The following is a 72,089-nucleotide window of genomic DNA, read 5'->3' on the forward strand; positions in this document are numbered from 1 at the left end:
GCAGTAGGCAAGAGGTGGCAGCGGCATGGCCGGGACAGTAGCAATGGCAGTGATGGGAAGCGGTCTGCTTCTGGGTATGTACTTGAAGGCAGAGCTGAGTGAATGGTCTCATATTAATGGCCTACATTTATAACTCTAAGGTGGCAAATAAGCAAATTAGGAAGTTCAATGGAATTGATTCTAAATAAACTTTGTAAATTATACTTATTGTTTAATCATCTTTAACACCAAAACATCTTATTAAGAGATAGGAACCCTTTTTTTCCACCTGAGTGGCAAAATGAGGTAGTCAGTAGTATGAGTCTGTTGCTGATAGAAGGAAGTTGGGTAGACCTGGGCTTGCTTGCCTCATGTGCTTTCCTTTATGAGCTGTGCAACTCGGGCGAGCAACTCAAAGGCTCCTTGTTCTCTTGTGTAAGGTCATGATGGTGATTAAACGAAATGATGTGTATAAAGTGTCCAGCATAGTGCCTGGCACACAGTAAATACACACTCAGATTAGTACCTTCTTCTTGTTCCCTTTCCAATATACCGTCAGTCCTCACTTAGCGTTGTTGCTAGGTCCTGTGACTTTAAGTGAAATGACATATAACAAAACCGGCTTTACCATAGGATAATTGATATTACAAGTTAAGTTCCTGTGGGTCTCATCAACATTCTAATGAAATGACTTTGAACGAAACAACATTCATCAAGGACCTGCTCTAGCTCTCCAACTCTGTCCAGGCATATTTCCCATAAATACGTTAGAAATTCCAAATCTTAAACGTGCCTTATGTCCCTTTTATAATTAGAGAAAATGAATTTCAAAAACAGGAGAATAGAAAATAAGTATTTTCATGATGTACTCTTCTAGGAAAAATGTTTGAATCTGATAAGAACTATCCAGTTTATTATCAAAACTAATCATTTTATTAGGATTGTAAATTGAAATTGACTTGCTGTTTTCTAATGGCTCAGAAGTAGAGCTGTCTCCAAAAATGTCATAGCTTTATTAATTTTATTCCTCTTGAATAAATATCCTTTTCCTTAGTACCAAGATTTCAGAAAAGTAAAACAAAGTTTAAGGGACTCGTTTACATTTGAGAAGTTAAACTAGGTGATTTTTACATTCTGGGAACAAATTAAGAAAATAAACCAGCCATCACTTAAAAAAAGCCAACCACCTAACACGCAGACCTCAGCCATTTCCTCTTACATGCATGCGCACACCACACTCAGATGTCTGTCTCCCCGTCCCCTCACACACGCGCACATTCATAAACATGCTCTGAGGAAATGGAACTCTTATGTCCCAAAACATTTCATTGGGCTCAGATGGTTTTTAGAATGTCATTCCAGAACAGCTTATTCCATGCTTCTCCTTTTCAGAAGCTCCAGATAGCTGTGTTCCCGTTATGTCCGGAGAACAAACTAATGGATGAAGAATTAATTTATTTAGTATTTTTTGTCTGTACAAAATCAATAACTTGCTGGATAGAGACTTTGCCCCAATTACTAATTTTTGGATCTCCATGCCTTGCTTTCAAGATCGTCTACTACCTGGACCCCTTTCTGACTGACTGTGCCGTTTCCTGCTGCGAAGGTGCTTCCCACTGCAGCTGGGATCTGCTGGTTGCCCTGTGCGCATGACTCACCCACGGCTTCCTTTTAGTCATTTTCCTGACCATATCCTAGGCTGCATTTTTTGTTATGTCTCTACTTTATGCCACTTCCTTTCTTATTTCAAAACACTTCTCAAAACTCCTTGTGACCTTCCAAGATTAATGTGTTCCTGGTAGTTCCAATAACCTCTTAGAATATGTGGATCTATATTAAAAAGTGATGCTATTAAACCTCTTACATCATCAAGAAATAGATGATGTTTCTAGTGCAGAATTCTGAGGCTGAAAGACATCTTAGAAGTTATCTAGTGTAACTCCTTCACTTACCAGATAAGGAACAATGAGGAACAATGAGATCAGAGAGAACTTACCTTGCTTAGGACCAGATCTGCATCTCCAGGTCTTCTGAGTCCCAGCCCGGTGTCCTTTCTACTACCTCATATTCTATTTTATAGTTAGTTCCCTCCATCGGTACAATTATTTTAATCTGGTTTCTAACACAACTCGACCGGTCATGTGATAGTAGTACCAGAGGTTCTATCTTTCATCTCTTAGTAGCTGGTAATACTTGGAAGTTACTGAAGCTGTTTGTCTCATTTCTTCATCTGTGAAATGAGAATAATGGTAGTGCCTGCCTTTTGGGGTCATTGTGAGGTTTTAACGAGATGACCCGTGTACCTGGCATATGGTAATGCTCAGTAAGTGTTAGTGGTGGCAGTAATGATAACGAATAGAGTGAATATAAAATATTTGTACCGGGTTGATTTTGTTTGTTCTTTGGGGTTGTGTCCTGGTTTCTCTTTCACCTTTCTTAAACTTACTCTCTTCCTATGGGTGCTGTCACAAAAGGCAGTTTACATCCTTACTTTTAGTTAAAATTGCACAAAGGTCCAGAACAGAGGAAGTCATCAATACTAGACCACAGAAGCTGTGAGTAGGTATGGACCATCTGGCAGGGGTAATGATGGAACCATAAGTGAGACTTGGTTCTTATCTCCAAATAACAAGAATTTTAGTTGGCAAGTCAGATCTAAACCCCAGGAATAAAGTATAATTGAAGTATAACCCAGTCCATAAGTGACTTAAGGTACAGCAGCTAACTAACTGAAGAATAAATTGCTAAACCTAGACTGAGTGGTCAGGGAAGACTTCTGACGACAAGGGACGTGTGCCAAGGCCCGGGGTCTCGGTGAGTGTAGAGAACAGCACACCCTTGAGAGAGCAGGCACAGAGTGGAGCGCTCTGCAAACACAGAGGGGGTGGAATGGCTGAAACATAGCATCGCCATTCATTTTCCGCTTACTGAAATGCAAAGCCTTCACTCCATCTCAGACTCTCTCTTCTCTCAGTTATGCTTATCAATCAGCTACTAAGTCCCGCCCTTCAAAGTTTAATTTTTTCATTTCATTTGCACCACTATTTCCTCCATTCAGACCCTCAATCCCCTCTCTCTTGAAGAATTGCTCAATATTCTCTTGTCAGTTTACCTCTGGTTTGTCCTGGCTTCTGTCCACTCCTAGAGCCACTCCTAGACACATCTTCCAAAAACACAGGACTAACGAAAATAACCACAGCTGCAGTGCACTGAGCACTTAGTTAATCTCTTCAGTAATCCAGAAGCAGTGTCCCTTATCCCCTTTATAATAAAGGAAAAGGCTCAGGCTTCTCTAAGTTAAATGACTGGCCCAAGGCTGCACAACTAATGAAAGTTAAATGGAGAATTGAAACCCACCACATTCCAGCTCTAATGTCTGTGTGTTACCCCAAACCTTATGGCCTGCATTACTTCAAGTAAACCAGACACTGACAATAGTGACAGATTATTGGCTCACGGGCCCCAATGTCTATAATCTCGCAACCTCGCCAGCAGTCTCTCTTCAGCCCCTCATCACTACACATAAACCCACGCCCCTCCCAGATCACACCCACCTGTATGTGCAAGCATACACTTGCACGTGTACACATTCTGTGCACCAAACCTTTTATGACTTAGTAAAATTTGAATAATTGCTAGAAGTTTCACAGTGACCACACACAGCCTTATACCAACTCCGGGCTTCCCTTTTCTCTGCTTTCTGTTTGAATGTTAAGTGCTGACCTACTCCAATCTTCACTCCGGAATTAACGTGAAATTCTCTCCTTGTCCTGCACAGATCAGTGCTGCCCACACCCAGGCCACAAACTGATCTCTGCTTTGACCCCAGGGGAAATGTCAGTGAACAGCATTTTCTCCCTCTTCCTACGTGGGGAAGAACAAACCACACTGCAGACCTGAGGTTAATTTTTGTAGATGGAGTTCCAAGTAGAGAGAAGCATCAAAGTTCAGTCAAAAATATAATCACTTCCTACATTCTGAAAGCCTTATCTTTAAATTTGTTTATTTGAGAAGTTCAAGAGAAAATATGATAGGAGACATAAAGATGAATCAGTTCCAGTTCTTTCCTAGAACGGCGTGGTCTTGTGGGATAGACCCATCCACAGAGAATGACATTACAGTGCCATATGTTCTACGTGAAGAGTAAGCACAAAGAGGAGATTCACTCAAAGAAACCTGAAAGAAGTGATATTCAAGTTGAGCTTGAAAGATATCTAGAGTTAGTGAGACATAGAGGGATGGAAAGCACATTCAAGGAAGAGGGAATGGCGCAAGCAAAGACGAGGAGTAGCATGCTTTGTGTTGGAAGAAACCAATGAGTTGTTTAGAAGACATGGTTGTAGAATTTGGAAAGGGTCAGGTCTTGGAGGAACTTGTCTGCCATGCTAAAGGGTTGGGCAATGAGTTAGAAGAAATGGAGAGACCGGGAAGCATTCTAAGCAAGACAATGGCCTGGACAGATTTGAGAGGCAAGACTGGGATGGGGGAGGCCTGGAGGCTAATGCGACTGGGTGGATTGAGATAGACTTTGCACAAAAATACAAAGCAGAAAATTGTTCAGGAGTTAAAATTGACAGCCCTTGGTAATAGACCGAATGTAGGGGCTAATGGAAGGGACAAGGTCAGAATGGTTTAGGGGTCCTCTGTATGCTAGTGCCATTCACTAACCCACGGAACACAGATTGACCAACCCTAATTCTTCCATTGGAAAAGAAGAGAAGCCTAGTTTCGAGTACGCTGTGACATAAGTGCCCTTGGATGCTATAATGAAGAAGCATCAATTGTCCACTCTCTCACCTCCTTCAGGTCTTTATACAGATGTCAGCTTCTCACTGAAGATTTCTCTACACACCACTAACCCCAGCAGTGACAGTCCCTTCCACCATCTCCTGCTGTTTTTTCCATAACAAGTAAAACCATCTAACATATTTATTATTTTCCAGTTATATATATTTTAGTAAGCTCACTGAGGATGAATTTTTGTTCTGTTATACTTACTACTGTATTCCCAGTAACTAGGAGAATGCCTGACCCACTGTAGTAATTCTATACATATTTGAAAAATGAAGGATTATCAATGTTGATTTGACGAGCAGTTGATTTCATGAGCTGTTTAGGGGTAGCTGAATAGCTACCTAGAGATAGTAACTTCTTATGAGCATTCCTGCACATCACCTCTAATCCACTCTATTTGCCTCTTCCTTTCTTCCTGATCCTCCCAAAAACAGCTTCCCATCTAACTGTCCTGAATATTTAGTTTCATAATTTTACAATGACTGTGGTTCTGATTCCTGGCAAAATAAAAACCTCTGGGAATCTATCCTATAGTTTTCTAAGTGTACAAACAGACATCTGGGCCAACTCTTGGTTATTTTTCCACAGCAGGAACATACTGGAGTTAAATAAACAAAAAAGTATGCTGTTTGGTATCTGGGTAATTGGTCTGATGCTTTCCATTGCAACCAGTGGAAAAGAAGAGCCTGTTGAATCATAGTGTGAAAATGATTTTTAAAAAAATCCTCACTTAAAAAAAATCCTCACTTAGGGGTGTTTTTATTAATTTGAGTGAGTGAGAGAGAGAGAGAAACATCGACATGAGAGAAACATTGATCGGTTGCCTCCCATATGCGCCCAGACTGGAGATGGAACCTGCAACCCAGGTGTGCACCCCGGACTGGAGATGGAACCTGCAGCCCAGGTGTGCACCCTGGACTGGAGATGGAACCTGCAGCCCAGGTGTGCACCCCGGACTGGAGATGGAACCTGCAGCCCAGGTGTGCACCCCGGACTGGAGATGGAACCTGCAGCCCAGGTGTGCACCCCGGACTGGAGATGGAACTGCAACCCAGGTGTGCACCCCGGACTGGAGATGGGACCTGCAACCTTTCCGTGTACAGGATGACACTCAAAGCACCTGAGCCACCCAGCCAGGGAGAAAATGGTTTTAAATCATGGAAACCTAAAGGGCAATATGATTTGTGTGTCTTTACTTGTGCTTGTTTCTTTCACCTGTTTCAGGAAAAGTGAAATCACTTTTTCCAAAATGAATGCTTCTGCCTGAGCACTTTACTTCACTTCCTCCTGACCACGCGGTGATCCTCTTGATCCCTCACCTGGACTGTTGGAGTTGCTTTCTAACTGGGGTCATCACCTCCCGTCCCTGTCCTCCCCACAACTAGGACTCACACTCTTTCCACAGGGATATTCTGGCCATGACTGATTATGTCACCATTTGCCTTCGTTTATTCTATGGAAATTATCTGTATACTCATTGGTCGTAAATAGAATATGAACTCTTAGAAGCCTTGTATTACCTTATACCAGTGAATAGTATGGCACCTGTTGGGATTAATTCCTTTATCTTTTGTGTCTCCAAAGCATATTGGTTTTTGTGTCTCCAAAGGGTATTATTACTTATCTATTTTTATTGCCTTTCTTGCATTTGAAAAATTAAAAAATTTTTCTTTTATTGTATTTTTTATTACCATTTATCCCCTTTACACTGTCTTTCACCTCCACCCACTCCCATCCCCCCATAATCCCCACACTGTTGCACATGTCCACAAGTCCTTTTTCTTTTTTACTCAATCCCTCCACCACTTAACCCACCCCCCAGACTGTCTGCCTGTTCTCTGTCTATGAGTCTGTCTCTATTTTGCATGTTTGTTCAGTTTGTTCATTAGATTCCACATATGAGTGAAATAATTTGGTATTTTTCTTTCTCTGACTGTCTTATTTCACTTAGTATAATGTTCTCCAGGTCCATCCATGCTGTTGCAAAGGGTAAAATCTTTTTTTTTATGGCCAAGTAGTATTCCACAGTGTAAATGTAACATTTTTGTTTTATCCATTTCATCTATTGATGGACATTTGGGCTGCTTCCAAATCTTGGCAATTGTAAATAAAACTGCAATGAACATAGGGGTGCTTATATTCTTTCAAATTAGTGTTTCAGTTTCTTCAAATAAATTCCCAGAAGTGGAATTGCTGGGTCATAAAGCAGCTCCACTTTTAATTTTTTGAGATTATCTCCATACTGCTTTCCACAGTGGCTACACTGCTCTGCATCCCCACCAACAGTGCAAGAGGGTTCCGCTTTCTCCACATCCTCGCCAGCACTTGTTTATTGATTTATTGATGATGGCCATTCTAACTGGTGTGAGGTGATATCTCATTATGGTTTTAATTTGCATTTTTCTAATGATTAGTGATGTTGAACATTTTTTCCTATGTCTATTGGCCATCTGTATGTCCTTGAAGAAGTGTCTATTCAAGTCTATTGCCCATTTTTTAAGTTGGGTTGTTTGTTTTATTGGCATTGAGTTTTATCAGTTCTTTATAAATTTTGGATATTAACCCCTTATCAGATGTATTGTCTAATATGTTCTCCCATTTTGTGGGTTGTCTTTTTATTTTGTTGATGGTTTCTTTTGCTCTGCAAAAACTTTTTAGTTTGTACTGGCATAAAGACAGACACATAGCATAGATCAATGGGACAGGATAGAGAGCCCACAAGTAAACCCACGACTTTATGGTCAATCAGTATTTGACAGAGGAAGCGAGCACATGCAGTGGGCATGCAAGTTGACAACTACTCCGTGGAGTTCTTAGGTCCGGAGAACTATGGATCTGACACAGCCCTGAAGGCCCCGGGCTTTACCAACTTGTGAGAACATAAGAGACCACATTAACTTTAATACAGGGGTGGCCAAAAGTAGGTTTACAGTTGTAATACAAATAAATAATACAATAATTAATAAATAATAATACAAAAATAAACTGTGCTTTGTATACTCACAACTGTAACCCTACTTTTGCCCATCCCTGTATTTGATTTTCACCAGCATCTGGTCCTCACCTGTCACTAGAGATCTAGCCTCCTCATGTTACTTTGTATATTCTCCAAATAGATGTCACATGTGCTCAGGGATAAGTCCACTTTGCATTCTTTTTATAGCCATCTTAAAGGCACCTTAACCACTTTTTCTGTTTCCACTGCCTTGATTTGGAGGATGCTAACACCCAGTGCTCTCAGTCACAAATCCTCGAGTTGTCAGAGCAGTGCTGGGTCTTGTACTGCCTCCTGTTGCCAGGGCAACCATAGAGGGAGAAGAGCTGGGGCTACAAGACTGTCTGCACTTTGGAGAATGGTTATACCTAGTGAGGGGGAGGTGGAAGGAGGAGGAAGATGACCAGTGATATAGACCCAATTAATGAAGGTTTCCAGAACTGATTCAGCAGAAAATCTCAAACATGTTGAAAACTATTTCTTTCTTTAGCAATTGGTTTTTAAGTATATCATCAGAGGTCCCATATTTATTGATTTTATGGGTATTTATCCCAACATTGTTTATGTGAGTCACTTCCAGAGAGCAATTTTGATCTAGTGGTCAAACTGTGGTCAGATTGCATTGATGAGTGAATCAGGAGGAAATAGAGACCTGGAAGTCATGGGGGGAAACACGAAACAACCTTGAGGAGAATAGCAGAAGTCCCGTCAGACAGAGGGAATCCAATGTGACTCAGGGGAGTGGAAGAGAGGGTGAGTAGAGATAAGGATGCACAGAAATACTCAGGGCTTCAGAAGCCAGACACTGGGGGCTGGGCTTTATCTTGGAGACATAGAAAATGGAAGAGTTTAACTATGGAGTGAGATGATCTACTTTTCTACTGGAAAGCATTTACATAGGCTATTATTTAAAGAATATACTTTAAAAGAAAAAAGTGGAGTCAATGGGGACCAGTTAGCAGATTATAACAAAAGATTGAACAGCCATATTTTTCCTAGTTAGACTCATAACCCTTGCAATAAACAAAGATGTAGATTTCCCCATGTTTTAGGTTATTCCCTTTGGAGAAAATTCCGTGGTTATAATGACTGAATAAAAGATATTTTTTTAACCCTCACTTGAGGACATGTTTCCATTGATTTTAGAAAGAAAGGAAGGGAGGGAGGAAGAGAGAGAAGGAAGAGAGAGAGACGGAGAGAGAGACAGAGAGAGAAACATTGATGTGAGAGAGAAACGTTGATCAGCTGCCTCCCATACTCGCCTCAGCCAGGGACTGAACCTGCAACCTAGGCATGTGCCCTGATTAGGAATCGAACTGGCAACCCTTCAGTGCACTGAATGGCACTGAAACCAACATTTTAACCAAATGAGCCATGTGGCCAGAGCAAGATGTGACTTTTTTTTCTTAAAGGTGGTTTGTAGCTGCAATATTCACACTAGAGAAAAATGGATGCAAACCAAATGTCCATCAATAGACAAATGGTTAACAAATTAAGGAACATGCATATATACAATGGAATATTACTCAACCATAAAAAGGAATGAAGTGGTGATAGATGCTACAAGGTAATGAACCTCCAAAATGTTTTGCCAAAAGAAAGAAGCCAGACAGGAAAGATGAGATATTGTATGATGCCGTTTATATGAAATCCCTAGAATAGGTAAATCCGTAGGAACAGAAAGCAAGATTAGTCATTGCCAAGGGGCGGGAGGGGGAAGGGGTAACTGTTGGTGGTTTCAGGGTTTTCTTTTGGGAAGATGGAAATGTTTTGGACTCAGTATAAATGGCAGTTGCACAACACTGTGAATGCACTAAGTGTCATGAGTCATATACTTGAAATGGTTAATTTTATTTTATGTGAATTTTACCTCAGTACATGTTTTTATAAAGTCATCTATACATTTCTTAACTTTGAGGAAACTTTGTAGTGTTTTCAATAGTGCTTTATAAAAGGGTGGTAACCATTCACCCTAGTGCCAGCAAGGGACAAGAGTTCCAGCTTCATCATTTATACCTGCCTGTATGTTTGCAAATAAAATTTCAGTTACGAATTTCCATTTCATTTTCATACCACCAAGCCTATTTATCTTTTTCCATTGTGACTTCTTATTTTACCTCCAGGCTGAGAGCTATTCATTTTTGTCAAGTGGTCTGACTAAATAAGCAATTTGTTTTATTTCCAATCTTTTCTATAATTTGATCCATCTAGAATTTATTTTTAATAAAGATTTTATAAGACTCTTTGGGCAAATGAGTTCTAGTTTTTTGTTCTTACCAGAATTATGTAATTTTGAGCATGGTTTCTCAACATTGAGCAAAATGCAGACATATTGATGACAAATTATTTTTATTATGTTGTTTCCTGTTATGAATCAAGTTGTGTCCCTCAAATTCATATATTGAAGTCCTAACCCCTCGTACTTCCCTATGTGACCTTATTTGGATACGGGATTGTTAAAGATGCAATTAGTTAAGAAGAAGTCATACTGGGGTAGGGTGGGTCCCCAATCCAACATGAATGATGTCCCTATAGAAAGGGGAACTTCGGACACAGTCATTCATGCAAAGAGAAGACCATGTGAAGCCTGGAGTGATACTGTCACCAGCCAAGCAGCTACCAGGAGCTGGGAGAAAGGCCTTCAGGGTAAACATGCCCTGCTGACACGGTGATTTTGGACTTGTAACCTACAGACTGTGAGATATTAAGTTGCTGGTGTTTACGGCATCCAATTTGTATTACTGCGTCATGGCTGCTTGAGCAAAATAATACATTTACATATATACGAACTAATGCTAGTTATACACTCCATAAACCTACAAATCTTTTACAACTATCAAGGCAAACCAAAGTTATGCAATGCTTATGTTTAAAATTATGAAATCAACAAGTTTAAATGAGCCACATTAAGTTAGTGAGACGACTGGTCTAATTTTGCTGCAACTCCATCATGGCTCCCAATAGGAATGTGTTCCTGACTGCCCTCACTAATGTATAGGTGTAATCCACTTCCCCTTTCCCTACTCCAGAATGGATGTTCCTGCACACAATGCTTATGACATCACTACTCAGTTCTCGCCCATTCTTTTTTCAGTAATTCCCAATCATTTATAAACACAGCTGCAAACATGGGCCTGGAAATCATGCCATAGTACTTGGTCACAGGGTGCTCATCCAAATGATGCAAGTTATGCTCATGCTTAACTTTTAGATGACCAAGGAAATGAAAACACAAACTGAAACCTGCTCATGGGAACCTTGCAGACTCCCAAGAACACCTGCACGAATTGCCAATATGTGTGAGGTCTCACACAGAGACCTCAGTCTGAGAAAAGTGTAATTCTGAAGGGCCCTCTGTTCTGGTGATACTTGCACTGGGAACAGCTCTTCCCACCCATTCTGTTTTAGTTAATGAACTAGATGATTGGAACAAAGACATTTTCCTGGTGACCTCCCTCTTGTTTGCTTGTCTGTGTTATGTAGACTTCTTCAGAGAACCCTGCAGATGACTGCTCTCTCAAAGCCAGCTTCCTTCCTGCTACTGGTTACTAAAATTGTGAACTCTGAATGTTCTCATGACCTAATGCAAAGGTTTTTGTTTTTCTTTAATAACTTTAGTTCAGCCAAGAATGTGAGTTAAAAACGAATCAGTGAAGACCAACAGGAAAGGATGGATTTGCATAAGCATTTACTGAAAGAAAGTAATCCCAACAATGTAAATCTAGACTGCTGTGGTCTTGCTTCCCAAAATGCCCACAGTAAGGAACCGGAAAGCCAGCAAACCACTTCTCACGCTCTATAATTTGGAAGAGAGGAGAACTCGATTTCACAGTGTTTGGACACCTTTGCACAACTATATTAATAGCACATTTTTTTCCTTCAGGTTTCTGGGAAAACTAGCATTCCTCTAAAGTAATTGCAAGATTTTGCTCAAACCTGGACAAGAAAAAAAAAAAGGCTGGAAGATTTATTGAAGGTTTCTTATAGAAATAAGTATCACAACCATTAAAACATTCTAATTAATTTTTCCAAGGTTCGCTAATGGATAAGCAGACATGGAACGTGCTGACTTACTGACTTACTCCTTCCTGCTCCGCCGCATCTTGGGATGGGATGAGAGAAGAGGTGTCTGCAAGCTTGGGAGCACTCAGCTGGGACACTTCCCAAGACAGCTTTGAAGTTCACATGATTCAGCCAGTTCAGTAGTTTTGATAATGAGGAGCCTGAAAAGAGTATGTGGTACAGGGGAAAAATCAGATTTGAATCCTGAAAGCTCTTAGACAACTTACTACATTTTCTTAGCTCTTGTTTTTACATGTGTACCTTGAAGACATGGACCTACCTTATAGGATATCGTAAAAATTAGTTGAAGTAAAATATTTTAAGTGCTTCTCCCTGAGACACACACAGATATGCACACAACACAAACACACACACAGCACACACAGAGGAACACATCCATTATATAATAGCTGTATATTTCCACAAATATTAAATCAAACCATATGAAATTGCTAATATTGACTATTATTTACCTACAAAAATGGCAATTTTGCATGCTTTGACCTAGTATATACATTAAGAATTATGGGCAGTGACAAAAAGGTAAGAATCCCTACTTCTTCGGGATAAAGAAAGCACACACCTATATTTAAAGACAATGGAAGACAGCTGGCCCAATCTGGTGTACAGACCGTAGAGTGGGAGAAGCCACGATGGAAGGCAGAGCAATATGTAGGTATCCATCCTTAGTGCGTGTTTAAGAAAGAGCCCAGCAAGAGAACTGAGCTAAGCACTAGGACCATGACGGCAGATCGATGCTTTGTTAACGTCAACTCTGCAAAAAAGTAATTTCTGAGCTAAAAACAGAATATGCCCAACTTTCCAAGGCAAATTAAAAATACACTTTGACATTGCTTTCATATTTATTTTTTTATTTCCTCAGTTAACCCTGAGGTAGTGTCTAATGTTGATTCCAGGATGTGAGTCAGAATATTTTGCTCATTAGCCTTTATTTGCTGCCACAATGGAATGGGCCAGCCCTGAGACATGCATGATCACAGTTGTTTTTCAGCTTTTCAGACTTGTAATGAGCAATGTTCTATCAATCTGCCACCCCCACATTCTCTTGGAAATAATTTGCCACCCCTAGGTTTTGTCTCCTGATAAATAGTTCAGATATTGCCTTTTGAACTAGGGGACTTTCTTACCCAGTGGCTGAACAGGTTCTGGTGGTTTTGTCCAGTGAGGAGACAGGATGACCATTAATAGGAACTGGGTGAAAATGATGAAGATTCAGGTCAGAAGTGCTTTATGTATCACAGCCAGCAGGACTAGTACGAGGTCAGGATCAGTTCAGTGTCTGTATTGAACTATTACCCTTTGGGCTTAAAAGAAAAAATGGTTCAAGAAATGGAGCTCCACAGGGTATGGGATGGGGTGGTAAACTGTCAGTGAGGAGAACTCCAGGGTGGTTTACCCTCCAATTTCCATGAATTTCATGGGTTCTCAGGAGTTAAGACTTCAGGGAAACCCCCCCACTGCCCCCCCTCCGATAGCTTAGCAAACACTGAAACTTCATCAGGTTTCTTCCCAAACACAGACCCAACGCATTGCTCAATGTCTGTATGGTAAAAATGACAGGCTGGGGTGGATGTGGAAGAGGAAAAGCCATGAGAGGAGGGCATTCGGCCCACAGCAGCGCAGTGCCAACTGTAGCTGGGAGCACCACCGTGGCTTCCAGTAACCTAAAGAAAAATGTTGTGTTAAACTGTGTCCCTCATAGGACACTTTCTTCAAAACAGGAACAGTAACTCATTGGACTCAATGACAATACTTTAGATCTTATGATGGGATCTTGATGAACCTTTATTTTCACTGGTTTTTAAACTCTTGTTTTCCTTCTGGTTGGTTTACTGTTGTTGCTTTTATAGAGAATGCACCTGGGTAACAAGCCCTCTTTATTTTGATTTGGATTTTTTTTTTCTGCCCAAAGTTTGAACTCTGCCCCAGTAATTATTTGGAACGGGTTTACCCAAAGCCTGGTTAGGAGTGTGGTGTGCAAATAACACATGCCAAAAATAAGTCAATAGCCATGTTGGGATGTTATTCTTGATCTGAATCAATATGGCTTTATGTAAGACAAAATCTGTGTTAGTAAATACACGGTCAAGTTTAGAATATGCAGTACAATGAAGTATACGCTTTGTTTTCAGAATGCTTACTCGGTGATTCTTGTGAGGTGTCGGTGTCTATCCGCAGGTGAAGAGCACTGGAGTAACACCTCAGGACAGCAGGAATCTGGGACAACTGTCGTTTTCGCCCAGCTTGTCCTTGGGGCCAGTTGTTTTTTGCTGGGGTGGGACTCTGAAAGCAAACGAGTTATTGAGTCACCAGTATATATGGTTAACAACAAGCAGAAAGTGACTTGGCTAGCTTTCGTCCCCTCCTGGATTGATGGCACTGACCTAGAGATCTTTTGACCTTTTCAGTCCTGAGTGTTTTCCTCTTGACCTCCTGTCTGAGGTTTCTTCTGTGAAATACGCTTCTGTTTTATCTTCCAAAATTCTTTTGCTTTTAGTTGAGAAACACTATAGGATAGTGGTTAAGCCCATGGGCCTTGTTGCCAGAAAGAGCTAGTTTTAAATCTCGCACCTTCCATTTATTAGCATTAAGAACTGTGACTTCTCTGAATTTTAGTTTTCTTATCTGTAAGGAGGAAATGATAATAATGAAACGTAGTTACATATTATTATATAAATAACATGAGATTATTTACCCTAGTTACTAAATAAATATTAGCTGTTCTTATCATCATTCTTCTCATTTAGTTTCTATATCAGGTAATGTAGCACTCTTGTATAGGAACAAATTAGCCAGCAGGAAAATTCCTTTGTAAGTGATTGATTTAAGGGGACTTCCTGGGGAATTTTTAACTTTAATTACTGCCTCTCCCTCTTTGTCCACTCTGCTCTGTCTTTTATATTATAACAGGATTAGCCAACCCTAGTGACAATTGTGAAGCAGCTACAGAATTTGGGGGGAGTTAATGATTTGCTCAGTGTATAGCATGCCCACAGCCCCTGTCCAGGGGTGACTCCTTGCTCATTCGTTGCCATGCTTGTATTGACCGCCATAACTTCATCCTGGCCACCTAATTGAACCAGGACACTTGAACCAAAGGTAGCTATTTATAGGCTTGCCAGAAAACTTTATGCAGCAGGAGCAATTCTCTATTGAGAGTATCTAGATGAATCAATCAGTCAGAGTCTCTCTCTTAGACTACAGCAAGTCTTCGAATAACGCGGTTTTCTGGTTTCCTCAATGTCATTTTATGATAATGCTGATGAGATGCCAGAGGAACGTAACTCTTGCTGGTGTCAATTAGCCTATGGTAAAATTGGTTTTGTTATATGTCATTTTGCTTAGTCTTAGAACCTATCAACGATGTTAAATGAAGACTTAACTGTGTGTCATAAAGCGAAGAGAGAGAGAGACTGGAGAACTTACAACTAAGTAGACACTTTGAAACAATAAATAAACAGAGACCATGAAAGAAGGCAAACTGGGAGAGTCAGGAGTTAGTACAGGCAGTAGAGAGTTAAGCAGGAGCAAAAGAACGTAGGAGAAGAAGAGTCCCGCAGGGCCTCCTGGTTAGAGATTGGCTTTGGTGGGGCTCTCACCACCAAAGAGCGGCTGCTAGATGACTGGAACTGCCACGGGACTGGGAAAGCCTAGAGGGCTGCCTGGATGATCGCAAATGCTTTAAAGGTAATGGGGCCTCCATGAATCCCTTCAAGTATTCCCAGATGGTGACCACGTGGTCAATCTGCTGGTAATGCTGGCCCTTACAGGTGACCAAGGTCTGACTTCCTTTCTCTTTAGCTAGCAGATAACCTGTTTTCACTTGTAGGCCTGTGCATCCAAGCATCTCGGCAGCACATGGAGCTAACCACACATATGTCACTCCTTCAGCCACCTTCCAGGTTGGCCTTGATTGTCAAACCTCAGTGCACCGTATACTCAACGATAAGACTGGTGAGGGGAAAGGTCACAAAGAAGACTGCTGTGAATGCATTAAAACAAAAAAGAACATGATTTATCAACCAGAAAACAGCTTGTTTATCTCTGTACATCTGCCACATATGCCCATTTCCTCTACCAAAAATGTCCTTTGCCTTTTTTCTACCAGTCCAAGCCCATTTACCATGTCCCTGCAGAACCTAATGAAAGTTCACAACCTCCTACAGGTGCTTTTCAGTTAACAGACTTCCGTCTGATCGGCCCTAGCGCTGCATCGTTTCTGCTGTGCTGTTAGGGAGTGCATGAGGAATACTGCTTTGTAAAAAGGATGCTGTCAACTTGTTCTTTCCCTTGTTTTGTGTTTAAAACATTACATCTTCTATTTCTTGCTTGTCTGCTAAAACGTTTAATGCTATGCTTCATGCATAATTTCTGCTCAACAAACATTGACCAATATTCAGTAATAGCTGGTATTAGTAGTAAGTGTGGGGGACCTGCTGTGTGTCAGATAAGGAGCTGCTTTACTTTCATTATCTCTGTTCCTCATACTGATATGAAGGGAGGATATTTTTCATTCCTAGTTTACAGGTAAGGATAACGAAATTCAGAAAGGTTAAATAATTTTGCCACAGTCACACAGCTTTTAAATCACACCACCAGGATTGAACTCAGTGCCCGTTTCCGTTGTACACCTAGGATGAACGTTTTCAGGCATCACACTGAGGGGGTTCCTGTCTCAAGTACTGCTGCTGCTTGTAGCCTGAAAGGTTTTTACAATTGTTCACTTTATTTTGAAAATATTTTGCATTTCGGAACTGAGATTATTCTTCCTTAAATGGCCTCTAGGGAAATGAAAAGTCATTTATTAGTTATCTATAATTCTTTCTCTCTCTCTCCTGTGGTTGTGGAAAATCCAAAGGTGATTCATACATACAAAATCAATTTCAAAGTGTTTACCAAAGGTATGCAGCACCCTCCTTCCCGTCCCAAGGGCATGGTTCACAAACTCCTCCTAGGATTTATATTTTCATTCAGTGTAAGCCATAAATATCGTCTAGAATCGAAGCCAGACAACATGACTCACATTATTTAGTGACAATTTGTGCCTTAAAATCTTATCAACTTGCCCTGACTGGTGTAGTTCAGTGGGTTGAGATTCATCCTGCAAACCGAGAGCTCACCGGTTTGACTCCCAGTCAGGGCACATGCCCAGGTCGCATGCCAGACGCAGCTGATGAATGTTTCTCTCCCACATCGATGTTGGTTTCCCTCTCTCTCCCCCTCCATTTCCCTCTCTCTAAAATAAATAAATAAATAAATAAAATCTTATCAACTTACAAGATACTGTAAACAGCTTCTTTAAAACTCATGTGGTAATGTCAATGGTATAATAATATTCTTTAGGTTGCTAACATTCTAATTGAATATGGCTACTTACAACTTAAACTGAATTTGGGTCTAGGTGATATTCCTGTTTAATCTAGCCATCAACTAAGTAATTTTTGAGCTCTCACTTCATAAATTGAAGGATTACAAAATAATAATAAATAGTATACAGCCCACAGAAAAACAATTATGAATTATAAGGTGGTTAGGTTTACAGAGAACTCTCTTCAGGCAACTAAAAAGAAATATCTAAATCTCCTCTTGATTAATTACATTCTGATTAGGGAGTTGCTTGTCTCATTTTTTTTTTCGTATTTGTTTTCCTGAAACTCAAACATGTGCACTAAAAAGGCAATTGCATTTCTATTGCATAGCAAAGAGCAGATACACACTGTGCATTAATTTTAATATTCTTATCTTAATATCCTACATTTTGGGGAAATCCTCCACTTTGCTCTCATAAATTTGGAGACAAATTCAATAACTTCTCCCAATTTATTGTGTGAAGTCCATTATGAGGAATTATAATAAAATACTGGATTTTTGAAATGATTTACATTTTTTAATTTGTTATATCATTTCCTGGGTTTTTTATTATGATAATCTGACTCTTACTGTTTTCTAGTACTTATTTTTGAATTGGAAAGAAAGAGGCAGAATTACAGGTGCTTCTCTGTGCAGTGCAGGGAAGTATTCACCGTATATAAACATCAACCATCACTTGGGACAACAGAAAATAGGTTGAGAACATATGAGTTTACCTAGATCTCATCGGCTAGTCATCTCTGGCCACCACTGTTCCTGACTTAATGCCTAAGTTTAGGGGTGAGTCATCTTGACTTTGGGGACTGCCCTGCCTCCATCCCCCTCAACTGACTAGACTCTACAGTAGGTTAATGAGTAGCGGCACAGCAAACTGGCTCCAAATCATTTATTTAATCTGAATATGACAAAATACCCTGGGGACAAATGAAACATAAGGGCGAATGTCTCCTTTTCTACTAGTTGTGAAATGTACTTGCCTCTTCCGGCTGGAAGCACTTTGAAGTCAGCCAGAAACCAGCAGGTGTAGGACTACAAAATATGTAAAGCACTCACCACTGGAGGAAAAATAGATAAATTCTATATTTAACCTTTTGCTGGATCAGTTTCATCAGCTCCCATGTTGTACGGAAAGGGGTAAGGTCTGCTTAATCACTTGTGTTTGTTCATGTTTCGGAAAATTTGGAAAGAAATTTGGTTTTTAGAAAAAATTGACACATATCCTCAGCCATGCTTTACCAGGCAAATGGCTCATTTCCTACATCTGGATTATATTATCTCATTTAGGGCTAGACTCATGGTTAAAACAGTCCTGGCAGCAAGGTGATTAGATTGGTTCCCCAACTGAAATAAACTAGTAGTTCTTGGGGTGATTTGTTGGGAAAATTCTTCCCAGCCTGCAGCCCTGTCTAGTGCTGTTCATACCTTCACCTAGATGTCTGGGACAGACTCACTGAGATTCTCGGCCACTCTCTAGTATAAAGACTGAATGCAAAAGGACAGTGCTTGGTCCTTCGTTACTTCAGAAAAGTGCCGTTTCCTTTCTAACCTACCTCCCTTCCTCCTTACCTTTTCTCCTGCCTTCCTTTTCTATTTGCTTGCCCATTTCTTTCCTTCTTTTTTTCCCCTTCCTTCTTCCCTCCAACCTCCTTCCCTCCCTCCTCTCATCTGATGTCTCTTTCTTCTTTCCTGTGTCAGAGGGTAAATTACAAGTTCCCTGTTGCTTAGCCTATTTTAGAGAAAAAGTCCTCAAAAAAGGAGTGAAACCTTTGTTTTTATCCATAAACTTTTACTTTGGACAAAAGAATGCGCTGTCCTTGAACAAAAGGAGTGTAAACAAAATAGAGAGAATCATATGCCAACATTTGACTCCATAAAACCAGCTCCATGATGTTCAGATTATCTCCCTCCAAACCCCCACCCCCAAGTGAAGGTCTCTGCAGACTCCTGAGCAGCAGAGGAACCGTGTTTGTGCAGCTCACTTTCCTGTTCTGGACTTCTCTTGTCCGCAGGCCCTACCAGTCCCGTATCTACTGATAGGGAACGAGGTTGCCTCGCCAGAGCAGCACTGCTTCCCTCAGAGGCACTGGTCCTCTCCTCTTACTGTGCTTCTAATTTAGTGGATAGTTTCTCCATTTAATGGGCATGGTCCTGTGCTTTCCTTCTAGTGCTATTTGAAAGCCTTTTATCACCTTTCCTTGAGATCAACACATGGGCAGAAGAGAAATCTGAGCTACTGCAGAACAGACTCTAGCATTGGCTAGCCTTCTTTGGCACACAAGCAAACAGCCAGCTGGGTTCGGAAACTTTAAATGTTATGGAGCCGCTAAGGCACCGAGTCCCTGATACAGTGCGATAGTGGCATATATAATATTTCCCTAAGAAAATGAGGTGGCTAACTGATAATGACCTGCAGGTAAAAAGGCGGCTCAGAATTTTTCCTGTGTACATGTGTAGCGTTCCTTTAGCTGGCAGGTACAGCTTTGGCAGATCATACACTTTTGTGTTAAGAAATACTTTATGCAACACATGGTATCCTGGACTGTCCTGTTCACAGGGCTGAGATTCTAATCCTAGCATCAATGTTATCTTCTTGTGTGATTTTGACCCCTGCGTAGGACTGGTGTCCTCCTGTGCTATTTGTACAAATAGACCTGAAGCAAGTCAGAAGAGAAAGAAAGAAAAAAGACAATATTTTCATCATTACTTACCTCAGCTTCCAAGGAAGACCACGACATCAGCAGTGTCCCAGACAACTCCAGTGAAGTAAACTGAGCTGGGTGTCGTTGAATGCTGCTCGGACAGCGTTGAATGCTACTCGGACAGCACGGTCCACGGTTTCAGGGCAAAGATCTGGAAGTGTAATTTCCTAGTCTGACTAACACCCATATTCACAGAGGCATTTTAGTGAGCCCCCAAATGTAGAATTTTAGAGATTATTGTACTTTTAAAATCTATCGTTTTGATGACTCATTTTATTTCCTTATAGAATCAGAAATCTAAGGTATGCCATGGTATATTAAATTTTATTTAGAGGCAGCCTTAATTTTTATGTGTTTACAAGTATTATTGGTTTAAAAAACTGAACTACACTATAATAGTTAAGATTTAAAAACTGCTCAGGCCTCTACTCTGGAGCTTCCGTGGGGGCCTGGGCACCCGAAGTGGAGCCCAAACAGGAGCTGCAGCCTCAGCCACAGCTGGGGCCTGATTTGAGCCTTGTCCAGAGCCCGGGGCCCTTGGCAATGCCTGTGTGAGCACTTTTCCAAGTTGGGGTGAGTGATGCAGGCAAGTCGATTAAACTTTTGGCTGCTGACTTTTGGGATCTTGGCTTGACCTTCTTGGGCTTTACGAGGGCCTTGACAGCCTCGGCACGTGCGCTTGTGGCCTTGGCGTTGCTGGCCTGCATCTTCTTCAGACCCTTCTTGTTGTGCTTCTCAGCAAAGTGCATGTTCCTCGGGAAGTTGGGGTCTACCTCCTTAAGAGGTTCATATCTTTGTGATCAGGGTTTCTTGATGCTCTTTCTGTGCCATTTTCGGGACCGGTTGTGTGTGGTGTGGTTCTTGGACTTGGCCATATCTACACTGAAGCCCACGGCTCCTGAAGTGCCTGAAACCTTAAGAGAAAAAAGCAAAAACATTGTCTTTATCAAAGACTTCCCATTTTTCAATACACTCTACCCAAAGTGGTAGGTTTGTTCTTGTCTTCACAGTTTTCCTAGTTATTATCTGAGGTTTTTCCCTTTGAGAACATGAAGATTCTTCCCCATCTGATGGGTCCTTTGGACAGCTGGCTCAATGCCTTTCCTCCTAGTGAGGGTCAGGGCAGCCATGTTTACTCCAATGATGATGAATTCTGGACAAATAATTTCAAAGGGAAAGGTGAATATTCTTCAGTTAGGACTGGTGTATTCCTAATTCCTGAATTGGTGTAATCACTGACCTTGAAGAGTAGTCAAAATTCCAGAAATCCCCCATTTGGGAGACAATTGTTTTGTCCATTACATATATATATATATATATAGATATGGACAAAACATTGAGTTTTCCATCTCACATCCGGAAATGGTAATTATGGTGATAAAACAATCAATCCAAATGCTTTCTGAGGTCCTGGGAGGTTAAGCGGACACCACAGAGATTGTGAGGTAACACTGTGAAGTTTGACTTGGCCCGGTTTTTTGCCTCTGTGGTTGAAGAAAGTATAACAAAGTTTACCAATTGTTGACCATTTAAACTGCAGGGGGGTGGAGTAATTTACAATGATTCACGGAACATCATCATATATTAAGACATAAAACAATGTTCTTTATGTTTTGCTGCTTTATATTGTATTCCTACTCTTTACTAAGATGTCAACTAAATACTGTATTAAAAGGTAGTCAACACAGGCATTAAACATCTACCTACATTCTCTCTAGAAGGACATTTCACCCTGCCCCCAAGCTGGCACAGCAAATGCAGCTCCCAGGAGCTTAATGAGCATTAGGAAAGCCTGCTGTGAAAACTGCCCCAACTTGGACAAATGTGGAATTAACAGGGGGCGTGTGTTTATGCCGACTACGCAATAATACTTCTGTTTGCCTCGTTTTTTCTGCCAGAGACTTTTGCCTGAATCAGTAAGAATTATTGTTATTGACATGTTTATTGGTTTTATGCAAATGTTGCTAAATACTTTAACATAATCTAAAGCCTCAGGCTTGAATTTCCCTCCTATGTCCATAATTGCTTGCAACTCAGAAGTTGTTTTTATAGTGCCCAAATAAACTTTGGTTAAACTCCATTACCATTCATTCGGATTTTAATCTTTTGTGGCTACTATATATTAAACATTAACTACTCGCCAGGTGTTTTGGTTATTGTGAATATAAACAACAACAAAAGCTAATCTCAGTTACAGTTATTGAACTCTTACAATATGCTAAGTGCTTTACAATTAAATTCTCTCACAAATCCTATGACTGGTTTTTAAAATTTAAAAAAAAATTTTTTCTCATTACCACTCAGTCCCCTTATACACCCCCTGACCCGCCAATCACCACACTGTCATCCATGAGTCCTTTTTCCTTTTGCTCAATCCCTCCACCCCCTAACCAACCCCCTCCCACCCCCACTCAGCTGTCACCCTGCTGCCTTTGAGTCTCTCTATTTTGCTTGTTAGTTTAGTTTGTTCATTATTCCCACTTCACAGGCTTTGGTCTGTCTGGCTTCAGGGCCCATATCCACTGTCGGTACAGTATCCACTACTTCTTTTACATATTCCAAATTAACTAGGTTTTTGGTAAAACTGTACAGTTGGTGGTGGCCATATATTCTACCTTTTTACTAAAAGTAAAGTGACCATAATTTTTCTCTTATTCATTACTGTCTTACAACTGAGGGTCAAAGGGCACACAAAATCAGTGATGTAGTCTCAATGGCTCCCACCTGAACCCCTTGGGCACTGTGCTGTATCAGGGTCCTCTCGCCCCAGACCACTGAGGAAGGCATCCTTACAGGTTTGGGCTTTGGTCTTTCTTCCCTAAATATAAAACTGGGGAGGGATATAATTAAGAAGTCTTGAAGAATCCATCTAAAAAATCTTTAAAAGGACTAATTTTGGGTGGCATTCACCTAGATCATCAACACTGTGTTTCTTTGCAGACTCCGACCTGTTCGCTGCTGCCGCCCACGAGTTTGGCTCTCACTCCGGCGCCCCTGGGGCTCCGGTGTTTGCCCCCTGATCCTGTGTGTCTGCCCAAGCAAGGGCGAGGTCTCCGAGACTGATCCAGGCATCTAGGCTTCCTGTGGTTTGCTGAAGTTTGGGTTTCTGCTCATCATAGAGCTGTTGATTGCCTTACTGAATCCCCTAAAACAGCTTTCCTAAATCTGTGTGCCATGGGGCTCCGGTGCCGCGAGGAGCAACCCAAAAAGAATATTCCAGGCTCAAATAACTGAGGGAACCACTCCAAGTTCTAACCCTCTCTTAGATTTTCATAATGTCATAAAGCTTCGAGAAGTGCTCCAGGAAAGAAACTGGTTTACAGTTGTTTACCCCAAAATTTCCCAAACTTACTCAACCATAGAAATCTCCCTTCTCTCCCTCCCTCACGCCTTCCTCCCTTCCTTTCTGCTATTAAATCTAGTGGAACATCTCTGACATCTACGGAGTAGGGTTTCACAGCACTCCCTTTGGGAAATGCAGTCCTAAGACACGTAATAATGAGGAGAGATTTTCCCCACAAGTTTGTGCAAGTCCCGGATCTGAGGAAATCAGGGTTATCAGGTTGGCCTCCATTTACTTTTCATCCAAACTTTTAACCTTACCTCAGGGGGAATGTTTTACAATAATGAAATTATCTACCTACCTCTAGTTTAAGATTCTCCAAATCTTTTTCCCATCTCAGAAGAAAGGGTTATCATTGTGTGTTGAACTTTAGTAAGTACATGGATGACGCAGAGTACAGATTGCCATTTCATAAAATTTATCCTATTAAAATTCATATAATTTATGTTAAATTCATTGCAAATTTTGTGTGAGAAAAAAATTCTATTAATACTGGGAGGTTTATTAATGGAAATGTATAATCTAATTAATGCATAACAATATAATCTAATTAATGAAGAACATAGCATCAATTTATATATAATATATACACAAAGATGCACATTAAATTATATAAAAAGATACAGTGAATCAGTGCTGATTGGGACTGGAAAGTGTATTTCTCTTTTCCCATTTTAATCCTCCTATTGTCAACTGCATCAGTCAGGATACAATCAGGAACCAGACACCACTTAGATGTTACACAGAGGGTTAAGTCCCACAGGTGATGGAAGAGCTAAGAAGATAAACAGAAAAGAGTGAAATGACCCAGAAATTAGCAACACAAAAAGCCTCCACCAGCCCCTGGGGCTAGAAGTCACAGGGAAGTGTGACCTGACCAACTAGAACCTGAATGGTGTGGGGAAGGGGTGGGGGGCCTAGAACTCCTGAGAAGGCTGCCCAGGGGAAGCTGAACTGGGGACAGCCACACCTCCCAGGGAAGAGAGAGGGGAGGACGGGAAAATCCTGGCTCTTCTCTGCTCTCCGGTGCCTCCCGTTGGCTGAACATACCAGCTAGTCAGAGGTCCCAGGAAAAGGGATTAGCGGCAGAAGGGCTGGAGATGGGAAATTAAGGACATCAACTGCACCTTACAGTGAACCAGTAACCCCCCAAACACAGGGAGATACAGGTCATTATTAGAGAGTAAGAATTAGGAATAAGCCATGATACATGATCTGAAGTCTTTCCTACCACATTTTAATCTGGACGTCAAACTAGAAGGCTAATGGTTATTTTGTTTTTGACAAGAATTCAGAGACAATTTGAGGCAAATCAAGGAATCATGTTGGGTCATTATTTTCTTACTTTCAGATCCACAAAAGAGATCATTTAATGGCCAACCTGCAGAGAAATGTAATTAAGACTTCGCACTTTGATGTCATTATGCAGTTACAAGGAGGAAAAATTATTTTTCGTTAAGGACATGTAAGTCAAATTTTGTGCCTAATATCTACTTGGGAGGTACACAGTGGAATAGCCTGGAAAACAAACCCCAGGCTGACATTTTGCAAATTTCCCGGCTCAGCCTTCCCACCATCCTCCTTCTTCACTGTGTCCAGCACATGTTTCTTTCTGTCCCCTGAGCAGAAGCTCATTTCCACCCTAGTGCCTTTGTGCTTCCCGTTTCTTTCCCCGAGACTAATACTCTGCTCCCGGTGGCTGAGCCTCTCTCGTCATTCTGGTCTCAGTTTGAAAGGTATCTCCTTAGAGGGGTCTTCCTTGACATTCAACGAAATGTCCTCCCAGTCTTGCCTCCAATAATTCTATAGCATCACTTAATTTTATGTTCTTAATAACATACATAACAATCCATAATTACCTTTCTTCAGGGTCTACTCTCTCCTTCTTCTAATATGTAAGAGTCCTTGTCAATATTGTTCATGCAATATTTCCAGCGCGTGATAGTTTTGCTAGGTGCTATTTTAGGTTAGTTATTTTGAGTTAATGGAAAACATCAGATGTTTACTAGGTGCAAATGCTCTTCAATCATTATGTCCTATAAGTGGAACCTAATTAACAAAACAAACAAGCAAGCAAAATATAACCAGAGACGTTGAAACTAAGAACAAACTGACAGTAACCAGAGGGGAGGTGGAGGGGATAGTGGGGGGGGGGAAAGGGGGAAGGGTTTTCAGGAACAACTATAAAGGACACATGGACGAAACCAAAGGGGGTAGGATCAAGTGTGGGAAGTGGGGAGGGGTTGGGTGGGGGGAGTGGTGGGGGGAAAATGGAGACCACTGTACTTGAACAGCAATAAATTTTTTTTAAATAATAAATTTTTTTAAAAGTTAAAAAATCATTGTGATTTAATTCTCATATAATCTATATGACTGCTAGTGTGATGACCCCATTTGTCTAGTTAAGATGAGGAGCTTTTCTTCTCATTCTGCTCCAGCACCACTGGCCTCCTTGCCGCTTCCCTCATATACCAGACTCATTCTTACCTCAGGACCTTGGCACTTGCTGTTGTCTCTGCGGAGAATTTCTTCCCCCAGAGAACTCCACAGCTCATGCCTTCTCCTCCCTCAGGTCTTTACTCAAACATCACTTTCTCAGTGAGCCCTCCTCTGCCTCTGTGTATAAACTATAAAACTCTTCCTTGAGCCCTCACTCCCTACCCCTCTTTCCTGCTCTATTTTTCTCCTTATAATTATCTTTCTATTTCTACAAGAGTGTTAGCTTCACGAGGACCAGGATTTTGATGTGTGTTCACTGCTGTATCCGTGAGATTAAACAGGTTGCTCTACGACAGGGAGCTAACACATGGCAGAGTTGGGATTTCAGCTGGTGAAACTGATTCCGAAGCCTGCACTCTCAATCTCTGCGTGGCTCTCATAGACTTAGTTAAAGGCTGGATCACTGGAGAGGTAAAGCACCGATCACCCATCTTATAATCCATAGCTTAAAATGATTTATTTGCATTTTAGATGTCAGCTGATCACACAACTAATTCTCTCACTTAGACATGTTTCAATTGCTTGGTGATAACTTTCCTGTCTGGAATAAGGCCTTTCTTTGACTCACTATTGTTAACAGAAAAAAAAAAAAAAAGTATTTGAGGCCCTCCTGCAACGCTGGAAGGATGGCCCCAGGAAGTCCGTGGGCTTGGATTCCCAGGAGATACCGGAGGGCTCAGTGCTGCTGTCCGTGATCCCGACGCAGAGATGACCCCCTTTCTTACCATGGACAAGTCCCGGAAGTATGCAATCGTCCGAGCAGCCAAATCGAGGTTGAAATCTTTGTTGTCAGTTCATGGGTGCAATGAAGCCCTTTCTACAATTTTCTGAAATTAACTAACTAGAGCACATAGAAAAATGTAAAATATTAACCTCTTTAATGCATTGCATTATTAAAATGTATTTTCTGCAACTTTGAGTTTATTCTCAATTTCATGATAAATTCAATGAAGAAAGGCAAACTGTGGAAGATGGTTACCCCACATTCATTCAATATGGCTTTCCTGGAACTGGAAATAAAGTAGATGCAACGTAACAACACGGCAAGATTTTCTGTTCTCGAAAGTGCTGTTTCTAAAAACCTTGATGATTGACTACCATCTAAATAAGTCAACTTTAAGGATATATATGAGAGAGTTACCTAAAAAATCTTAGGGTATCACAGTAATTTTTTTCTTCTAGGTTTTCCCCCATTTTCCAGGCATTAATAAGGTTGTCACTTGTTTTGAATATTACTTTTTTAAATCAGAAAATTGATTTAATAATATGTAACAACTACTTTAGCGAATTAAGGTAGCAAGGTGAGGCTAGGCCATTTTAAAAATAGACTTTTCCTTCATTGTTTAAATATTAGAGATCTTTAAATATAACGACATTGCTTGTTGTTAAAACCATGAAGGCCCTGTTTTACTTGTTTGTTTATATCCAGATGTTTCCTTTTTCAAGGACGTTTGGGCAGTGATGGGCTGCAGCATGTGTTCTCTTCCGGGTTGTTTTCTCTTACAGTATCTGGTTAAATCTGGCAGAAGAGGACATTCAGTACCCACTCTTTTTTTTTTTTTTTTACCACTGCTGGGATTATACCCTAAGAACCGTGAAGCACCAATTCAAAAGAACCTATGCACCCCAATGTTCACAGCAGCACAATTTACAGTAACCACTCTTTTTAACAAAGCACAATAAAAATTAAAATTCATTAGGAAGTGAGCCCAGGAAATTAAGTCTTGACTTTCAGAAGTCATACATCAGTAAGAACTAAATGGAATTTCCTTTTTTTTCCCTTGCAGAGTCTTTTTTTTTTAATCAACCCAGTATGAATACAGCATCCCTAAGGAGTATGCAACTCAGATGTTAAAAGTAAATGACCTCCTAAATTGCTGACCTTCTGCTTTGCAGCTGCAGCACCGAAAACGAGACCCTTTGCACTTGGCACTGACCTGGGGATTATGCCGGGGATTATGCTGTGATTGGCTGCGCGTAAAGAGTGGGGCACTCTTACACGTACTGTGGGGTGTAAATGTTGTCAATGAAAAAAGTGTTCTATGGAAAGTAACCACACAAGGTGATCTGACTCCTACCTGGGCAGGTCATGGTGGGTAGTCATGCCCCAGGCATGTCACTTCTTTTTTTTTTTTTAATTAATTAATTTATTTTTATTCAGTTAAAATTGTCTGCATTTTCTCCCCTTCCCTCCACCCCACCCCAGCCAGTCCCACCTCCCTCCCCCACCTCTACCCTCCCCCTTGATTTTGTCCTTGTGTCCTTTATAGTAGTTCCTATTGACCCCTCTCCCCACTATCCCCTCCCCACTCCCCTGTGGACATAATCAACACTTCTTTAGTAAAAGTGTTATCTTCGACTCAAGCAAGCCCTGTCCACGGTTTCTGTGCACCTAGGTTAACATATTTTGAAATGCCCGCTTTCAGACCCCTCCTTCTGAAGCCTGACCGTCCTCAAGAGAGCAAATAATCTTAACTGTCCTGTCATCTGATCCCCGCCTTCCTTTCTCCCACCTTCATGCAATCTTTCTTCCTTTCCCTCCTTAATCTCAGAGGTATGGAATAAACTGCAAACTGTCATTTTCTGCAGCATTTTAGACCTTGCTCCCCAGCACACGTTGTCAGTTTTCACTCAAACTCTTAGAAAAATTCTCTACAGGTTTGGATGTTTCTTTTCTTTTTTACTTTTTTTTTGTATTTTTAACTGATTATGCTATTACAGTTTTCCCAATTTTCCCCCCTTTATCCCCCCTCCACCCTGTCCCCACAAACCTCCAGCATTCCCCCACCCTTAGTTCATGTCCATGGGTTGTACACATAAGTTCTTCGAGTCCTCTGTTTCCTATACCATTTTTTATCTCTCCCCATCTATTTTATGACTACTAATTATGTTTCTTCTTCCCTGTACCTTTCCCCCCTTCCTTCCCCTTCCCCACTGAACTCTCTCAGTGTGATCTCCATTTCTCTGATCCTGTTCACATTCTGGTTGTTTGCTTAGTTTTTGTTTTCATTGTTTTTCTTTTCTTTTGGGTTCATTTGTTGATAGTTGTGAGTTTGCTGTCATTTTACTGTTCATATTTTTGATCTTCTTTTTCTTAGATAAGTTCCTTTAACATCTCATATAATAAGGGCTTGGTGATGATGAACTCTTTTAAATTGACCTTATCTGGGAAGCACTTTTTCTGCCCTTACATTCTAAATGATAGCTTTGCTAGCTAGAGTAATCTTGGATGTAGGTCCTTGCCTTTCATGACTTCACATACTTCTTTCCAGGCCCTTCTTGCCTTTAAGGCTTCTTTTGAGAAATCAGCTGATAGCCTTATGGAAACTCCTTTGTAGGTAATTGTCTCCTTTTCTCTTGCTGCTTTTAGGATTTTCTCTTTGTCTTTAATCTTGGGTAACTTAATGATGATGTGCCTTGGTGTGTTCCTTTTTGCGTCCAACTTCTTTGGGACTCTCTGGGCTTCCTGGACTTCCTGGAAGTCTATTTCCTTCACCAGATTGGGGAACTTTTCCTTCATTATTTGTTCAAATAAGTTTTCAATTTCTTGCTGTTGTTCTTCTCCTTCTGGCACCACTATAATTCAGATATTGGAATATTTCAGGTTGTCCCAGAGATTCCTCAGCCTCTCTTCATTTTTTTGGATTCTTGTTTCTTCATTCTGATCCAGTTGGATGTTTATTTCTTCCTCTTGTTCCAAATCGTTGCTTTGAATCCTGATTTCCTTCTTGTCACGGTTGGTTCCCTGAATATTGTGCTTTATTTCATTTTGGGTATTTTTCATATGTTCTTTCATTTTTCAACCAAGCTCAATCAATTCTATGAGCATTTTGATTACCAGGGCTTTCAATTGTCCATCAGATAGGTTGGCAATCTCCTCATTGCTTAGTTCTGAGGTTTTGCTCTGTTCTTTCATTTGGGCCATATTTCTGTGTCTTGGCACACCTGATAAGTTGTGGGATGGTGCCTTAGGTATTCACCCAGGCAGGGCAACACTCCCTGCTGTGCTGCCTGTGGGAGAGGGTCCAGAGAGGGAACAATGCAGCTTGCCCTCTCATGTCTAGTGCACTTTCCAACAGACTCTGGCGTCAGACTGGAATTATCTCTCACCGAGGCAACCCCAGCCTTGGCCCACAGTCAGCTCTGAGTCTCAGTTTTCCCCTTAAGTCAGCCCCTCCCAGGAGTCCCCTGAGCTCGGCAGCCAGCCCCGCCCCTCAGCCGCCTTGCCAGGGTTTTCTGAGTCGGCCTGCACAGTCCACCTTACCAGTCTGGTTGTTCTGGTTGATTTTTTCTTTAATTCCTTAGTTGTCGGAGTTCCATGCAGTTTGATTTTCTGGCGCTTCTTGTTGTTTATTGATTTTAGATTGGTTGTTATCCCCCTTTTGATTGTGCGAGGAAGCAGAGGGTTTCTACCTATGCCTCCATCTTGGCTGGAACTCCAGTTTGGATGTTTCTTATGTGGACAATATGATTGGATGTTTAAATTCTAGTTTAGTTTTCTTTTTAAGAGTATGAAAGCCCTTTCTTTGAGATTATGGGGTGAAGGGATCAGAAACTAGACCAAAGCAACCGTCAGAGAGTGTTTACAAAAATCATTACTTCACATAGTTGCACCAAATCAAATCAGTTACCCTTTAGAAAAATAAAGGTAATACTGTGTCATTTGTTGTCAACATTCATAATTCACAACACTCTAAACTGAAGCCAAAATTTTTATCTTAAAGATTCTTTGATTTACAGAATTTTCATAATTTTAACCCAACTCAAATGGCCCATCGTTTCTATTATTCCTAATCCGGAATCCCCCTGTGCTTTATTCAGGGGTCGTTCATGCGTAGTTTGGTTCTCTCTTGGGGATTGTTTTTCATTTAGAGACTCATGATGACATATGTTTTAAAAAGTCCCATATTGCTTATGTCTGAATCAGCAGTCGGTACACATTCCTAATTTAGTCCACAGTTTTGTTGGCTCATTTTCAGGTTTTCAAATTTCCCAGTAGGAGGATAGTTCAAACCATTTGTAAAAGCCAGCTGAGACTCATTGTGTTGAAGGTATCGTTTGAAACCACAAACACTTCACTAGTGATAACCAGAGGCCAGACTTTCATCTTAACAATTAACAACCAAAGATAGGGGCTTGTGTGGACCAGCAGTTTGCCAGCACATTTCCATGTGCTGACACGTCCTGATCACCATCTGAAAGTTGCTCCTCCATGAACAACAGCCTGTGGGCAAGCGGTCTGATTTATTTTTCCTTAACTTACATCCGAGGAATTTTTACTTACACTACAAAGAAAATCTATAGAATATGTAACAGCATGTTCTCGTTAACCTTTCCGTGTTTTTCTTTTGCACTGTTGATATTCTTTTTTTTTTTTAGATGTTTGTACTTTATTTCAAAACCAAGGCTGAGTAAGACAAAATGAAGCTCTATCAAATTGTAGGGAAGGAACATGAAAATACCAAGGGTCAGAAAAGGAAGAATAAGCTAGATGGGTGGCATTGGCACAGACATGTGGGAAGAGTCTAAAACTAGAAGCCTCTGGATGAAAAATGTACAAAGTGGACTTGAGTATAAATTAAACTTTTTTTCCTGCCCAAGGTGATAAGTGCATATAAGAGAGCACTCACCACTGAAAAACTATGAAGGGCTGCAAAGGGTCATGATCAAGTGCAAAAGCTCTTTTGGTAGTTTCTGGTTGCCCTAGAATAGTGTGAACTCTTCAACTAGGTCTTGCTGTGGCGGGCCAGGGGGATAAACTGTGGAATGATGGTCTGGCCTAGGATGGTAACTGATGCTTGGAAGTCACCCCCAGGGATGCCAACATTAGAGCAGAGCTCACAACTTAAGAGGATGTATTGGCCAGTGGCTGCCATGTAGTTGAGAAGGTAAGTAAGCACCAAAGAGGGCGTTTGTAACTTTAATGGGGCTGCAAGGAGATGTTCCTTCTTCATCTTATTCCAGTTCGTTTAGAGGGTTCACCAAAATGAAACTTCTAACCTAGGGGGTGGTAAGATTTTCCAGCCTGAGTAAAGAAAATCCACACCCCATTACTGGTGTACCACTGATATTCTTAAATGAAATGAGAACCTAATCAATACCAGAAGTGTTTGAATAAGCCTTATTATTAAAGTTGAACAACAGTGACATTTATGTATTTTAATTGCTCATTAAAATATTTCTTGGTGGGAGAAACAATATTACATGATTTTAAAAAAAGCTCTCATCCTTCATCCTCATAGATGATTAGCCTGGTATCCTACATAGTCGATGCCCAATCAATATTGATTGATTTAATACATAAAAGGGCTCTAAAAAAGTCTAAAGTAATAACATTTCTATAAATATATGGAAATTTTTAAGTACTGTTAGCCTATTTGATTCTTTTCTCTCTCTTTCAAACATTAAACAAAATGTCACTTGCTTTAAAGTTCTTCAAGGATTATTATCTAAAGAGACTTTAAAAGATTATGAACATTTATTGGTAAAAACAAATGCTTTCTAATGAACTAATTTTCTATAAGCTTAATAGATGAATCAAACTTTTGCTTAATTTTCACTTAATCTGAAAATTAAATGTGGTACACAGAGAAGGCTTAAAACAAAATTATTGTTTGGCGTTGCTGATTGAGCCCAAACCTACTCTTGAACTCATTGGAAATCATCTATTATAAGTATTTGGCTGTTTCTTGGATAAAAGCATAATAAATTTTCCTCAATTCCCACTTTCAATCCCAAATGCAACTGTTTACATTTTATAGGCTTTTCTGATTTTCTCTGAGGTACTGGCTAATACAGATTATAGTGTTTTACCCACATATTGGGGTATCCCTTCCATATTCACCCTAAGGGTATATTCATGCTTCTTCTCTTTATCTTACTATGTTCCTCACCTGGGCTTTTCTCTGACTCTCAGTCATTGAAGTTAACTTACATTTTCAATTATTCAATAAATCTGTGTTCATTTTCATCTGTGAAGGACCAAAATGGCCTTCTGGTTTCATGGTATTAAATGTGCGATGTTCTGAAAGGAGTAACAGACTGGAGGCCCCTAGGAGACTATCTTCCTGAATTGTTTTCCACCAAAAGTACTTCCATTATTCAAAATTAAAAATAAAAATTGAGCAATTTGAAACTGGACATGTATTTACCTAGAGCCCTGATTTCCCTGGGTACTCCAGAGGTGTGGGAACCAAGAAGCTTAGTTTTTAAGAAAATATCTGAAAACTGATGGAGTAGACGCCACATTGGTTGGTGGTTAAGAGCTTGAAGACTGAGTATGCTGGCCTGGATTCATGTTCTGCAAGTACCATTTATTAGCCATGTGACCTTAAAAAGGTATTTAAGTTCTCTATGTCTCAGATTATTCAGATGTAAAGTGAAAACAAGGTTTTCAGTAGTACCTGCTTCATAAGGCTGTTGTAAGGATTAAATAAGGTAATACCTTTTAAGCCTAGCATGTAGTAAGTCCCTCAGTATGTGTTAGCCATTCTATTATATGTTCATGTATTTTATTCCAACAAGTCCTCCTCCCTCTGCCTGGACCTGTGGGGAACTCATGCAGGACTCCACATTCACTGAGATGTCACTCCGTGCTTTTAAATTCCAGCCACAGTACTCGGTTCTGTGGATGCGCCATAATGCCTCCAAGTCCAAGCTTGGTTCTAGTCCAATTCCACGGCCCTCAGGCAGGTATAATATTTCTGTTTCATTGCTCTAAAGAAAACAGAGTTGAGAACCTACCAGGTTATAAACATTCTGTAAGTAGGACGGGTTTCTTTGTTATGGAACTAAGTGCACTATCTTCATATTCTTATCTGAAGAAGTAAAAGTAGGTGCGTTTCTGCAGAGAGAAAAACATTTTTGCCAAATGAAGTGAAAAAGTCACTACTCTCTGTTTCTTCCCACAGTGCCCATAAATATGCTGAGGCCGTTTTTTTACCAGATGGGGTTTGAGACCCTGCTGAAATGAGAGATGCCCTCATTTTATATTTCCCTCAAATTCTACCACAAACCACACTTCTTGGGAGAGGAAAAAAAAGTCGCCATGTAAGCATGTTTACCTTCAACTGACTAGGAAGTTGAACCTTGTCCACAAAAGATGACTCACCATTGTAGGCCTATAAAAGCAAAGGTGCTCGTCTGTGGGAAGGCAGCAGGCTTCAGGCGCAGCCACTCAAGATGCACACAGGTGTCCTGGCTGCCTTCCTCTTCTTGAGCTGGACACATTGTCGGTCCCTGCCCATTCGCAACGATGAGGATGATGAAGATTTGTCTGAGGAGGACTTCCAGTTTGCAGAGGTAGAGTGTCTCACCAACCCCAATGATATGATATATATCATAAATGCCCTTCTCTTTTAAACACAGGTCATTTGGGTCTCTTTTCTAGCACTACCTCAAGTCATACTACCATCCCCTGAACCCTGCGGGCATCCTGAAGAAGACTGCAGCAAACTCCATGGCCGACAGGCTCCGAGAAATGCAGTCTTTTTTTCGCTTAGAGGTGACTGGCAGACTTGACGACAACACCTTAGACATCATGAAAAAACCCAGATGCGGGGTTCCTGACGTGGGTGAATACAATGTTTTCCCTAGGACCCTCAAGTGGTCCAAAATGAATTTAACCTACAGGTAAATCATAGGCTATCTTTCTTTAATTTTTGTTAGTTTTCTTAATAGTATTAAATGTCTAATTTTCAGCATAAGCTACAGATGACAGAATATGTATGGCTCCCCCCTTTTTTTAAATAGGCCTTAAATATTTAACTGGAAGTTAAGTCCAGGAATAACTTTAATACTGTTGATGAAAGTGTCTCATAACATCAATTATCGTTACATTAATTGGTGTTATTTTTTCATTGGAAGTTTCAAAGTATTTCTTTCAGATATACATCAAAATAGAAATGTAGGTTTCACAAAATTTGCAAAGGTAGTGCATAAGGCATATTTATTATAACAATGCTAAAAAGAGAGAGTTCTACTCTCCCCAGGAACTTTACAGAATTAGTTATTTATTGACGCTAAAGCAGTGCAATTCTACACTTGTAGCATGCAATATAAGTTTTATCAAACATCTGAATGCTTTAAATTTAAAATGCCAATTAAATGTTTGGAGATACTCAAAATGTCTGATTGAATTTTTCATTTCTAAATCTTTGTATGACATCATAATTAATAAATTGAAACAACAGACCTCCAGTAGAACTTTTAGAGAAGCTATTACATTCTGAGTTAAAAAGCTGTATTCCAAGAAAATATATTCTAAAATAACTTTCACCTTCTAAAAATATAACTGAAACCTTTTCTATTGGCTAGAATTGTGAATTATACCCCTGATATGACTCATTCTGAAGTTGAAAAGGCATTCAGAAAAGCCTTCAAAGTTTGGTCTGATGTGACGCCGCTGAATTTCACCAGACTTCACGACGGCACTGCTGACATTATGATCTCCTTTGGAACTAAAGGTAATGATGCAGAATCATGTTTGAAATATTTGTATATTCTGCCCCTTATTGGCTCTGTGTTAAAATTTATTCTTTAAGTCATTCATTGCTTTTTACAGAATTCAACAAAAATTCACCAGGCTCCTGTTCTAGGCACCACTGGGTATAATTAGATTCTGACTCTTGCTTTTGTGTAGAGCACGGCGACTTCTATCCATTTGATGGGCCCTCTGGTCTGCTGGCTCATGCTTTCCCTCCTGGGCCCAATTATGGAGGAGACGCCCATTTTGATGATGACGAAACTTGGACAAGTTCCTCCAAAGGTAATATTTCTTTTAAAGATATAATTAATGATTACAAGATTAGATTAGACAGTAAACCCATTGATAAGAAGTTAAAATTCATGTGCATTATATGTAAAAGCATATAAATTATATTTGGTATTTGATTATATTTTCCAAAAAAGTATAAAAGTTTATCTTATTAGTCTCTAAAGTGACAACTCTATAAACCAATGTAAAAAAATTGAAAATTAGCAAAATCTGCCTAGCTTAGTGGCTTAAGGGATACTTAAGTGCATTTAAGTGGACACTTAAGTGGGCAGCATTTAAGTGGACCAGTTCACTTTGAAATGGACTGAAATGCCTTTCTGCTGACCAGTGTGGTGTTATTATGGGTACCTTTTGGCCTGTAAGTACAGTTTATAACAGACATTTATCTTAAAACCACTAGAGCTGGATATGTAGGTCAGAGGTGAGTTGGGTGTGCATTTAACTAGTTTTTATTTATTTTTTAAATTTCTACCCCGGTAGAAATATTAAGGCACAAGCCCAGTCAAATTTCTGTTTCCTGTTATGTGAGTTACCTGTTCCAGTCTTGTCTGTATCACTGATTTTACACCTACCAGTCTAACAAACCAAGATAGTGTCTGACCCCAAACAGCATGAGACAGACAAGACGAAAGCTGTGTTTACAAGAGCAAAATAAAACTGAGGGTTGAATAACTTCAGTCACTATTTGAATCTTCAAGGCTCTAAAGAATTGGAAATATTGATTTTGGAAAAACAGGTTGTTCCAGCTAGGACTTAGGGTAACTCAGAAGCTGTACTGACCCTGACTTGTGACAGTTAGAGGTAGTCTTTATAGATAGCTGATTTTTATTATTAGTTTAAATTAAAAGGATTATTTTTTCAAAGAGTAAAACTGGGCCTTGAATGATCAATGTCTCAGCTCCCCTGTCTCCAGTCTGTCTTTGGAAGGAAAGATAAGAATTTACATATTTATTTTCTGATGATTTAATAGGTAATAATGGTTTTAGACAGAAAGAACAACATTTAGCATTTTTAAGATAGAGTCACAATAAACCTCAGTTTTAGGTTTCTGCATATATTCTGGGTTAGAAATATTTAATTGAAATTAATGAAAGTATCCCCAAATATAAATCAGGATTAACTTTTCAGCTGAAGGCCAAAATTGTGTCCATTACTAGTCATTTCAGTGACTGATTACTTGTCACACAGATTGTGTGAACGTTGATTGCTCTCAGGGGCTGCACGATTTACTGACCTAATTATGCATTTTCTGCAGGCATAGGCTGTGACAGCGAAGGGGATTTAAGGTCCAACTGAAGCCACTGGCTCCAGTTTTCATGTATTCTTTTTATTTTAATCTTTTTCCAATTTAAAATACTAGTACAGTATTAGGAAGCTAAAAAACTAGTGGAAAGAATAAGTAGAGGAAATAATGTAAATATAGAATCATAGTCTTCTCAGGTGGAGGGAAGCGGGCCAATCCTCCTCAGCATTTGTGTTTCTGTGAACTCGGAGGTCTAGAGATATTCTGAAAAGGATCATTTGGATGGAATTTGTTCCCGAGTAGATCCTCAGAGACCCCATTCACTGTGCTCTCCATACCTGGTTTCCATCCCTTTGGACGCTGCCTCTGTTTGGATGGTGTTCCAGGCAGCATCCTGTGTACAGGATGGGGAGAAAGAAGGTTTACAGTTTTTTTTTGTAGAAAAATAATACAATAATTAATTAATAATACAAAAATAAACTCTGTTCCTTGTACTCACCACAGTAAAGCCCCTTTTGCCCACCCTGTGTGAACCCTCACGTAAGGTCTCCCACCACAGTGCACTTTCCTCATCTGCCCTGAGGAAACAGAGGTCAGGATTGCTAGTAAATTCTTACTGATTATAATGACTTGAGAGCAATCTGTTGCTACTCTAATTATGTGCCACTATAGTGAGAGCACAAAGTTATTTATAAAGATTAAGCCAATTTTTGAATCTTACCTTAAGCAACTGAACGCTAGTTTTAAAAAGTGAGTAAAACAGCAAAGGACAGGAAACGGTGACATGCAAAATGGATGAGAAAAATAGCGTTCCTCTCATTAAGTAGTCATTGGAGGACTTGTTTTCTCCTTGTTGCTGTGTTTTCGTACAGGCTACAACTTGTTTCTCGTGGCTGCCCATGAGTTTGGCCACTCGTTAGGTCTCGACCACTCCAAGGACCCGGGGGCCCTCATGTTTCCCATCTACACCTACACCGGCAAAAGTCACTTCGTGCTCCCTGATGATGACGTACAGGGGATCCAGTCTCTCTATGGTAACTCTTATTTTATCAGCTTAAAAACAAATTAGATATATACATTTATTTACTAAATTACTTGTGAATTTACCATTATCACTTTTGCTGTTGTGGTATTGTTATTAAACCCTGAGAAAGCATGCTGGTTTATTTTTTCCAAATCGACCTACCTGCTCAAGTAGAAAATATTCTATTCTCCAAAGTTTTTCTAGAATATAGCTCTTTGTGTTTGTACTTTCTATGTTGCAAGGTACATTTGATACCCTCCAAACACATCTGACATACAAAAGGAAAATATTTTATCCCCCATTTAACCAATGAAGACATTAAGCCCTGCAGAGTTTAAATCGCCTATCTACAGCTGGAGGTGAAAGTGATATCTTAACCAGCTTTTATAAATTCTGGGCATTCTTTCAACCACTCTGGTTTGCCACAGTATAAACCATTCAAGTGGTCTGTAGTAGTTTTTAATCAACATATACATTGACCACTGTATGACTGTCTTCCTTTTTTCCTTCCAAATTGTCAATAATATTTGTAAAGTCATTAAACCTAAACCAAACAAGCAAAATTACCTACCAAAAATGGAACTGAAGCCTTGGTGCACAGTCATCACTGTAAACACTTCCAGAGCACAGCTCAGAAAATGTGCTTATACTACCCAACCCATTATTTCCCCTCTGGATTTAAATCTACTGTAGCAGCTAGTGTAGGTGTGCGCAAGTGCTTTGCAATTCTTACTATTTCTACAATACTGTGATCAGGAGACTTGATGATAGAACCTGTATGAACTGGGTGAAGAAAAAGCAGTTTAGAATGGTTGTTGTATACAGCACCCCTTTTGCACTCATGTGAGCTGGCAAAGTTGTAATCACATGGCGAGTCATTTTAGTGTGGCTGAAGGCCCGCCTCTGGCTTTTTACCGAGCTGCAGCAGCGCTGTGGTAAACTGTGAAGCAACATTAGCTGACGTGGACAGCTGGAGAAATAGGCGAGAGAAAGAGCTCAGATGAGGGCTCCAACAGGGACGATGGACCACCAGAAATGGCTTTAAGAAGAATGTGTTTCTCAAGAGCAGTCTCTCACTAGGTTGTGCAAAGCATGGGGAGATTTTCTCAAAGTCCCTTACCCCCCATTTCTGTCATCATCCTCAAGAAACATAAATTTGTACTTCAGATGAATCTCAAAGGGTCTGGAGGGAGGAAAGCAGGAGGTGAAGTCCCACCTGCAAGACCTTGGTAGCCCTGGAGGAAGGAAGTAGGACTAGGTGGTATTTGGACCATCGTGTAGGAGCAGCAGGATTTCCTGCCCCTCCTCCCCGCCCCCCCCCCCCCCCCCCCGCCCCCGAGAGGGAACCCACTCCACTCTCCGTTAGCAGGACCCGGTCAGCAGTCAGGTCATGCTCGGTAACTTCTTTCATTTATTTTATGATCGCAGGTCCAGGAGACGAAGACCCCAACCCTAAACACCCCAAAACACCAGACAGATGTGATCCCTCTTTATCCCTTGATGCCATTACCGGTCTCCGAGGAGAAACAATAATCTTTAAAGACAGGTAGGTAATCTTGATGTGATTTGGTAAAATCTGCAGGTAACAAACATCTGTGAAGCTGTGTCAGCAGATCGCCAAACATCCAGTCGTACTTCTGACGGTGGAGTTAAAAGTGAAAATAATAGAACTTCGAGCAGTTTATTTACATATTTCAGATGAAACAAAGGACTAATGCATAAACATCTTACTTTTCAATGAATAACCTTGGCATTGTGCAGATATATTTAGATTTTTGGTATAGTCTTTTTTAGAAAGATAATCAAGTAAATATATAAATCCAATTTATGTAAGAACAGAAATATGGAAATTAATTACCATATCAACAAACTGTTACTTGTAATGTCCACATGAACTCCTTTTGGTGTGAAAGGCTTTGCACTGGGTACACATGTGGGAGTACGAGAGAGGGAGTGCTTTACAACCTAAACCTGTGGGAAATGAAAAATGAAATAGTAATTTTTAATATTGGTATGTTTATAAATAAGCTTTTTTTCATCCACTCATTCATCAACTAATTGTTTCCTCATCTGTGACCCATTAGCTTTTCTCCCTCCTCTGTTACAGCTGTAGGGACACTATACTCTACTGCAGGTATTTTCCCGTTAAGGTTCCCCAGGCCACGAGATCTTGGCCGACATAGGTTATGTAACTCATGTTTTCTTTGTAGCGCTCTATGCAGGGCCTGGTATATTTGCTCGCCACTTGCAAGGTATGAAAAATTGAGCAAAACACAGCCTCAACCCACAAAAGACTTACAGCCTTTCACAAAGGTTCTATGAGACTTTAAATTTGAATACTTAGGCTAGAGTTAGGATAGCAACAGCTTGGTTAACTGGCACTTAAAGGGAAATGGAAACCTTTGCTCCGTCACAGGTGTTCGAGAATGGCCGTGTCTAATTTATCTGCATTGATGTAGAGACAGGTGGCTAGCAGGATAGAAATATTGCACTTACGAAGTGACAGAAAACTGGATTTTTATTTTTGTGTTAGATTCTTCTGGCGCCTGCATCCTCAGCAGGTTGACGCGGAGCTGTTTTTAACAAAATCGTTTTGGCCAGAACTTCCCAACCGCATTGATGCTGCATACGAGCACCCTTCTCATGACCTTATCTTCATCTTTCGAGGTAAGCCTTCCGCCGACAAGGCCTCCTACACGTGCAGGGCAGGCAGGGATGAACTTGGTGCTACCGAGACTTAGTAAAATGATCACCCCTGAAAATACACCTAAATTAAGAACCAAGTATAACAAAATGGAAGACAGAAAGCGCCTGAAACCTTTCTACCAAGTGTCCTCAGATTTGACAGGTAACAAGTGTACATTATTATGATAGGTATATAAGGCTATCATAAATATATGAAGGGGGACCCAAAAAACTGGAATTTTTAAATAAAAAATTGTGTATTTATTCTTACATGCTTAAACTTCAGTTACCTTCAAAGTACTCTCTACTTAATACAATACACCTGTCGAGATGTTTTTCCCACTGCTCAAAACAGTTTTTGAAGTCATTGATTTTGATGACTTTTAATGCTTCTGTCAGTTTTTGTTCACCTCTTCCACATTGGCAAAATGTTTCCCTTTGAGGACTTTTCATTCAGAGAAACAAAAAAAGTTGCTCAGGGCAAGACTGGGTAAATAGGGAGGGTGGGGGTCATGAAGTTTTTGGTCAAAAACTGCTGAACACTCACTGCACTGGTGCGGGCAGGTGCATTCATAAATCACCCATCATGAAATGAGCAAATGAATTCCCTGAAGCCAACCACAGCCTCTCACAACAACACCAGCTGGTACACTGACATAGACAGGTTCCTAGAACACTCATCTAGGGGGGAAGCCTGTATTACAAGGGGCCTGCCCTCCAGAAGATAGTTCTTTGAGTCCCCCTCATATATGATAAATACCTACTTTTTGTTTCATAGCAATAATGTCAGTTTTTCTATTTCCTTTTAAAAATTATTTACAGCCCTAGCTGGTGTGGCTCAGCAGATTGAGGGCCAGCCTGTGAACCAAAAGGTTGCTGGTTTGATTCCCAGTCACGGCACATGCCTGGGCTGAGGGCCAGGTCCCCAGCTGGGGCTTGCAAGAGGCAACCGATCGATGTACCTCTCCCATATTTATGTTTCTCTCCCTCCCTTTCTCTCTCCCTTCCCCTCTCTCTAAAAAATAAATAAATAAAATCTTTAACATATAAAATAAAAATTACTTACTGAGCAAGCATTATAACAGTGTAAATTTTGAAAAATTGAAAAAATATTATCCATAATTCGCCCTCCTAAAAAGTCTATTTAGCATATTTCATTTTCTCTCTTTCCTAGTCCTTCACTATATGTAACACTATTTTTAAATATTTATATTCATATTATATATGTATTTTAATATTCTACTTGTTACCTTCACACAAAATCCTGAAAAATTTTCCAGGTTGTCGCTCCACCTTCATGACCATAATTTCCAATGGTTACACAGCGTTCTACTGGCAGTGTTTGTGGTGTTTGTGTTGACTCTTATAATTAATGCTACAATGAAGTTATTTTTTAGAGGCAGAAATAACAAATTTTTATCTCATATATAATTTGAGTTTTCAGTCTATTTACTCTTCCTACTGTGCTTCTTATCCATGCAGAAATCTTAATGTATTTTTCACCTAGCTTTAAACTTAATATGCAGAGGTAATAAATTGCCAAATTAACTATTATATTTGGTGGCCATATTCATAATTAGGAAATTAAGACCTTAAGTCATATTTTTGTTTGAAGAATGTTCATATTTCTGTTTCATAAACATGGTGGCCACCAATGCTAATTTGTTTCTAAGTAAGTGATTATTGACCACAAATACTAATTTATTTCTAAATGTATGAGTCTTTATTAAAGTAAATGTCTATGTGTGATTCCGAATAGATTCCCTTGGATAATAAAACCACCTTTTACTTATTCTAGGCAGAAAATTTTGGGCTCTGAATGGTTATGACATTCTGGAAGGTTATCCCAAAAAAATATCTGAACTAGGACTTCCAAAAGAGGTTAAGAAGATAAGTGCGGCTGTTCACCTTGAGGACACGGGGAAGACTCTCTTCTTCTCAGGGAGCCAGGTCTGGAGGTACGGCAGCCACGCTTCCTGACCCGTTGCCTCACGTCGTAGAGGCCAAGTGAGCCTTGAACAGCTCTCACTGCGTTAAATTAGTGTCTCCTGCTTTGTTTAAAATGTTAAGCCAGCCATATTAATTTCTGTATTGTGTCATCTCCTGCAGGCAGCCTCTCAGATGGAGATTTTAAAGTTTCATCCTCTTGAAAATATACATAGTTGTATAATTCTCACCTCATCTGAGCCATCCTTTTCTTTCTTAGCTGTTTGTCGTAGCTCAACTCAGCTACACTCATTTCTTTCACAAGCAAAAGAGATCAATAGAAAATTGTTCAATGCATTTACATACATTGATTTCACCTAAGAACACTTTCCTAATAACAGACTTTTATAACACATATGCAATTTGTAAAATGGAAATGAGCTTGTAACTGTCTTTCCAAAGATGGCCTTTAGGCAAGTCAAAATATACTCACCAAACATCCACTAAATACTCAGTATTGTAATTCCTTATTTTTAGAAGCTACCAGATGTTTTAAATGGACTTAAAATTTTTAAGCTTGTCAATTTTGAAGATGCCATTATATCTATTGTATCCTTTTTAAGGTAATTTCTAAAAAATGCAACCTACTTAAGACTTTTTTTCCTTATTAAATAGCTACGATGATACTAACCATACGATGGATAAGGACTACCCCAGACTGATAGAGGAGGAGTTCCCAGGGATTGGAGACAATGTAGATGCTGTCTACGAGAAAAGTGGTAACTAACCCCATTTCACTGACTGAAGGGGGGCTTCTGGAACCCCTCAAAACCATTTCCCTTCTAAAAGGTTTTTATACAGGACTTAGATGGGATAATAAGTGTATGGCAGTTAAGACATTAGTCATTCCTGTGTGACTACTTCCACAGACAGCAAACAAAAAATATTGTGCTTCAAATAAATGAGAATTTTACTTAATCATTGCTAATCCTACAAGTAAAAGATGCCAAACCTCAAACAGTACCTTAAACCGCCCTCAAAGATGCCAAGATGCAAGGAATATTGCCATAATTCAAATCAGGGGGAGGGTGGGGAGTAAGTTACATAGGAAGGCCAAAGGTTGTCATAATTATATAATGATTTTTACTTGAATTATGAAAAGGGATATTATCCCTAACTTACAACAAACAACTAATATCCATACTGCGGAAATCAAAATGAGACAACTAATGTGAGGTGATAATTCAGGAGAGCTGGGGACCTTTAGACCGTTTTCGTCCCTTAAACTACAAGCAATATGTTAAAGCAATAGTAGGGTTTATAAAGATAAATAAGACAAACATTGGCATGTTAAAAAATGTGGCATCTATCAGAGTAGACTTTTAATGGTAGCTGGAGTAAACCCTTATTTTTTTCAAACTAAAAAAATATTTTTGCTCTTTTCCTTATAGGTTATATCTATTTTTTCAACGGGCCCATACAGTTTGAATACAGCATCTGGAGCAACCGTATCGTTCGTGTCATGCCAGCAAATTCCCTATTGGGATGTTAAGTGTCTTTTAAATATTGTTATTTAAATCCTGAAGAACATTTGGGAGAATACTTCCAAGGATATGGGAGGGAGGGGGCAGGGAGAGGGAACGATATCAGGGGAAAGCTTCGTTCTGTGAACAAGCTGCAGTAAGTTATCTTTGAATATGAAGTATCTTTATGTCTGTATGTGGCTGGAACCACGTTGAGTTTTCAGATAATGAGATTCAGTATTTCTAAGGATCACTTAATTCTTATGTGCGATACAGAAGCAATTATTGGCTATATTTCCCACATCAAAAATGGAACATATCGTCTGTCAAAGAGACAGCATATTTTTTAATATATTTATAAGAAAATTTTGCAAAGGCATAAAAATAAATCACATTTATGTAATTAATAAATCATCTTTGTCAGAAAGTATAAAATAATATAAAGTACAATTTGGGAGACCATTGGTAGCTATAGAAGAGCAAAGATAAACCAAAGGGAAATGTCTGTCTGTAATAAATATGTTGTAAACAACTTTACAAAAAATAATATGGGTTTTGCGCTGAAAATATTTGTAACATTTGAAAATATTACAGACACTAAGGACATATCAAAGTCACTGAAGATGGGAGGCAGAGGCTAATAGTGAGGACAGTAGATGTGACCTTTGGATTCTGTTTAATTTTCACTTCTGGCAATGACTCGATGGCTACTCTCAAAGATGACAAATGTTTCTTTGCATATTTGTAGAAGATAGAGAAAATCTCTCTGTATTCAAATATTTCAGGTCTTTCAAAAATATCAAAGTAAAGTATTAAAATTGTTATCAAAATGATCTAAGACCACAGCATCACTTTCTCATAAATTATCTGATTAAGACTAAAAGTAACATTTTTACCCTATTTTAATCAAAATAATTGTTTTAACTGTCGAGTTTACCTGGAATGTGTAGGCTGTACAGATATAGACTAAAATGTATTATTCATAGATTGGAAGGATATATATTAAAATAGAGGCACCCAAAATAAAGAAAACAGTTTAAATCGACTGTAGTCCTCTTGAGGATACGCAGCAGTGCTTTTTTCTTTCATTTTTTGGTCAAATCCCTCAGAACCTTTTACAGTGCCTGGCGCCTGGCATTTATTGAATGGCCGTCAGGGAGGCTCATTGTGCTGAGGGACCTTGTTTATAAAAACTTAGGCAAAGAAAATAAAGTGTGTTAAATTTGCAAAATGTATTAGAAAATATTTATATTGTTTATAATAAAAAAGGTATTTTCAACAAATGGTGTTATGTGGTGTAATTTGTCTTTTGGTGTATTTTAAGCTTCCCTCATAAAAAATTGTCCTTTTAAAGTATTCCTTTTTCTTGCCGGTGTTTCTTGGTGAATGTAGCTCACTCGCTGTTTTAGTTTGTTTTGTTTGTTTTTTGTAAGAAGACTAAATCCAGAATTTAGAATTAATTGTACCAGGCTATGCTAACTGAAATTCTGACGGAGTTTGGTCGGTCTGGCACTGGTACTGGCACTGGTACTGGTACTGGTAGTGGTACTGGCACTGGCACTGGCACTGGCACTGGCAGTGGTACTGGTACTGGCACTGGCAGTGGTACTGGTACTGGCACTGGCAGTGGTACTGGTACTGGCACTGGCACTGGCAGTGGTACTCGTACTGGTAGTGGTACTGGTAATGGCACTGGCACTGGCACTGGCACTGGCAGTGGTACTGGTACTGGCACTGGCAGTGGTACTGGTACTGGCACTGAGAAGCCCCTTTCGGGGCCAGCTTGCCTAGAGAGTATCACTGGCTGACGAAGTGGAAAGAGCAACAGATCTGAAGTTCTAATGTTCACTCTGCCATGAACGTTGCATGGCTTTGGACGGGTCATTTAGTCTCTTTGGGCCTTACCTGCCTGATGTTTAAAATGAGGGGCTTAGCAGCTCTGGTGAAGTTGGGGCAATATAGGGAGACAGGAAACTAATGAAGTAGGCAAACACTCTCTATTTGGGAACATCGGGGTCCACTGAGCTGAAGACATCAGGTCCCTTCTGTTTTCCTAAACGTTGCCCATCCCCACACATTTAATAAGTGTCTGTTAAATGCAGGCACATAAGATGTTGAGATGAACCAAAACAACTTGGTTTCTGCCCCTGAAGAGCTTCTATTCTACTTTGGAGATAAAACAATGAAAGCTCAGTGAATTAAGTGCTTCTGCAGGGAGCAGTGGCCACTTCTTTGGTGCAGAGAAATCTGCTGATTCCTTTCTCCCAGGGTAGCCCCCAAAGTGACTCTAAGCACTTTTCACATTCCTTGACACTTCCGTTTGATTCCTGATTTCTCAGGTTTGCTGTTGGAGTAGAACATTGTCCGTCTACCCATCCATCCAATAAATATTAATTGAGCACCTAACTAAAGTGGATGCTGGGGATACACTAAAGAACAAAACCTCATTACTTTTGTGGAGTTCACAGTCTAGTTGGGGACACAGATACGAATCAAATAAGTACAAATTACAACTGGGGTAAAGAAAAGAAACATGGTTCTCTGAGAGTGTCTAACAAGAGAGATTTTCTCTACGCAGTACATAGGGGGACACCGTATATGGTTCAAGAAACGCTTCACAACAGAAGCTCTACTCAAGCTGAGCCAACATCAAAAATGAACAGACCCAGGCAGTGAAGGGAACCAGGGAGAGGGCTGCAGGCTCATCCCTCCAGACTGGAGTGGATATGTTGAGTGAAGCTGAGTGGAGAGTTTCAGTTGCATTTTATGATGATTTTGGCAGAGTGGAGATGGGTAAACTGTACTGAGAAACCCCTTAGATCCAAGAATGTTCCTCCTAGCTTTCCCAATGCCAAATGTAAATCAATGGATCAATAAACAAAAAATTAGCAGGGGTCATTCTAGGGATTGGCATGTGAATATCTACGTTTTAGTAATTGAATCAGTTGATAGAAACATAACTTTTTGAGCATTTGCCTGCTTTTTCAACTTTATTCCGAGAGAAGGTCTGCACCTGTCCCTGTAAGAGCACGGAGAGGTGCTCCCCACGGAGAGGTGAACATGGGTCTGTCTGGGCCTGAAGCCCAGCGAACAGGACTGGTGTGGCACAAGGCCGCTCACTGTCCCCAGCCTTAGTCTCAAGCAGACAGCTGAGCTGACAGGGAAGCTCCAGGTGGATGGTTTCTAGTTCCCATCTGCACAGGGAAGGCTGCTCTGGAACAGAATTTCTCAGTGTGTCCTGCAGACCAGCAGCATCAGCACCACCTGGGAACTTGATAGAAATGTACATTTGGTGCCACCGCAGACCTACTGCATGAGAATCACTACCTTAGGGCCCACATATTTGTGTTTTAACAAGCACTCAGGTCCCTCCGTTCCCACAGCCCTCGGAGAGTGTCTAAATATGTGCTCCTTGCAACACCTTTTCTGGGAGAGTGCATGGGTATCACGGGTTCCAAACTTTCTGGTAAGATCTTGGCGTCTTCTACACCCCCTTCCAGAAAATTTGTAGTGCACAATAGCATATAAAGTTTACAAGTAGCTCTCTGGCTGTAAAGAAGCTGTTTGACTTTGTTGAAAAAGGTTTTTCAAACACATCTGAACATGGGACCTCATTTACTTTATTCTTTATCATTTGCTTGCATGGTCTCTCCCTTTCTCTCTCGATGGATGGATGGAGAGGTACAGATGATAGAGTAGACAGATAGTTGGTAGGTGCATAGGCAGGTAGCTAGCTAGCTAGGTGATAGATAGGTAGATACAGGTGTATAGTCAGGATTTCTTGACTCCCATCTCTGCTTCGGTCACAATTCCAAATTTTAATCTGGTTGGTGTTACATGAATCTGTATTCTTCCACTGTGGCCAGAACATTGAATTCAAATGATCACAAATGTCTATTTGAAGCTTACCAAAGGGGGCAAGGTAAGCTCCAAAGAGATCATTATGAGTTGAGCGGTTGCTTCTCATAGGATCTGATACAAAATATGTTACAGTTAAAATACTGTTAGCTCACTCATAAGTGACGTGAGGAGGCCAAGTGACTATTTTATGAGAAATAGTACTATGTCCACACATGTTGGAAGGCCTTTGGCGGAGCTAACAGTTTGGGCAAATGCACTGCACTCAAGTTGAATTGCAGCTAGTAATAGCCTCTTTACCAGATACTAAGGGGGGGAAGTTTGAAACCCCCCCAAAAGTGAACCAATAGTTCAAATGTGTTTGAAATTGGAGCCATTGACAAGATCCTACCCTGAGATAACAAATTTAATCCCAAAAATTATCCCGGGAGGGCTTTCCTGTTAAATTAAAAACAGTGCCCTGGATCTCCACATCCTCATGTCAGAATAAAAATGCCAAAACATATATAGAAGAACTCATAGACAGATAACCACCATAACTAGCTCCCACATTTAAGTTCCAGTCACAGAAAATACCTTGATTTAAAGATTCATCACGAAAAGAGGGGGGAAGATGGCGGCAACATAGGTGGGAGCGGAATCCACTTCCCCGCAACGCCAGGGAAATACCTAGCTGATCTGAGGAGCAGAGCGAACAGCCAACAGTATTCCAGCATATACGAAGATCAGAGACCAAAGATAGAGGACATTGAAAGATCTGACGGTGCGACAACAAAACCTGGAGTGCTGAAAAGACTAGAGTTAGACCGTGTTAAACACATAAACGTCAGCTCAAGACCAGTGAGCACAGGAGAGTAAGGAGACAGCACCACCGAATCCCATTGGCATTCTACCATAGAAGTTCATATCATAAACCCAGGGATTCAGAACAAAGCAATTTAAGAAACAGAGGCCAACAAGAAGAGCCTCACAAACAATGGGAAGACAAAGAAACAATTCCCAAATGAAAGGAAAGGAGGAAGTCTCAGAAAGAATACTAACCGAAAAAGAGGCAAGTCAACTATCAGATACTGAGTTCAAAGCAATGGTCATCAGGAAGCTCACTGAGCTCTCTGAGCTCAAAGAGAACTACCAGAAACTACAAGGAAACTACAATGAACTCACTGCAAACTATATCAACATGAAAAAGGAAATAGAAAATATCAACAAGAGCCAAGAGGAAATGAAGAATACAATTTCTGAATTGAAGAACACAGTAGAAGGAATGAAAAGCAGACTTGATGAAGCAGAGGATCGGATCAGCGAGCTGGAGGATAAAGTAGAAAAAAACACCCAGAAGGAGCAAGAAAAGGAAAAGAGGCTCAGAAAGAATGAAGAGGCAATAAGGGAAATGCAGGACAACATGAAACGTAACAATATCCGTATAATAGGAATACCAGAAGGAGAAGAAGAAGAGCAAGGGATAGAAAACCTGTTTGAAAAAGTAATGATGGAAAATTTCCCTAATCTGAGGAGAGAAAAAGTCACCCAAATCCAGGAATCACAGAGAGTCCCAAACAAGAGGAACCCAAAGAGACCCACTGCAAGACACATCATAATTAAAATGGCAAATTTCCAAGACAAAGAGAGGATCTTAAAGGCAGCAAGGGAGAAAAAGGAAGTAACATACAAGGGAGCCCCAATAAGGTTAGCAACTGACTTCTCAATGGAAACGCTCCAAGCCAGAAGAGAATGGCAAAAAATATTCCAAGTACTGAGAACCAGAGGCCTGCAACCAAGACTACTTTACCCAGCAAGGCTCTCAATCAAGATAGAAGACCAAATAAAGAGTTTCCCAGACAAAAGAAGTCTAAAAGAATACAGCTCCACCAAACCAGCTCTGCAAGAGATGCTAAAGGGACTGCTTTAAGGAAAGGAAGGAAAAGAGAAAGAGAGAAGAACACAGGTAGGAAAAAATGGCAACAAATAACTACCTATTGATAATAACCTTAAACGTAAATGGATTAAATGCTCCAATCAAAAGACATAGAACAGCTGAATGGATAAGAAAACATGACCCACACATATGCTGCCTACAAGAGACCCATCTCAGGACAAAAGACTTACACGGACTGAAAGTGAAGGGCTGGAAACAAATTTTCCAAGCAAACGGACAGGAAAAAAAAGCAGGGGTAGCAATACTCATATCAGACAAAATAGACTTCCAAAGAAGGGCCATAAAGAGAGACCCAGAAGGTCACTTCATAATACTCAAAGGAAGAATCCACCAAGAAGACATAAGCATTATAAATATATATGCACCCAACATAGGAGCACCCAAATACATAAGGAAAATCTTGGAGGATTTCAAGAAAGATATTGACAGCAACACAATTATAGTAGGGGATTTTAACACCCCACTATCAAAAATGGACAGGTCTTCCAAACAAAAGATTAACAAAGATATTGTGTCACTTAACAATACCCTAGAGGAAATGGACTTAACTGATATATACAGAGCTTTTCATCCCAAAGAAGCAAAATACACATTCTTTTCAAGTGTCCATGGAACTTTTTCAAAGATAGACCACATGATAGGACACAAAGCAACCCTCAACAAATTCAAGAAAATTGAAATCATATCAAGCATCTTCTCTGACCACAAGGGTCTGAAACTAGAAACCAACCCCAAGGGTAAAAACCCAAAACACTCAAAATCATGGAGACTGAATAGCATGCTATTAAACAATGAATGGGTCAAGAACGAGATTAGGGAAGAAATCAAAAACTTCCTGGAAACAAATGAAAACGAACTCACAACAACCCAAAACCTATGGGACACGGCAAAGGCAGTCCTGAGAGGGAAGTTCATAGCAATACAGGCCTACCTTAAGAAGTTAGAAACAGTTCACACAAACAACCTAACCCTACGCCTACAAGAACTGGAGGAACAACAACAAAGACAGCCCAGAGCAAGCAGAAGGAAGGAAATAACCAAGATCAGAGCAGAACTAAATGACATAGAGACTAAAAGCACAATTGTAAGGATCAATGAATCCAGAAGCTGGTTCTTTGAAAAGATAAACAAAATCGACAAGCCTTTAAGTAGGCTTATCAAGAAGAAAAGAGAGAGGATCCAAATAAACAGAATTAGAAATGAAAGTGGAGAGATTACAACTGATACCACAGAAATACAAAGGATCGTAAGAAATTACTATGAAGACCTATATGCTAAGAAATTTGAAAACCTAGATGAAATGGACACATTTCTAGAAAAATATAATCTTCCAAAACTGACTGAAGAAGAAGCAGAAAACCTGAACAGACCAATATCAGCAAAGGAAATTGAAGCAGTCATCAAGAAACTCCCATCACACAAAAGCCCTGGACCAGATGGTTTCACAGGAGATTTCTACAAAGCATTTAAGGAAGAACTAACCCCTATCCTTCACAGACTATTCGAAAAAATCCAAACTGATGGAAGACTCCCAAACTCTTTTTATGAAGCCAACATCATCCTAATCCCAAAACCAGATAAAGACACAACGAAGAAAGAAAACTTCAGGCCAATATCGCTGATGAACATAGACGCTAAAATTCTCAACAAAATATTAGCAAACCGCATCCAGCAATATATTAAAAAGATCATCCACCATGACCAAGTGGGATTCATCCCAGGGATGCAAGGATGGTACAATATTCGCAAATCAATAAACATAATACATCACATCAACAACAGCAAAGACAAAAATCACATGATCATATCAATAGATGCGGAAAAAGCATTTGATAAGATACAGCACCCATTTCTGATAAAAACACTCAGCAAAGTGGGAGTAGAGGGAGCATTCCTCAACATAATAAAGGCCATATATGAGAGACCTACAGCCAACATCACACTCAATGGACAAAAACTTAGAGCTTTTCCACTAAGATCAGGAACAAGACAAGGATGCCCTCTCTCACCACTCCTATTCAACATAGTATTGGAAGTCCTAGCCACAGCAATCAGACAAGAGAAAGCAATAAAAGGCATCCAAATTGGAAAGGAGGAAATGAAACTGTCACTGTTTGCAGACGACATGATAGTGTACATGGAAAACCCTATAGACTCCACTCAAAAACTACTCGACCTAATAAATGAATTTGGCAAAATAGCTGGATACAGAGTCAATACCCAGAAATCAAAGGCATTCCTGTACACCAACAATGAAACTGCAGAAACACAAATCAGGAAAAAAAATCCCATTCGATATAGCAACAAGAAAAATAAAGTACCTAGGAATAAACCTAACCAAGGAGGTAAAAGACCTGTACTCAGAAAACTACACAACACTGAAGAAAGAAATTAAGGAAGATACAAACAAATGGAAGCATGTACCATGTTCATGGATTGGAAGAATTAACATCATCAAAATGGCCATACTACCCAAAGCAATTTATAGATTCAATGCAATCCCTATTAGAGTACCCATGACATATTTCACAGATATAGAACAAACATTGCAGAAATTCATATGGAACCATAAACGACCTCGAATAGCAGCAGCAATTTTGAGAAAGAAGGACAAAGCAGGAGGTATCACAATACCTGATATCAAACTGTATTACAAGGCCACGGTAATCAAAACAGCCTGGTACTGGCATAAAAACAGGCACATAGACCAATGGAACAGAATAGAGAGCCCAGAAATAAACTCAAATCTATACAATCAATTAATATTTGACAAAGGAGGCAGGAGCATAAAATGGAGCAAAAACAGCCTCTTCAACAGATGGTGTTGGGAGATCTGGACAGCTACGTGCAAAAAAATGAAACTCGATCACCAACTTACGCCATACACGAAAATAAACTCAAGATGGATAAAAGACTTAAATATAAGCCGTAACACCATAAAAGTCCTTGAGGAAAACATTGGCAGGAAAATCTCAGACATTCCACGCAGCAACATCCTCACAGACACATCCCCTAAAGCAAGGGACATAAAGGAAAGAATAAACAAATGGGACCTCATCAAAATAAAAAGCTTCTGCATGGCTAAAGAAAACAGCACCAAATTACAAAGAGAACCAACAATATGGGAAAACATATTTGCCAATGATACCTCAGACAAGGGCCTGATCTCCAAAATATATAAAGAACTCACACGACTCCACTCCAGGAAGACAAACAACCCAATTAAAAAATGGGCAAAGGACTTGAACAGACACTTCTCCAAGGAAGACATACAGAAGGCCCAGAGACATATGAAAAGATGCTCAGCATCACTAGCCATCAGAGAGATGCAAATTAAAACCACAATGAGGTATCATCTCACACCAGTCAGAATGGCCAACATAAACAAATCCACAAACAAATGTTGGAGAGGATGCAGAGAAAAGGGAACCCTAGTGCACTGTTGGTGGGAATGCAGACTGGTGAGGCCACTGTGGAAAACAATATGGAATTTCCTCAGAAAACTAAAAATGGAACTGCCCTTTGACCCAGTAATTCCGCTGCTGGGATTATACCCTAAGAACATTGAAACACCAATCCAAAAGAATCTGTGCACCCCAATGTTCATAGCAGCACAATTTACAATAGCCAAGTACTGGAAGCAACCGAAGTGCCCATCAGCAAACGAGTGGATCCAAAAACTATGGTATATTTACACAATGGAATTCTACGCAGCAGAGAGAAAGAAGGAGCTTATACCCTTTGCAACAGCATGGATGAAACTGGAGAGCATTATGCTAAGTGAAATAAGCCAGGAAGTGAGGGACAAATACCATATGATCTCACCTTTAACTGGAACATAAGCACTAGAAGGAAAAAGCAAACAAAATATAACCAGAGACATTGAAGTTAAGAACAATGTAACAATAGCAAGGGCGGGGGTGGGGGGTGGGGGCGGGGACAGTGGGAAGAGGGGATTACAGGAACTACTGTAAAGGACACATGAACAAATCCAAGGGGGAGGAGGGTGGAGAGGGGGGAGGGAAGTGGGTTCACCTGGGGTGGGGTGAAGGGATGGGGAGAAAAGGCATACAACTGTAATTAAATAACAATAAAAAAATAAAATAAAATAATTACTGTAAACATAAAAAAAAAAGAAATAAAACAAACCTGATTTCCAGTAAAAAAAAAAAAAAAAAAAAAAAAAGATTCATCACAAGACGGTGAGATTCACAGTAGTTCCACTAGGTGGCACCAGCAATACTCTTTAAATGCTGAAAGGTTCCAACAATTAAAATAACTCACAAAACTAGTGCTTTCTCCTTTAATGTAGGGATGAGGAACTTGACCAAATTACTGATGGTTTAATTTCTGACTTTATGCCACTAACTTTCAAATAAGGTTTAACAGCTAAGAACCAACAGCAGATGGCTCCAGGTTTTGTATTCATGTGTGTCTTTGTCGCTTTTCTCAACTATAATGCTTCCTTACCGGAAGGGAGCGTCGGGATGGTGCCTCATTCCAAGTCACTATGACCCATGGAAGTTCCCTTGGTACTAGGGCTGTGCGTCATCCACAGGCCTCTGGGTGACAAACTCCAGCATGAGCCACAAAAAAACCCAATATACACAGAGGAATGGAATTGCCCTCAAAAAAGTAACCAAACTAGCCAGCATCAAGAAGGAAGAAAACCTCAAATTACCAGGACTACCATCTGGAGACAAGGTCAAGTTTAGAGGAAGAGAATGCCTAATGTTTCCGAAATTTCTGTCTCGCATGGTTCAGTTTTTCCAGTATTTTTGGAGTGTCATACCTAGGGTGTGTGAAAAGCTGATTTGGAATTTCTTGGCTTTGTTCTACCTCGCTGCTCCTTAGGCACTACAACGGGGCCTCAGCTGTGAGTGCTTTCTGGGAGACTGGAGACCTGCTAGGTTTCCACCAACCGCACAGCCATTTTTGTTAGTTTATTATGGTGTCTCATTTGACTTAAATGGTAAAAATATGCCCTAAAATTAGATGCTGGCAGAAGGAAAATTTTTCTTCCATATATTTAAAATTGATGACCTCCTGTAGACGTGACCTTCCAATAGTGTCGGTACACATCCACGAGCAAGGGACAGTCTCAGGTCCTTGACAGCCAGTGAATCTGTGAGACCCTCAGATCTCGGTTGGAATGGAATTGGACTCACATTATTCAGAATCTACCTGCTATATCTTACCATTCTTCACAAGTAACAGTGGTGCTGTCTCCATTTTCATAACTTTATGCTGGATTAAAGATATCATCCAAGCATCCTTAGCTACGTCCTCATCTGCTGTGCCCAAAAGATTTAAAATTAGTAACTAAAAATGTGTTTTCATTTATTTGTTTTTCTTAAAATATTTATATACACCAGCAAGCTCCCTTTACTTGACAACCTTCCCTTTCCTTTAACAGCCTGGGCACGAAAATCTAGCACAGCACAGGGCACCAGCAAAATAGTTCCTGTGAGCCTTCCAATGCTATCTGAAAGGAGTGTTGCTCTCTGTGGTTTGAGGCATGGCCTTTCTGGTCTGCACACTCCAACCAGCTTGTGCCTCAGCCTAGGGAGCGCCCCGAGACTGTGACTTTGCTTCTAGGGCACCCCAAGGGAAAAGGGCTTCTGTGAGCTCTGAGTACCTCTGAGCACGTGGCGTAGAGTATGTATGCTTGTATATAAAATGTATGCTCATGTTGGCTCTGCTTCTGGCAAACTGGATTGGATCATTTAGAGCTGAGCAGGGGGGTGAGATACGGCACCAGCTGTGCCTCTAGCCAAGCCCACTCTTCTGAATCCACTTATCAGGCTTTATCCCTTAATAAATAGGTACTCCTAAGTAGTTGTATTTCCAATTTCATGGGAAATACCTAATTAAATAGCATCTGATTCAATTTTCATTTTATAAATAAGAAGTTGAGGCTGAAAGAGAGGAAATGATGTAAGACCATACAGTAATGTGGAAGACTGGACCACAAAAATCACCCCACTTTTCTCCTTTCCAGATGAAGACACTGTGTGTTTAGACACTCATTATTTACCAGGAATCATGAAATACATATAATTTTACCGTGAGGATTCCACTACTCTGATGGTATAAGGGAAGCAGAGTTTGAGTGTCTATATTAACTTCCTACTTATCAGGCACCACAGAGTTCTCAGCCTTTGCTGGCCATCCTCTCCCCACAGCTTAGGTTGCCTGACCTTGACTGACTTTAGGAGAGATGGAGGGAGCTCCAGTCAAGTGTCTGGGACTCAGTGAAAAATGCTCTTTGCCAGGACAACTTTGGCTTTGCATCCAGTTTTAACAATTAAGTTTCTGTGTTTCTCTCGAGATTGAGTTGCTGCCTTGCTACAAAACTATACCCCTCCTTTCTTCCCCAGGCCAGAGCCCCTGCTCTGTAATTCTCTGTGCTCAGAGTACACTGCTTGCTCTTTGGCCGACCTGAGGGGATCAAGTTCTTGTTCTTGCTTCAGCCCCGGGGCTGCGTCTACTATTTATGGTGAGGTGCTGGCCTCTTCCTTCAGTGAAGACATAACTATCGGGACAGATACAACAACTATGTCAATTTTGGTTGGTCCACCCCAAACATCTTACATTTCCCTCACCCTCACTCTCAGCCATCAAGTTGGCTTCTTCGGAAAGAAAATAACCATCACCTACAATGACCTGCATCTGCACGGCACTTGAGCACCCACCTCCTGGCCCCACTCCGAGCACGGTCAGCACAAAAAGCCAGTCACAACTCTGCTCCCCGCATCCCTCTCATTGACATCTCCTAGAACTATATGTGTACTTTGACCTCCTGAAGACCGCCTTTACCCAGAAGCCAGGATTCTCCCCAACAACTATCAGGACTCTCTTCCCAGCAGATTCTTCTTCTCTTCCTGCCCCTGGCTTTGTGCAGCATGGCAAGGGACCTCCGTACGTGTGTGTGAACACCCCAGCCTGTAGATCCATCCATACCCCTGTATCCAGTAGCTCCCTGGCCACCATCGGGGGTATGCACGCCATTGAGGGGTCCATCCTTGCTGGAACAGACTGGTGGAAGGGGCCCTTTCAGACCTTGGCTGTGGTGAATTCAGGGGATCCATGGTGTAGAGCAACCCTGTCTAGCAGAAATAGGATGAGTCACAGTTGCAATTTAAAACATTTGTAATTAAAAAGTTCACATAAAAAGTAAACAGGAACAAGTGAGATGGAATTTAATAATATATTCTATTAATCTAACCAACATATTTCAATTGTAATTACATTTTAAAAAATTATTAATGCGATATTTTACATCCTGTTTTTCATACGAAGTCTTGGAAGTCCAGTGTGTGTTTTATACTTAGAGCGCATCTCAGTTTTAACTAGCCAGGTTTCCAGTGCTCGGTAGCACCCGTAGCTAGTGGCTCCCCAAAGGGACAGAGCAGGAAGGGAGCAGACACAGAGTCCACACGGACACATCCACAGCTTCTCAGAACACTGCAGTCTGAGCAGAGGAATGTGGGCTCTTAAACGTGTGGTGCTGTCACGTCCCTTCATTTTTCTCAATCTATTAGTCTCCTTTCGTCTTCACTTTATTCCAAATCTAACCAGACCTCTTGACAACACACAGCTCCAGGGCTCCTTTGTCCTTCCAACACTCCAGCCCACCAAACATTTCCTATTTCCTTTCAAGACGCAGAGTGTGGAGGGGCCGTTGGAGAAAAGCACACTGACATCTGAATGTGTCGTCTCCACAGGAGGATTAGTTTGACAATGGGATGCTACTCTGGGAGGCTGGAGAGGAGAAATTGGAGCCAATATAATATGAACAAGTAATCCAACCATCTACTAAACATCATGCCTTAAGGCAGTACTTAACCCGCTTCTAGGATCCTGGTGTGAAATCCTCAGAGACTCAGTCTCTCTGAATCAATTATAAACCACATTTCTAAAATGTGGTTGATAATAATAGTAACGGATCTTTACCCCGTTCTATGTTCCACAGCTGTTTAATTGCTTTACATGTGTTAGTTTGTTGGCAGTGGAAACAGCACCAGTTTTTACTAGTGACTGGACCTTGGATAAGCAACCTAGGTGCTTGAGTTCTGGCTAAGAAAGAATTCAGAGTCAAGACTCAAGCTATAAGAGAAAGTTTATTTAGAAAGTCACAGGGGTAGAAGAAGTAAGCTGTAGAAGCAATGTGCTCAGGAAACTAGTTACAGCAAAAGAAGGGCCCTTGGAACTTAGGAAAGAGAAAGGTAAAGGTGATGTGCTTGGGTGGGGGTGGGGCAGATGGGGAGAAGAGAGGAAGGGGAATGGTGGAGGCAGCTCCAGAGAGAAAGAGAGATCCTGGGTCCTCTGCCCTAAGGGCTTTTAAGGGTGGGGATTTTAGGGGAGGTCCCAGAGGAGGATCTCAATAGAATATTCATCAACTTTCCAGGTGTGTCCTTTCAGGGTCATGGTTTCCACTGATTGGTCGGCACCAGGGCAGAAGGGCATGAGTCAAGGCAGCTGGTCCTGATGCATCCCTGGCGTCACTTGTCTGGTTTGCTGCTTTTCTGGGCCTGGAGCTGAAACACAGCTGAGGCCTAGATGTGATCTCTAGGGGTTAATACTTAAGGGAGTGGTTGTTCAAGGGCCCACATGGGTGTCTCATGAGGCAACTCTTTAGCCCCTTGTTCCTCCTCCAGGGGAGTCCACCACATGACTAGCAACATACCAGGGGAGGAAAGGTCAGGGGAGGGTCCGAACTATATAACCAACCATATGAAAGGTCAGGGGTTCTAAACCGCATGACCAGTGAAATGCTAGGGGGGGAAGTTTACCCTGGCGGGGGGAGGTCCTTGTTTTCCAGTTTTTCCCATCACTAGACACCAGGGGCTTTCCGCCCTTGGTGACCTCTGTACCTAGCCTACCCTCCTTGCTCTGCTTATGTCTTATAACCGCCTGCCGCAAATCTACTTATTGTCACAGAAGTTCTATTTTTGTTTCTAGTTTATGAGTGAGTAACCAAGCACAGAGGTTAAGAGACTTGTCTTAGGTCACACAACTGGTATGTGGGGGAACTGGGATTGGAACCCAGATATTTTATCTCTGGAGCTATGCTCTGAACCAAACTAATGCATGTGTTACTGAGCACATTGTAAGTGCTCACGAAGTGATATCTGCTACTTGAACAGTGCTGGTGGAGGTATGCAGTGTGAGTCTAACCAAATCAGAGATGTGGAGCACATCCACAGACCACTAGCTGCATTCCTTTCATCAGATTTATTGCTGTAACCTTTAGCCACTTCCTTTGTTCACACAACCTAATTCTCTTCAGTTTAGTCAAATGACTGTGTGTATATCCTCTCTGTTTCTTGAGAACGTGGAATTCTGTTGTAATGATTCCAAGAAGGAGCTTTCTGTAATTAAAAATAAAAACATCCGTCATCCACTTCGTTACAGCTGATGAGTCCTGCCCCTCTTCGTTTGGCTCCTGGCCAACAGAGGCTCTTCCAGCGTGAGTGTGACATCCAAAGGAATTTGTGTCCTTTGTGAAGGCCATCTGATAATCTATTTTGCTGTCCATACAGATCGTGGATATTTGCATGGGAATACAATAGTTTAACAAAAAGCATAGAACACCTAATAAGGGATTTATTATTTTTTCATGGAACACATGTGAAAGGTTATTGGAAGAAACAATTTTTCTTTACTAGATGTCTTATTTAAGCTCGTTTTAAAATTCCTGAGTATACACAGAGCCTAGGGGGAAAGGCCCAGTGACATCTAAATTGCAAGGAAGATAGGCTAAACCTCAGGGTTTCTCCCAAGGAAAGGTGAGGACTGGATGGTGATAACAAGGCATTGCACTCCATAGTATGACCCGTCTAAAACTAAAGTCCTGCTTGATCCTCAGGACAAGCAAGGACAGAAACTGTTGACGTTCAGCTTTTTTTTATAAACTTATTTCTTCCCGTACTTACACAACTTAACCATGCCACATGACCCAGCCAACTAAAGCACAAGGTAGTCATTTTCTCCAACTATGAGTCTGACTTTATTTCTGCATCACTAATTGAATCAACTCTGAGCATTCACGGTGTAGCTGAAAACCAAATCCTCTGGTCCTAAACCCATTGTTTGAAAACCTCGTGGTGTGGGTGTAGTCATTGGACAGCTCACTGACACGGCCCCACCCTTACCTGATAGCACTATAAGTGTGTCTCACACTACCTGAAGGATACCTGACCTATCTCTTAGCCTGTCTCCAACCCCAGCTGAAAATTAATGCAATCAACTCCCAATTCCGTTTAAGGTGTTCCGTTTGATGGTGTAATCATTGATGATTCTTTACTTAGTGACTGTGAATTAAGACTTTGGACCCAGGGGGCAAAAACACACCCCGGGGCGGCCTGGTTTTAAATCAGCTGCATGCATGTTACTGAACATGATGTCATGATCATCAGATTTGAGTCAAGCTTGAGAAGGCTCTTGGTACATGCCCTTGAGACTCATTGTCATAGCTGAATCTCTCAAAGAGACTGGCAAGCTACCAGGAGCAAGACTGTCTCCCCATTTCTCAGAATAAAATTTAGTCTGTATGCATTATTGTTCACCACTTTTTCATGCACTAAACGTGGTAATTCTGTGTATATAGCAGATTAATTCTGTTTACCAAGGTTGTTGGGATATTTCTCAGGGAGGAACCAAATTTAGGTTTAGGTATAAAACTGGACCAAGCCGTCCAAGCAGAAAGTTGAAGTGAAAAGTGCCAGGACATATTTAGTTAATCATGTGAATTGATCTGCAGGTCACAGCCATAAATTATCAGGTTATTTGGTTTATGTGACTTTAAAAACAGAGAATAACCAATTTTCCATGGCAGACTAGGTAAATACTTATAGCTCCTGACCACTGGGAGCCTGTAATTGGTGGGCAGGTTAGTTGAGAAGTAACAGGTCCCTGAAGTGATTGCACCTGCCTTCTCACTCTCAATGAAAATGCACAAGTTCCAGTGATTCCTTAGGTAGCTGTCCTTTGGGATTTTATAGTTCTATTGTACGTCGAGACAGTCACTGAATTAAGCAAAGTAAAGACAGCTGCTAATTTTATCTTTGTGGTACTGAGCACCCTCAATCTTTCTTGCAGTGAGGCACAGCGTCTTCACTGTGTCCTCCCACGGGCGGCGGTTCCTGCAGCCCTGGCCGTGGTGAGGAGCTGACTAGATGACAGCACTTTCAGGCCAAGGCTCGTTGTGGGACCTTGAATAAATCCGGCAGTCACTCTGCTTCAGAGATAGTCATGTTGGTTACTAAACTTTCCAGGTTCATGGTCTTATTCTCACTGGGAAACACCCTTGTGTATGAAGTGCTGCCGACTGGCTCAGAGGAGGGATTGCCCATCCGCATCTGGGAAAAGGGAAGGAGAAAGGCACAGGGAAATGGGAAGAAATGAGGGGGCTTGGAAAATAGAAAGACGGTTTGTAGAGATGTGTCCTGCTATAAACTGCTGTGCCCGAAGGGCGCTTGAGAAACGTGTCTAAACAGTATAGAAGAGGAACGTGTTGTCTGCGCTGCGTGCCTGTGCATGTCCTTGGCAGGGGAGACGCTGTGACCCTCTGGTCGACTTCCCTTCAGCACGGGTCACAGGAAGAGTACAAACACTCCTGTGGTCTTCCACAGTCTCGAAGGGCTGAGTTCCGTGCAAAGAGGAGTTTGGCTTCCATCACTGGGAGTTACTGATCAAATGATCTCACTCTGAATGAATTAGCTAGTATTTCCCCACATTTAAACCCAAGGACTTATCAAGTCATGCATACTAATCAATAGGAAAGAATGGAAATACACATTATATTTAGAGCTCATTTATTATATAGCAAAGCATCTTACATGTTTTTTATACAGAGAAATATATTGTCCATTCCTTTAGTTTTCAATTTTCTTTTAAAACCTATTTCTTTAAAGCCAATTGACTTTAAATTGGGATCCCCTAGGTTTTGTATCAATAAATTTAGTAGAGTTCTGTTATTACATGATGGCTAAGCCAGAACAAATTTGACAGAGAAAATATAGCCCTGGAACAAGCTGGGTCTTTGATTTCATGCCACAGAGACTGTGCTTCCAGAGAGGTGTCTGGATATTGGGTTGGCCTTGGTTACCAGGCCAAAGAGTATTAATCCCTCATGTCTTTGACTTTTGGGGGGAAGAGGCAGCATTTGAAAATGTTGACGTGGTCTCCAACTTCGAAGGTCATGGCATGCGTGGCTTCTGTGAGGCTTCACTTAACTGGTGTTTTTATTAGTTCTGTGAATTTTTCAGTCTCTCCCATAAATATTCCCTAAGTTTATTTCATCGGCCCTTTTCCTTTTTCCTCGCGCTCATGCCTTTGGCTGCCTGATGCCCTTCCAAAGTTTCAAATGGCTCCTCCCTGAGGAGATACAGCCCCTTAACCTGTAGTTACAAAGTAGAGATGAAAAGTACAGCACAGGGAATATTGTGATTAATATTCACAGGGAAATAGTCATTAATATTGTAATAACTATTTGTGATGTCAGTTGTATACCAGAAATATCAGAACACTTTATAAAGTATATGACTGTCTAACAGCTATGCTGTAACCCAAAATAATACAAAATAACATTAAATGCAAACTGTAATTGAAAAAATTTTTTAAAAGAAAGGAAAAAGAGTATTCCATAATAAAAAGGAAATATGATTTTAAAAAAACCTGTGTTTCTGGCCTGCTCGTGATTCAAATTTTCAGTGTCTGTTGGACTTCTCCATGCAAACATCTTGTTGGCACATCAAAGTTCACCAAACAAGAGGGTGCATGATTGGCTCCGAGTGCTCCTCGGACGCCAGTCCTCTTGCATCAAGTATCTATTCATCAATTCACTGTCTTTCAGCCGCACTGGTGCCTTCCTGTTCTTCAGCTACATCCAACTCATTTCTGCCTCAGGGTCTTTGCAATTGCTATTCCTTCCTGGACCTGCTTCCCCTGGGTCTTCACACAGCAGACTCCTGCTTACTTTTACTCTCAGCCGGTGGTGTCTAGCTACCATCTCCCACAACAGTCTGTTTGTTCTAGTTCCTCCATAGTGCTCATCACTCTGAATGTATCCTTTGTATGTTTAGCATATGGATTTGTGAAGACAGCCTGAATCTATCTCTGTCACATTGTAGCCTTAGCACCTAGCACAGGCCAGGCACACATCACACATTCCATTTAACTAATTGTGCACTAGGAAATCTGGGTTTTCATTCTAGCTCTGTTAGTGACCAGCTGTCTGCCTTTGGGAAATTCACTTGGCCTCTTTGGACAGAAGTTTTCTCAATTTTACTTTTTTAAAAATTATATTTGATTGATTATGCTATTACAGTTGTCCCAATTTTCCTCTTTTGCCTCCCTCCACCCAGCATCCCCCCTCCCTTAGGCAATCCCTACACCATTGTCCATGTCCATGGGTCACGAATATATGTTCTTTGGCTACTCTATTTCCTACACTGTACTTTACATCCCCAAGACTATTCTGTAACTACCTATTTGTGCTTCTTAATCCCCTCACCTTTTTTGCCCATTCCCCAGCCCCCGTCCCATCTGGCAACCATCAAAATGTTCTCCGTATCTATGATTCTGTTTCTGTTCTGCTTGTTTGCTTGTTTTGTTTTTTAGATTCAGTTGTTGATAGATAAGTATTTGCTGTCATTTTATTGTTCATTTTTTGATATTCTACTTCTTAAAGAAGACTCTTTAACACATCATATAATGCTGGTTTAGTGGTGACGCAGTCCTTTAGCTTTTTCTTGTCTGGGAAGCTCTTTCTGGAGCACTGTTCTTCCAGCCACCCACGAGGCCCCTTAGGTATGTGTTGAGGGTGGACGAAGTAAGGAGCTGAGGCCTGAGTGGGAAGGCTCTTGGACCCCCCTACACGACTCTACCTCAACAGGAGCAGCTTTGCCTTTGTTCTGTTAGACAGTTTAGACTGCCACTTAAGATTTCGTGTGAAGAAATGTATGCACATTAAAATTAAAAATATAAAGTTTTAAAATCACTGATTCTGTTTAATGAAAAGCCCCTTCCATCTTGAATTGTGACCATCACCAAAGTAGAATGCATTCTTTCTGTCCTTCCCACAAGCCATTTTGAATTTCCTGTTACTGTTTTTGGTATTGTCACACAAATTCAAACTCCAGAGTTATTTTTGACAGTTCCTTCTTCCTCTCTGCCTCCATCCAACCAGTTGCCTAATTGTTCAAAGTGCCTTTCTTGCCAAATTTTTATTTCCATTTCCCAAGGGTGGGAGAAATAAGGCCTTGCTAAGCCCTAGGTCAGGACCCGATACCTAGACAATTACAGTGTCCTCCGCAGCATTATACATGCTGTGCTGGCAATCGTCTCCCCATACCATTACTAACTGATCTCTCTAAACGAGAGATTAGCAATTCTAGCAATTGGTATTTATTCAAAACCTTCAGTGGTTTTTCACCGCCTATGAGTGAATCGAAGTGACTCACCCTAGAGCCTGTCTTGGACACAACACTATTCATGTCTACCACGTCCATTGCCCTTCTGATCCATGTACGCACAGGGGCCACCGTACTCCGTTACATAGGATCCCAATTTTCTGGCCAAAGCATCCGGTCAGACATCTATAGCCCAGGTAGTGGTCTCTCCATGGTTTCCTCCAAACTATGTCTCATCCAACTCATGTGCTGACTGAACTTTTCTACAGTCTTTGGGCTCTTCTTTGAACAACAGGAAAAATGAAATCTTCATTCCTTTCTTTTCATTCCCTACAACACTTACCAGCAGCTTTCAAATTTTTGCATATGTCTTCCATGGGGTCCATATTGAAAATGCAGATTCTGGCCCAGTCACACCCCTGGAGATTCTGATTCAAAAGATGCTGTTGGACCACACACTGAGACATACTAATTCCCACTCTCAGTTTGCTTGAGATATTGTTTCAGGCTGCTTACATGTTGCTTTCATAGATGGAGAGGAGCTGACAGCTAGTGGTAAGTGGTTAGGGGGCGGAGGGATTGAGCAAAAAGGAAAAAGGCCTCATGGACACGGACAACAGTGTGATTGCTGGGGGGAGGGGGCATAAGGGGACTAAATGGTAATGAAAAAAAATACAATAGAGATTAAACAAAAAAATGTTGCTTTCATGGCTTGAAATTCTCTCCTCTCTTATATGGTCTTTCCCTGAATAATCATAATCTTTGAGAGTAGGAAATGTATCTTTTCCTTCTCTAATACTCTTGAAGTTATACTCACATATTTAAAATATACATAGGAGTTGCTGATTGACTGAAAGTTGACAGAAACTGTCTTCCATGCCCATCCTGCATGTGAATGTCAGGGCTCGGTTTGAATGGAAAAGAATTATCTTCTAGGTTGAAAGAACAAATTAGATAAGAAATAAACAAGTTTTTCCAGTATAAGTTTATATGGATGACTCAAGACACACTGGAAAAAAACAGAATACGGAATTTAAAATCCTTGTTTTTTTCTTGGAGTTTTTTAATCAGTTAATTTTACTTAGAACATTAACTAAAGAGGTCAAAATATTGCTTCTTTCCACTCCATGCTTAGGATATATCCATTGCTTTCTTTTATTAATAAATCATAGAAAAGTAATATTTCAAATTACTTTCAAATTAGTCAAGAGTACAAACCTACACCGGAAGCCAAAGACATCTTGTAGTCACAGGCGTTTGTTCAGGAAGGAGAGAACGGGTCTGGCTACTTCCTCCTCATTTAGCAGTGTGTCACACTCCCTTGCTTAAAACCCATCGATGATTCCAGTTAGCTTTGAGCATATAATTCAGACTCTTCATTGTGGCTTACAAATGGCCTGACCCCATGTCCACACCTGCCACTCTAACGTGGTCTCTGACTCTGTGGCCCTCCGTTTCCTCACTTCCCCCTTTCCATTGCACTCAATACTCAAAACTTCAATCATCCTTCTTTCAGTTCCTTGAAGATGTCATTCTCTTTCTTTTTTCTGGCTTTAGTATATGCCTTCCTTCTTGTCCCAGCTAACTCCCTTTTCAACCTTCAGATATCATTTTAAGTTTCATTTCATCTGGAGAGCCTTTTCTGAACCCAGGTCTGGGTGAGGGGCATGACTCCCCTTTTTGCATTATAAGTGCCCGTTTTCTATTCTGTATTCTCCATTAAGACTGTAAGCTCGGTGTATGGCAGGGGAGTGAAAGTGATAGATAGATGATAGATAGATAGATAGATAGATAGATAGATAGATAGATAGATAATAGTCAAATACATATATACATATATATATGTGGGCATATCTCCATCAATACACACACATAGACATATAGATAGACATATAGATAGCTAGATATAGATAGCTCATATAACATATAATGATCACAAAAGAGATAAAGTGACATCTCATTTCTCATAATCTAGTGCCCTGCAGTTAAGATTCTTTCAAGTACTGGGCACAGGAAAACCCTGGGTTACCCCATAGCATAAGTTCATGGGGAGGATGTCTGTAGACATTGGGAGGACAGGTAGAAGCTCTGCAGGCACACAGCCAGTACCACCCTTTGAACTGGGCAAGAAGGGCCCCCAACTGGGCCCCACATTTAGTGTCTTCTATATCAAAAACACAGAAATATAAAGCCTTTTTTCTATGTGTTAAACTAAGGTGTTTTGAAAATTTGCTCCCCCACTAAGTGAACAATGTTATGGGAGAAGAATGCACAGGCTGAGCAGGCCCTCTAAGTCAGCCCGGGCAAGGCTGAAGGTGTGTCAGTATCTACAGGTGAGCACTGGGGGTTGGGTGAGAAGCTGTCTACACCAAATCATATGACATGGGCATCCTTGCAGACATCTTTTCTCTTTTGCTCCAATCTGTTGGTGTCATGTGATTTGTGGAGGTGCTTAGAATTACTTGGAAATCTTGAGGCAGAAGTGAGGCACTGGGGAGGGCCACTATACACTATAGGGTGCTTACCTGATGAGTCCCAATCCTAGGTTTGGAAGGGGCCAGTCATGCCAAGGAGTCTTGGCCAGAGCCCAGTTCCCACCTGCCTCAACAGACCCATACTACCGTTCAGCCTTGAAGGCTGCTGGGGAATGGAAGGGGTGGGAGTGGGAGAGATTAGGGAGAGAGGTGGGAGTCCAGCCTCTTTAGCCTCTAGTCTGTGAAGGCCACATCAGCTGCAGGTTGTTGGCTAGAAATAAGAGCTGAGCCATGGACATGCTTTGATTTATGATTTCTATATATTTGGACATATATTAAGTGGGTCTCCACTTGGATCCTTTCCTTTCACTTCTCCACTAGTGTTTGGGGTAGTCCTATACACAGTCTTTCATCATAATCAGGGGTATCTGTGCTAATTGACTCCTTGGAAGTGAATAGCATGACTCCTTACTTTAACTTTCTATTCAAGGAGTGGCTCGACTTCTAATGTGTGTTTGTATTGATTCCACGTCTGCTTCTACTGACTAACTGAATTGCTCACAGTCAAACTCCCTCTGAGAGAGGATCCAGTTGGTTGGCCAGTCCAGTCAGTATGAAGCCCCTCTGTTGGGCAGATCTTTTATGCTTATATCTAGAGACCATCTGCTGGTCAATAAATAACTTGAATGAGGCATCCATCCCCGAGCTAGTCAACTGTGGCCATGTGGCAGGTCACATTATCCACAGAGGATGGTGACTTTTGGCTGAGAAAACTACTGTGGGCATTGGCTCTGAAGAGGGTATGAGCAGAACAGGCATTCAGAGCTCCCTGCCTGATACATGCTCTTTCCTCTATCCCTTACTGTTACCCAGGTTGCTGAATGCTACTTTTGTATTACTTTTTAATAAAGTCACTTATGCAATTATTCTCATTCTCAGCTAAACAATTCCAGCTAAGAAAACGTGTGAGAATCTAAATGAAATCATTCTGACTCTTCTGCAAAAAAAGAAGAGGAAATAAGAACTCTTTGAATTTCAATGCACTAGTCAGAGCTTTTCAAATTATTTAGGAAGATGTGGTCAGCAATAAATTTACTGTGAATTTGTTCTGGTTTTAGTAATGCCTCATATGTGTGGGAATGGTTTCACTTCCTCAGTGGTAGGCAATAGTCACCATAAAATTAAGAGAGTGGGAGTAAAAAGCTGCATCTACATATAGACAACAAATCATTTTTTTAAAATTACACAAACATCTGGGGCAATCTTAGTGACTATTTCTGTATAATTTATAATCAGATCAGTTATAGAGTTTATATGACTTACTCATTAAGCAATTTTGTCACTTAGACCTAACCATCCCTCCTAATGTTTTGTGGCTCCTACCATAGTGAGTGTTGTGCTACACTTAGAAATAAGCCAATCAGTTGACCCCGGTCTTTCTCCATGATTGACGATGGCGCCTTACTGGCATTTCGTCTTAATAGATGCAGTGGGGTTGGATAATGGGCCTCCCAAGACCATTTACAGTTGGGGTTCCTTGCTCCCTGTACCCAGTTCTACAAAATGGAAACATGGATGTCACAGGTTTCTCCACAGATGACCTGCCTCAAAGCGTTTGTCTCATCTTGGGAAAAGAGGAGGAAATAGTTGAGAAAAGGTAAAGTTTGAGTCTCTCCTACACTAGACGATTCAAGTTCTCAGAATTAAGGAGAGGGTCAAGCATGGGATTCTCAACTCTGGTTACTCACTTGAGCCAATAACCATATTTAAAATGCTGATAGGTCAAAGTCAGGGGTGGGGATTGGCATGTGTAGACACTTCGTTTCTAATGGTAATTTTGACTTCCAGGCAGGATTGCAGCCAGTGGTTTGGAAGAGATGTTTACAATTTGCTTTCCCCCTCCATCAGTGGACAAAAACTTCATTTCACTAGAGGACAGACAGCACACATTGGTGTTGTTCCTGCTTTAGAAAAAGTTGGGTTTCAAGAGAAACCTCTTCAATCCACCACAGGACTTTAAAGGAAAGTGTGCAGAATCATCCAGCAAATAAGTCTGACCAATTCTGGATATTTCTTAACTCCAAACCTTCCTGTGATTCAATACAGCTTCTGTTCCTCAAGTGTTAAGTCTGCTCTGGAGGGACATCAATATCAGGTCCTCTTAGTACACTGTTGGAAGTGAGACTGCAAATAAATTCTTGAAAAAGTCAAAACTTTTACACTTCTACCCAGCAGTAAAAAAAAAAAAATCACAAAACAGCACTTTTGATACATGTGACAAAATGATAAATCTTAAAAGCATACTAAGTGAAAGAAGGTAGACATGAAAGGTTACATATTGCATGACTCATTTCTATAATAGTCTAGAAAAGACAAAAGCACAGAAAGAGAAATAAGGTCAATAGTTTTCAGGTACTAAGACTGGGACAGAGAGATTGATGCAAAAGGTCAAGATTGTGGCTAGGAGGGTCTTCAGGATTTTCTTAAAACTTATATGCTGTAGGCCATCCACTAAAGGGCAGCATCTCAAAAGGACAAGACTCAAGCCAATATGATTTTTTTATTCCATATTCTCTCAGTTTAGTTTTTTAAATATTTTACTGCTTATGTTATTACAGTTGTCAAGCCAATATAATTTTTAAAATGGTGTACAGCCAAGGTAGAGCCACAGTCAAAGATGCTGGGGAGATCAAGCCACACTCCCTGCATTTTAAATGCTGAACTTGAAGGTGTTAAGTTCCAGGGCAGCCGGCCACATGGCTTGGGAGATGAGCCAGAGGCTGGATGCAAATAGTTGCAGATGACAGCATTACCAGAAATACACGCTGTGTGTATAGGTGAGAGGACTTGGTCCAGGGGACAATAGAGGTGTGCAAACTGCCACAGCATTCTCTGCATGGGATTCACATCAAGAGGATATTGAGCATCTCCATGGCCTTCAGAAGCATCTTATTCAAAATATCTGCTGAGCTTGGAGGATGGCCTGCAGCACTCTGGGGGACAGGAAAAGAGGCTGCCCTCACTGTGGTTCTACCTCTCAGCCCTCAGCTGAATGAAACTTCAGAGACTGAACTGTTTTTCCTTGGGCTCTTCTCCCCTACCCTGCTCTTCTAACCTCCCATGTTTGTGGGTGTTCTCCTAAATTTTGTAATAAACTTGATGCAAAGAGAAAGGAAGGAAGGAAGGAAGAATTACAACTGATACCACAGAAATACAAAGGATCATAAGAAATTACTATGAACAACTATATGCCAAGAAATTTGAAAACCTGGATGAAATGGACACATTTCTAGAAACATATAATCCTCTAAAACTGAGTCAAGAAGCAGCAGAAAGCTTGCATAGATGGATAACAGCTAGTGAAGTTGAAGCAGTAATCAAAAAACTCCTGGCACACAAATGCCATGGACTGGACAGCTAGCTTCACAGGATAATTTTACCAAACATTTAGGGAAGAGCTAACCCCCATTCTTCTCATACTCTTCCAAAAAATCCAAGAAGAGAAGAGACTCCCAAACTGTTTTTATGAGGCCAGTATTATCCTAATTCCAAAACCAGATAAAGATATAATGAAGAAAGAAAACTACAGGTCAATATGGCTGATGAACATAGATGCTAAAATCCTTAACAAAATATTGGCAAACTGGATCCAGCAATACATTAATAAGATCATACACCATGATTATTCCAGGGATGCAAGGATGGTACAATATATGAAAACCAATAAATGTAATAAATCACATGCACAATATGAAAGACAAATACCACATGATCATATCAATAGATGTGAAAAAAGCATTTGATAAAGTACAGCACCCTTTTATGATGAAAGCACTCAGCAAAGTGGGAGTAGAAGGAGCATACCTTAACATAATAAAGGCCATATATGAGAAACCTACAGCTAACATTGTACTCAATGGGCAAAAACTAAAGGCTTTCCCCCCTCAAGACCAGGCATAAGACAAGGCCATCCGTTTTCACTTCTCTATTCGACATAGTATTGGAAGTTCTAGCCACAGTGATCAGACAAGAAAAAGAAATAAAAGGCATCCAAATTGGAAAAGAGGAAGGGAAACTGTCATTGTTTGCAGATAACATGATAGTGTATATAGAAAACCCTATGTATTCCACCATAAAATTACTTGACCTAATAAATGAATTTGGAAAAATGGTTACATACAAAGTCAACATTCAGAAATCAAAAGCATTTTTGTATTATAACAATGAAATATCAGAAACAGATTGGGAAAAAATCCCATGTACTATAGCAACAAGAAAAATAAAATACTTAAGAATAAACTTAACCAAGGAGGTAAGAGACCTGTACTCAGAAAACTATAGAACACTGAAGAAAGAAATTAAGGAAGACACAAATAAATGAAAGCATATATTGTGTTCATGGATTGGAAGAATTAACATCTTCAAAATGTCCATACTATCCAAAGCAATCTATTTCAACACAATCCTTATCAAAATACCAATGACATATTTCACAGATATAGAACAAATATTTCAAAAATTCATATGGAATAAAAAATGACACCGAATAGCCTCAGCACTTTTGAGAAAGAAGAACAAAGTAGGAGATATCATGATCACAATCCCTATTATCAAACTGTATTTCAAGGCCACTCTAATCAAAACAGTCTGGTACTGGCATAAGAACACACACATAGAACAATGAAACAGAATAGAGAGCCCAGAAATAAACCCATGTCTCTATGGTCAATTAATATTTGAGAAAAGGGACAAAAGCATAAAATTGAGTAAAAATAGCCTATTCAATAAATGGTGTTGGGAGATCTGGACAAGTACATGCAAAAAAAAAAAAAGAAAGAAACTAGACCACCAACTTATACCATACACCAAAATAAACTCAAGAAGGATAAAATACTTAAATATAAGATGTGACACTATAAAAGTCCTAGAGGAGAACATAGGGAGGAAAATTTCAGATATCCCATGCAATAATATTTTCACTGATATATCCCCTAGGTCAAGGGACATAAAGGAAAGAAAAAATAAATGGGACTACATCAAATTAAAAAGCGTCTGCACAGCTAAAGACAACATGAACAAAATGAAAAGGGAACCAAACTCGTGGGAAAATATATTTGCCAATGATACCTCGGACAAGGGTTTGATCTTCAAAATATATAAAGAACTCACATGACTCCACACCAGTAAGACAAACAATTCAATCAAAAAAGTGGGTAAAGGACTTGAACAGACACTTCTCCAGGGAAGGCATACAGAGGGCCCAGAGACATGTGAAAGGATGCTCAGCATCACTAGCCATCAGAGAGATGCAAATTAAAACCACAATGAGGTACCATCTCACACCAGTTAGAGTGGCCAACATAAACAAATCAACAAACAAATGCTGGAGAGGATGCGGAGAAAAAGGAACCCTAGTACATTGTTGGTGGGAATGCAGACTGGTGAGGCCACTGTGGAAAACAGTAT

The 72,089-nt window shown here is 40.5% G+C and overlaps 1 protein-coding gene across 1 annotated transcript; it reads left to right on the forward strand.

The window, feature by feature from the left end:
- Window positions 1-33,924: 33,924 nt before the first annotated feature.
- Window positions 33,925-45,212, forward strand: MMP13 (matrix metallopeptidase 13). Its single transcript, XM_024574620.3, has 10 exons — window positions 33,925-34,063; window positions 34,152-34,393; window positions 35,078-35,226; window positions 35,403-35,528; window positions 37,653-37,814; window positions 39,233-39,350; window positions 40,338-40,471; window positions 42,288-42,447; window positions 43,091-43,194; window positions 43,867-45,212. The coding sequence occupies exons 1-10, from the start codon at window positions 33,944-33,946 to the stop codon at window positions 43,965-43,967; spliced, it is 1,416 nt and encodes a 471-aa protein (XP_024430388.2). The 5' UTR covers window positions 33,925-33,943; the 3' UTR covers window positions 43,968-45,212.
- The last annotated feature ends 26,877 nt before the right edge of the window (window positions 45,213-72,089 follow it).

The sequence above is a fragment of the Desmodus rotundus genome, chromosome 5 (assembly GCF_022682495.2).
Source record: "Desmodus rotundus isolate HL8 chromosome 5, HLdesRot8A.1, whole genome shotgun sequence".
Taxonomy (NCBI): domain Eukaryota; kingdom Metazoa; phylum Chordata; class Mammalia; order Chiroptera; family Phyllostomidae; genus Desmodus; species Desmodus rotundus.

What these genes read in the sequence shown, in the direction of transcription:
- MMP13 (XM_024574620.3), top strand. Translation starts at nt 33,944, where the DNA reads ATGCACACAGGTGTCCTGGCTGCCTTCCTCTTCTTGAGCTGGACACAT. An exon ending in TTGGACAAGTTCCTCCAAAG is followed by an intron (nt 35,529 to 37,652) that starts GTAATATTTCTT and finishes GTTTTCGTACAG; the next exon opens with GCTACAACTTGTTTCTCGTG. An exon ending in CCTTATCTTCATCTTTCGAG is followed by an intron (nt 40,472 to 42,287) that starts GTAAGCCTTCCG and finishes TACTTATTCTAG; the next exon opens with GCAGAAAATTTTGGGCTCTG.